This window comes from Rhinichthys klamathensis, unplaced genomic scaffold, assembly GCF_029890125.1.
Source record: "Rhinichthys klamathensis goyatoka isolate OS25496 unplaced genomic scaffold, OSU_Roscu_1.1 h1tg000098l_1, whole genome shotgun sequence".
NCBI classification, from domain to species: Eukaryota; Metazoa; Chordata; class Actinopteri; order Cypriniformes; family Leuciscidae; genus Rhinichthys; species Rhinichthys klamathensis.
The window spans coordinates 4,395,467-4,456,181 of NW_026606637.1; the positions used below are offsets into that span (position 1 = coordinate 4,395,467).

Below are 60,715 nucleotides of genomic sequence, written 5' to 3' on the forward strand. Positions count from 1 at the left end.
CAGACATTTTTATAGACAACTAAACAGTCGGTAATCAAATAAGAACAAATAAACAATCACATAGCACTAATACAATATAGAACAAAGATACAAATTAAATGAACAGCCGTGAATAAGATCAATTTCCACAGTTTCTTAATTCATTTCTTAGTCATTTGATTTGTGCAACTCAACCTTTACACAACCTTTACATTTCTTCTCCTTTTTTTGTACTCAAGTCTTTTACATACTATTTTTGACATCTTGCAGCCCCAGTTTTCATTTACTTTTATTGTATTGAAAAGAGCAAAATTTCTGCCTAACATTTACTTCTACAATTACTAAAGAAAGTCGGGTTTGGAATTACATGAATAAGTAAACAATTTTTTTTGGATGTTATTCTTATGTTGCTTCGGGACCTTTATTTTGAAGGCGAATCACGCACCCGCAGCCTTTTGAAACGCCTTCGCAGTGTTTTGCTTCACGCTTCTAGCTGACGTGCGACTGCGAAATGCCTGGAGGATAAAAACATTGGTTGCTCACAGGTAGGAAGCAAAATTCATAATACTTTTCTTCAGAAAGAGCAGAAACTAAAGCGCGCCCTAGTATGTATAAGGTCACATAGTTGGTTATCAACAAAGACATTTAAATGCAACTTTTCTCCTGATATGTCTGACACAGTAATTATGATATTATTTATACGTGACATTGGCTGTCTTAAAACCTAGGGAGCTGCCTACCTGGGCAGCACCTATGTTGCCCAAAAGTGCGGTCTAGGTAGGCTGCTCACTGGGTACATTGGTACCTGCTCACTGGGTAAACATTGTTTGTTAGGTAAAGTATTGTGAATGCACTTTGCCTGTCCATCACATCCAAACCCCTTTTCGCCCTAGGACCTTATTTCAGCCCTCAGGGGTCTTCAGAGGCCATGGTGGGGAATACACGTGTGTTTGGAGCAGCTGAGTTCATATCAGAGCTCTGTCACACTAATGTAGACAGACCATTTCCTGTGTGGCAGAATGGCACCATCAGTCCCTGTGTTAACCAGCTTTTGTTGGGATCACTAGCACATGCTATTATTGCCATCATCAGTGCCTGTTACATTAGTGTGCCCAGGTGAGTTAAAGCTATTTATAAGGCTTATGCTGAAATACACTACCATTCAAAAAGTTTCCAGTTTCAACATTGAATTAAATGTTTCTTGAGCATCAAATCAGCATATTTCTGAATGGTTGAATGAGAGAATGATTTCTTAAATCATTCTGAATGATGCTGAAAATTTGTTGCCATCACAGAAATAAATTTATTCAAATAGAAAACAGTTATTTTAAATAGTAGTAACTTCACAATATTACTGTTTTCTGTATTTTTGATCAAATAAATGTGGCCTTTGTGGGCCAAGATACTTTTTTCACTTCAAAACATAAAAAAAAACCTTACCAACCCCAAACTTTTGAATGGTAGTGTATATGTAAAAATCTCAAAGTGAAAGTCAACATGTCATGAAATCCGAATGGACCGTTTACTTGCATAAAACAAAATCTTATTCTAAAGGGTCAACCGGTTTCGCTACAGGTTCAAGATGGTCATTCAGAATTGCTGTGCTGACCAACAGAAAAATGATTGTTTTGAAAGTGAGCTGCCTATTGGCAATAGACAATTGGCCTTTTTAGCCTAAAATGTGCCAACAATGTGACCGCGACTTTAGTCATGATCCAATCAATTCTGATTGTTAAAATCAAGTCTCGACCAAATTTTGTTTAATATCCCTCTCAGAAATACATTATGGATTTAAAGTAGGTTGCATTTGATATTGACTTTCATTATGTTAATTATGTTGATGTCAAAATACTTTTTATATATACTTTATATAATTATTGTTTTATTACCTACAGACTTACCGATATTGTATCCTCCCTTCCCATTGGCTGGGGCTTCAGGACCGCATCGACCGTGCTGTTGGCTCTCTTGTTTTTTGGAGACTTGGTCCTGGTTTTTGAACTCCAGGCTCCAGACATTTATCTGGATGTCTTAGCCGATGGATGTGGTATACTGGCCTGGATGGTTCATTTTGGGGCCGTTTTGGCCTTACAAAGGACAATGTACAGAAGGACTCGAGGTCCTGCTGTGCTTCCTTTGCTGCTTATTCTCTCCATCCCTAATCTAGCTTTTATCCTCACTGCCTACATCCAAGAAATCAATCGCCTTGGAGTCTCAGAGCCTCTGCTGGTTGTCCGTCTTGCTCTAACAGGAACCAGGGCTGCTCTGGTGCTGGTCTACCTCTTTGGTTATATCTTTCCCTGTTACAGAAATCAAAGGGACCTTCTGTCTTGTAATGCAGAAGATGAAGCTCCATTGATTGTCTCCTTTGAACCCAATGAAGGGGTGACTGTAGCCGAGGATGGCTGCAATTGGCTGTCCAGGCTGCTGTACCTGTGGCTGAACCCTTTGCTGAAGCGAGGTAAACGTGGAGAGCTGGAGAGGCCATGTGACGTCTTCCAGCTGCCACTTCACCTACGCACCAAAGCAGTCAATCTCCGGTTCTACCAGTGTTGGCAGAAATGTCTCCATCCAAGAGGTCAAGAAAAGCCTGTGACACTGGATAGACTTTCAAGAGGAAACCTGCAGGACAACTCTTGGAGTGAGGCAGAGCCGGAGAGGATATGTGAAGGAACGCAACATGATGTCAAACTTCTGCAAGTGTTGCACAAGGCCTTTGGTCTACGCTACTACCTGCTGGGTGTGTTGAAGTTAGTAGCTAGTATGCTAGCTTTTGCAGGACCCCTGCTTCTCGGTCAGTTGGTGGGTTTCATGGAGACTGAGGGGGCACCACTGAGCAAGGGTGTGTGGTGTACCGTGGGACTGTTTGCTAGTACCTTTCTTGCTGCCCTGCTGAGGAATGTCTTTGTTTATGAAGTATCAAAGATTGCGTTAGAGGCTCGGGCTGCTGTGATTTCCACCATATACAGCAAAGCTCTAAAAGTCAGTGCGCCTGCTCTGGCTCGCTTCAACATGGGCGAGGTTGTCAACTTCATGAGCACAGACACAGACCGTGTGGTGAATTTCTTCAACAGCTTCCATGAAGTTTGGAGTCTTCCCTTCCAGTTTGTCCTTGCACTTTACCTGCTTTACCTACAGGTGGGCGTGGCCTTCTTGGGAGGAGTGGCCGTGGCCGTGCTGCTCGTGCCTTTGAATAAAGTCTTGGCTTCCCGAATTCTGGAAAACAATAAACATATGCTGCTACACAAGGATGGGAGAGTGAAGGTGGGACTGTTTTGTATATGTATATCTAATGATCTGGAATATTTTTTTATTTAATCCCCCGGTTTCACAGACGAGGCTTAAAGGAATAGTTCACCTAAAAATGAAAATTAGCCCATGATTTACTCACCCTCAAGCCATCCTAGGTGTATATGACATTCTTCTTTCAGACGAATACAATCGGAGTTATATTAAAAAAAATGTCCTGGCTCTTCCAAGCTTGAAAATGGCAGTGAATGGCTGTATGTCTTTGGAAGTCCACAAAGTGCATCTATTCATGATTAACGGTGCTCCACACGTCTTCGGGGGTAAAAAAAGGCCTTCTGAAGTGAAGCGATGGGTTTGTGTAAGAAAAATATCCATATTTAAAACTTTATCGACTAAAATAACTAGCTTCTGGCGGACGGCTGTACGCATCGATTTACGCCAAAAGAGTAACACTTGAACTTGACGCACAACGTAATGACGAATGCGGTTGTCAAGCCCTGTTTATTTGAACCGCGAGGCGTCAATTGCCGTCATTACGTTGTGGATATTTTTCTTACACGAACGCATCGCTTCACTTCAGAAGGCCTTTATTAACCCCCGAAGATGCGTGGAGCACTTTTATGATGGATAGATGCGCTTTGATGGACTTCCAAAGACATACAGCCTAGTGATGTATGTCTCGAGACCACTTTTACGTGGTCTCGGTCTTGTCACGGCCTTGACGGTCTTTGGTCTTGGTCTTGTCTTGGTCTCGGACCTCTCGGTCTTGTCTAGGTCTCGTTGTCTCAGACCGACATAGTGGTCAGGGGATTTAGTTATACAATACTACAATATCCGCAACTGATTGAAGCGTGCGTCCGAGGTCTGAGTGAAGACAGTGCGGTGTGTGCGCGAGCCACATGAGAAACACCGTTTCCGCGCCACTGATCGCAGCGGCAACGAGCACTTTGATCACTTGATTTAAAAAACACATCATGTACAGTTTTTGATGTATTAATATTTAGTAAAACACATATCAGTGACATGATGGGTTTTAACTTCATTCAGGAGATTTTGGGTAACTGCACAACTGATAGATGACTTTGAGCGCACCGCCAACGGTGTGTGTGTGTATGTGTGTGTGTGTGTGTAACCAGAGCGACAAAACAACCAACTTTCTGATCCTGCACTTAAGCTAATAATTTCGTTTTTAAAAATATAATTATTTATTTAAAAGTTGCAGAATGGATTCATTTGGAGACTACGAAATCGGCAGAGATAGGCAGGCAATGCAAAACAAAATCTTACAAGTTATTGAATAGCTTCAACAACACTAGTCTGTTTTTTGGTCTTGGTCTTGGTCTTGGTCTTGGTTTTGTCTTGGTCTCGATACCCTCTGGTCTTGGTAGTGTCTTGGTCTCGGTTTAGGCGGTCTTGACTACAAGTCTAATACAGCCATTCACTGCCATTATCTGCCATTATCAAGCTTGGAAGAGCCAGGACATTCGGACAACTCCGATTGTATTCGTCTGAAAGAAGAATGTCATATACACCTGAGATGGCTTCAGGGTGAGTAAATCATGGGCTAATTTTCATTTTTGGGTGAACTATCCCTTTAAGCCTAAACCCAGACTAAAATGCATGTTTGAGCTGTTTTAGCGGAAAGCAACTTGCACTGACATATCTTAAAATATGCCTTTTACATCGTTTCGTCTCAAGATGCACACCGTAATGTTTTACATATGGCACGTTTATAAAAGCCACCTAAATGCCCTAATTGAACTAAGGCCTAATCCTGGCTTAATCTAAGCTCTGTCTGTGAAACCGGGCCAGTATGTCTTTTGAATTTGGCTTTAAAGGGATAGTTCACTTTGAAATAAATTTTTGATATGTTTTAGCTTACCTCAAGGGCATCCAAGATGTAGGTGTCTTTGTTTCCGCAGTAGTTTCAATTTTGATATTTTTAGGTCAAACCGTTCTTGTCTGTCAGTCATATAATGCAGGTCTATGGTCACCACCTCAAAGAGCATGCACAGAGAAGTCCAAATTAAACATGATTTAATGACTCGTAAATGTAAGTACACATTGATGGCCTAAGACACGAAACGAGCGGTTTGTGTGAGAAAACGAACAGTATTTATATCGTTTTTACCTCTTGTAACGCACAGACTGAAGCGCCCACGCCCTCAGATCACTTGGACGTGGCTGTGTTTACAAGAGGTAAAAACGATATAAATACTGTTCGTTTTCTCACACAAACCGCTCGTTTCGTGTCTTAGGCCATCAATGTGTACTTACATTTACGAGTCATTAAATCATGTTTAATTTGGACTTCTCTGTGCATGCTCTTTGAGGTGGTGACCATAGACCTGCATTATATGACTGACAGACAAGAACGGTTTGACCTAAAAATATCAAAATTGAAACTACTGCGGAAACAAAGACACCTACATCTTGGATGCCCTTGAGGTAAGCTAAAACATATCAAAAATTTATTTCAAAGTGAACTATCCCTTTAAGTAAATGCACTACCATTCAAAAGTTTGGGGTCAGTAAGATTTTTTTTTTCTTCTGAGAGAGAGAGATATTAATACTTTTATTCAGCAAGGATGCATTAAATTAATCAAAAGTGACAGTAAAGACTTTTATAATGTTACAAACTATTTCTATTTAAAATAAATGCTGTTCTTTTGAACTTTCTATTCATCACAAAATCCTGGAAAAAAGTATTAGGGTTTACACAATTAAGCAACATTGATGATGATAATAAGAAATGTTTTTTGAGCATGAAATCAGCATATTAGAATGAACTGAAGGATAATGTGACACTAAATACTATTCAGCTTTGCCATCACAGGAATGCAGTAGATTTAAAAATATATGAAAATAGAAAGCAGTTATTTTAAATTGTATTTAAATTGTATTTTTAATTAAATAAGCCTCAGCAGCCTTGGTGAGCATAAGATATTCCAAAAACATTTAAACATCTTTTAACAGGAGTGTAATACAGTGGTTCTCAACCAGGGGGCCTGGGCCCACTAGGGACCCTCAGCAAACTTCCAAGGGGCCTCAATATGACTTGGATGATTTACACAAATGCAAGACAAAAGAAGCATTAAAATTAGCCAAAACGACTAAAAATCAGACCTTCTAGAGCTGTCTAGACCAGGTAAAATGTAAATGAATAAAAAATTAAAATTCCATTGGGCATTTTTATATAATAAAAAAGTAAAGCTTTAAACATTGTATTGGGTAAAAATTAAATATAAATTATTTAAAAAAAAACACATTGTCCTTATTCCGTATCCAGTAAATCATCTGGAGAAGTCATGGGGACTTTAAAATATTGTTGTTGACGACAGGAGCCATGAATTTAAAAAGGTTTTCTATCGCTGGTGTAGTAGCTTCCAGTGGATAATCAAATATCTGATGTCTTTTGTCTAAAGCTAATGACAGAGATACTCTTTGGAATTCGGGTCCTGAAGTACTATAATTGGGAGGAGCACTTCACTCAAAAGATTGCGGAGGCCCGTAAAAAAGAGCTCCATCACCTGAAAGTTCTGAAGTACTTGGATGCTGTATGTGTGTACACCTGGGCTGCTCTGCCCGTGGTCGTCTCGATCCTCACATTCATCACATACGTCCTGCTGGGAAACAATCTCACTGCTGCAAAGGTGTGTAGGTCACACTTTAAAGGATTACGCTGGCTTAAATACAACAGCCGTCGTCTTTTTTAAGTGTAATATACCACAGCTTGGAATGGCTTTTTTTAAAGGGGAACAGAGTCTGCTCTGCGTTTAAATATTTTTGAATGGCTGCATTTTATATTTTGCTTGGCAGGTGTTTAGTACTCTGGCTCTTGTGGGGATGCTCATTCTTCCTCTCAATGCCTTTCCCTGGGTGCTGAATGGAACCCTGGAAGCTAAAGTGTCTTTAGACCGTATTCAGCGCTTCCTCACGCTACAGGATCAGGACCTCACCGCCTATTACACGCAAGGTACCTGACCTGTTTCTTAAAGGTTAAAATAGTCCATAGCACAACCCAAAAGTCTGGTGTTATTTTATGTTTTTCTCATTGATTGTACTGTTATAACATGGCTCTCTGGAATACTTTATTCTGATGCAGGGTTTCTGTTGATAAAAAGCTGATAATTATTTGAAATCATTCATTAAAATTTTAAAGAAATAATTGTAAAAGAAATAATAAAAAAAACACAAAAAATATTTGTCTACTTGTCATGTGAACATTATCTGATGTTGGAGAACCATAAACATGCAAATGTGTTTTTAAATGACTGAAATAAAGAAAAAATAACTGAAATTAAATACCTGAAATTAAATAACCTGAAATGTAAATACTTCAAGTAATTACAAGTAAAGGGTTTCAATGGCAAAAAAGTTTGGGAATCACTACTCTGATTCATCAGTGTTTTTGTTTTGTTTTCTTATTACTTGTCATTTAAACATGGTCACCTAAATTAAACTCTTTATGTAGGCAAATTCATATAATTAATAACAACATTGATGAATAGATTTAATTAGGATATTTCATATCTGTCATTCATTTTTCTGCAGTGTGTCCTGAGGACCCTCTGTCTGCTGTTCAGATGGACCAGGCGAGTTTCTCCTGGAAGCAGCCAGTGGATTCAGATTCTGTCAGTGTGCCTGATGACAAGACAGAGGATGGGTCACCACCACCACACAGCTTTTATCTGGATGCACTCAATCTCAGCGTTAAAAGGGTATGTGCTGAAGGAGGAGTACTGAGTAGCTAGGCATTGTGCTTTAGTTGGACCATTAGTAGCTCAAATGAGGAATCTCCCTTAAAAAAAGTTTTGTTTTGGTTGTTTCTTCAAATATTTTGTTGCAGGTTTGAATAATGCAAAAGTATGTTAGTTTGTAAATGTCTTTGCTCTCTGGCTCCAGGGCTCTCTGGTGGCTGTGGTGGGAAAAGTTGGTTGTGGGAAAAGTTCTTTGTTGGCTGCCATAACAGGAGAGCTTACCAGGTACTAATTCATAAAATCTCTACTGCCCTACAAAGGCAACAGGCAGTGACATCATTTTTGGTCAAAAATGAGTTACCGTATTGATATTTTTGGGACATTCAAGTCCTCCTTTATCACGTGGATAAATATCTTGAGTCAATTCCTTTGTATTTTCAAGAAAATAATGGGTTATCTTAACAGTAACTTCCAAAAGCACAGGAGAAACCAAGGCAGAACACCGTAACTCCAGTTACCTTTCTTTGCCTTTGTTTTGGAACGCTCAAATTGAGTAAGGGGGTACTCTGCTATTGTTTAGCTGTTGTTTAGAAGTTACTGTGCCGGCCTGGAGTTACAGTATTCTCCCTTTGTTTTACTGGCCATTAAAATTGGCAAAATAGGCCTGTTGAGATGGCTTTGAAACGTAGACATCAAGGTCAAGTAACACAACAGATGCATTAGACAAACAAATCAGATAGATCACAATCTACTTTATTTAGCTAGCTAGCAGCCTATAGCAAAAATAGGCTATTCAGCTATCCAATAAATAGGCTACAAACTGCTCCATATAACAAAGCAATTGTAAATCATCCAAAATAAATGCCATGATCACTAGATTTTATACAGGTGTTACTATTATGATTTTGTAAATGGTGATTAGCAACCAAATATTTATAATGTGGAAGTTATTGCCATTTGCCTTGGTGTGACTTCTCGGTTTTTGCAAAGGCAGAGTACAAAGTTTGAGCTAAAGATTTTTTCCATTTCATATTTTCATTACTAAAACATCTAATTGCCAGATTTCCAGCGTCATACCTATCATTAATTTGGCTGGACAACTAAAAATCTTTAAAGGGGTCATATAATGCCATTTTTGTAGAAGCTAATATGATTCTTTAGAGTCTAAATTAAAACTTTGTAATATACTTTAATTAAAAATTCTCATTAGTATTGTAAGAACACTTATTTTACCTGGTCAAAAACAGCTCTGTTTTCAGCACGCCGTTTCAGTGCATATGCCTTTAAATGATAATGAGCTTTGCTCACCCCGCCTCTCTGTTCTGTGTACACCGTTTGTAACACAATAACCATAACACGTTGTTCATTATAGACGTGGGATTATGAATTATATTGAGAACGTCGTACATAGAAAACATGCCGTAATGAACCCTGAGTGTAAACCTTAGACGCATTCATTGTGAAGCGTGCAGCTAGCGATTTGCAAAGATTAATATAAATATTAAAGGTTAATAAAACGTTACACTCACTTCAGTTATTTTGGAGGTTCAGCAGGAACACGAATAGTTGGTACCGGTCCAGCAGCTTCTTAGCAAAACCAGCTTTATACTGACCCTCCTCGTTTATAAAGCAGTCTGGTGTGTGAAATGATTCGCGCAAATATGAAAGCATTGACGTTGCTCGTGGGGAATATTCCCTTTGAAAACAAACTCAGCCACTGCGTCTTCAGCGGTTCGGATTTAGGAACATTAAAATGACTGCTGTGTTCCTTATTGCACCCAAGAACAGAACACCACAATCGCTTAGACACCATTCTGCTCGTAGACAGTGCTCCAGCATATCAACAATGACCGCGCCGGTCCGCGCGCACTATGATTGACAGCTCGCTCACGAGCGAGGGCGGGTCTGTGTTGAAACGCGGCTGTCATTCAACAATCGTGGGAGGGGCGTACGAGCTTGTGACGTCACAGGCTCGAACGGCTCGATTTGAGGCAGGGGAAAACATATAAGGAGATTAAAACAAAAACACTGGATGGATTTTTTATCATTTTATGATGTTTGTGTACAGGCACTGCCAACACACATTTCAGTACAATCAACTTGTAAAAGTGCATGTACCATTATATGACCCCTTTAAGGCATTTTTCTCAGTTCCACACTCTAGCAAGTTAAGGTATTTTGCCTTTGTAGGGCAGTCTAGCAATGTGCAAAATAAAATACCAGAACAATATATTTATGAAGTAACTCTTCAAGGCAATTTAAATGTAAAGTATATTCACTTCCGTTTACAAATTTAGAGTCTGTAATATTTTTGTTAATAATTTATATTAACAAAATAATAATTTTTAGAGTATCTAATGCTCACCAAGGCAGCATTTATTTGATCAAAATTACAGTAAAAACTGTAATATTGTGAAATATGATTACAATTTAAAATAACTGTTTTCTATTTGAATATATTTTAAAATGTTATTTATTCCTGTGATGCAAAGCTGAATTTTCCAAATTTTTACTCCAGTCTTCAGTCACATGATCCTTCAGAAATTATTCTAATATAGCGATTTGTTGCTCAATAAACACTTATTATTATTAACAATGTTGAAAACAGTTGTGCTGCTTATGCTTAATATTTTTGTGGAAATCATGATACTTTTTTCAGGATTAAGTTCAAAAGATTTTTTTTTTAACTTTTGTAATAATGTCTTTACTGTCATTTTTATCACATCCTTGCATTTGTTTCCAATTTTAAAATATTTATAAATCTTGATCTTTAAAGCCCTCATTATTTTTGCATTTACATTTGTTGCTTTAAGTGGTACAGATATTACACACTTAACATTCTTCATTATTTTGTGGTTTTGTCTCCTGTAGGTGTGGAGGCGAAGTATCTGTTCAGGGAAGAGAACAGGGATTTGGATTGGCCGCCCAGGAGTCATGGATCCAGCATGCAACAGTGAAGGACAACATTCTTTTTGGCAGAGACCTTGACAGCATTTTCTACCAAGCTGTGATTGAGGCCTGTGCCCTTGCTGATGACCTAAATGTGGGTGAATATCGTGCTATCTTTATTTTGCATGCAGTTTTTCTCATGAATTGCTTGTTTGACATCTATGGAAAGTTCTAACTGACACTGAGCTGTGCTATTTTGTTCAGATCTTGCCCGGTGGTGATCAGACAGAAGTGGGAGAGAACGGTGTGACTCTGAGCGGAGGACAGAAAAGCCGCCTCGCTTTGGCCCGGGCTGTTTATATGGTGCTTTTTTTTTTTTTACGTCATATAAGATGTTTGATTGATGCTCTAAAAGGCCCAAACAGAAAGTTCTAACAGATGTGGGCAGAAATATGATGTGTGTATTTATAGTGCATTTCATATTTCAGGATAAAGAAATCTATTTGCTGGATGATCCTTTAGCAGCTGTGGATGCTGATGTTGCCCACCATTTAATGGAGAAATGCATCTTGGGAATTCTCAAAAACAAGACCAGAATTCTTTGTACTCATCGGATAGAGTTTGTGGATAAGGCAGACGTGGTGGTGCTGATGGACAATGGGATGATTGTAAAAAAAGGTACCCTCTTTGCTATTTACTGTCAAAAACAGGAATTATTAATGAATTGACTTGAATTTACTAATAAAACTCTCTGCTTTGTCTGTTTTTGTGGTTAAGGGACACCAAATGAAGTCCTTTCTTTGGTAAAACCCCCTAAAGACAGCAAGAACAACAGCAATGCTAAGGAGAAAGGTACTGATGCTTTTCAAATGAGTGAGCGACCCATTTCCATTTTTTTTTCTTGGTGCACTTCAACTGTGATTATGCAAATAAATCTTTCTCAGATGCTATAGTCAGAGAGGAGGTGGAGGCCAATGAGCCGGAGCTAGAATCAGAGCTAAAGATGTTTGGGGAGGAGCAGAAGCAAATGGGAAAGCTGTCCTGGGCTGTGTACTGCTCCTTTTGGAGAGCAGTGGGTGGATGCTTGGCTGTAGCTGTTCTGCTCTCCCTTTTCCTAATGCAAGGTACTAACAACTGTATCAATATGAGCTTTTATGTATTATTAAAGCATCGCCGTAAGATAGTCACTGCACTACTGTACAGTCAATGCTTTGATTTGCTTTATACAGCCACCAAAAATGTGTCCGACTGGTGGCTCTCTCACTGGATTTCACATATGAAGGACAATACGACTGAGCTGGTGTTACTGTCAGCTGATCCCCTCTTGACTCTGACTTTCCTGTCTCCTGAGAGACTTATGTGAGTTACACATTTCGTTAAATATTCTTTGATATTATTTACACTACCATTCAAAAGTTTGGTGTCAGTAATATTGAAAGAAGCCTCTTCTGCTCACCAAGGCTGCATTTATTTAATCGAAAATACAGTAAAACTATTGTGAAATATTATTGATGCAGGCAGACGAGCAATGATTATGTCAGAGATCAAATTTTGAATAAGGAATAAGACATTTTATTAAATATAAAAGGCAACAAATGAATTGAGTAAATATTAAATTTGTAATAGGATAAAAGTTTCAAGATAAGATAGAAAAAAATATCTATTTTAGTCAATAGATTATAATAAAATCCAAAGTAGTGTATCTAATAGATGAATTTTGTGAAGATCAGAGAGTATTGAGGAAGAAAAGCCCAAAAGAAGTGAGATATTTGCAGAATGTAAGGAAAAAGAGAAGAGGGTTACACTTTATTTTAAGGTGACTTAGTTACACGTTACTACACTACTTACTATAGTAATAACAGTAAATTATATTTATATATATATCCCCTTATATATACTGATTGGCTTCATCACTCTGTCTCCTCTCCACCAATAAGCTGGTGTGTGGTGGGCGTTCTGGCGCAATATGGCTGCCGTCGCATCATCCAGGTGGATGCTGCACATTGGTGGTGGTTGAGGAGATCCCCCCCCTTCTATGTAAAGCGCTTTGAGTGCTGAGAAAAGCGCTATATAAATGTGATGAATTATTATTATTATTATTATTAAATTGCATAATTACAAGTAACTAATCCTAAACCAAACCCAAACCGTAACATTATAATAAGTACATGTAATTAATTAATATTACTCGGTACTTATTTGAGTAATTACAATGTAACTACATCACCTTAAAATAAGTTGTCACGAGAAGAAGCTCAGAGTCTTCTGAAACAAAACATTTTATATGCTGTGCTTATGTAATAGAAAGAGACTATGGAAAGTACTTTTAACCCTTTAAACCTGAAGTGTATTAATAACCATGTGAATTTAACCATTTTGAAAAACTCTTATATAAACTCTTAATAATCATATTTTTAAAATCTACTGCCTTGATAAACACAAATAGGTATCATTTGAAAGCTTAGAGTCTGATTAACTGATTAATAAAAAAATCTGTTCATAATTTCTGAAATATTTTTTTTGTAAAAAACATTATACAGCTTAGTTAGTCATGTGTCACATGTCATTTGAAAGGTCTCACGAAGGAGAATACAACAAGCATTATTGTTTTGGCCTTTACCTAAACTTGAGCAATTTTTTGTAGGTGAAGCACCCCCCCCCCCCCCCCCCCAGACCCATATGTAAATAATTTACAGATATTGCATTTATGTCAATTTTGCTTGTAACTTCGTAAAACATGCTCAGATCGTGGCAAAGCATTATTTGCAGCAGATTCTCCTGATTAAAAAAGAGCCCAAACTAGTTTTTGTTGAGGTATTGCATGTCAAATAAGAAAGATTTGAAAAATGTCCCTTGAGCACACTTTTTTTGTCTTTTATCAGCAGTTTCTCAGCATGAGAATGTCCAAATGTATTTTTTTTTTCTCAAAATTTAAAACATTTTCTATCGAACAATACCTGCCTTTGTACTCTCCTTGCCATTGTTTTGGAGTTGTGAGTCTTTACTTTTGTGTATGTCACTCCGAAATAATAACTCAAAATATGCCTTTAGGTCTTAAATGTTTAAAATTCTTTGTTCCTCTCTTGCTACCATTTAAGGCTGCACTAAAGACAAAATGCATCCTATCAGGTCTTATTAGGTCACCATGTCCTTGTACGCAATTGTGGTTTTAACACCTTTAAGTGAATATAGCAGATCTTGCATTATCTCATGTCTGCAGAAATGAAAACAGACGCACATCATGCAGTCAAGTCTGAAGGAAATGAATACACTCAAAGAAATCAATAACATGTACAGGAAAAAATCGTGTAACATAAGGCATAAAAAGGATCTGGAATTCATAAAGAAACGATTAATAAGATTCATAACAAAACATAAAAGAAATGAATATAAGACATCAATAAAAATAGTAAAATTGAAAAAATTCTAATGTGAAAGATTTTACTTAACATATTAATTAATATTATACAACTTTCAGCATCATTTATCATTCTGATATGCTGATTTGGTGCTCAAAAAACATTTCTTATAATTATCAATATTTAAACTGTGGACACTGATATATTCTTTGATGAATAGAAAGTTCAGAAGAACAACATTTATTTAAAATGGAAATAAACTAAGTAAAATAATTACTTCACCTTCATAACGGCATAACATTCTATAATTACATATTTTCCAATGCAATAAGACTTGCATTCTAAAACTAAAATGTCATGTTTTTTGCATCTGAAATGGAAATAACATGTAAAACATTGGAATGTTTACTTGGAGTCTGGATATCTCATTTAAACGAATGTCAAAATCTTATTTTATGTCTTATAATGTTCTGTTTTTGATAATTTAGATAATGTACAGAAGTTTTGTTTCTGTCTTGTGCCACAGTTGGAACTCATTTAACTTGACTTGATTGGTTTATCAGATTTCATGCACCTGACAGAGGTTCAGAGACTTCAGGAAGTATGAGCTCTGAGCTGAAGTTTTACATGACTGTATATGGATCTCTGGCGGCAGCGAACACTGTATTTACAGCTGCCCGTGCGTTTCTCTTCGCGTATGGAGCAATCCGTGCTGCTACTGCCATTCATAAGAGACTTCTGTCTAGTGTACTGAAGGTAATGATTGTTGTCTCATCTCTGATTGGGAGTTATTACTAAGCCCAGTTGAATGAAAGCAATTGCTAAAATGTGTCAAAAAAATGTAATTTTTGTTTGCAGATGTCACTACTTGGTTTAATATTTTGTATCTAAATACAATTTAAATATATAATCTAAATGTAATATTGTTATATCTAAGTCTTCGCAATTATTATAATATATAATAATGTATAATGTTTTTTAAACGTGTGTATTTACATTATACATATGCTTCTCCCATTCTAGGCCACTATGACGTTTTTTGACACTACACCATTGGGTCGTATCCTGAATCGATTTTCCTCAGATATTTACTGTGTGGATGACTCTCTCCCCTTTGTCTTAAACATCCTCCTGGCCAATGTGTTTGGGCTGCTTGGGATGCTTGTCGTCATGACCTACGGGCTGCCTTGGGTGCTACTTCCTTTGGTTCCTCTGGGGGTTCTTTACTATCAAACTCAATGTTTTTATCGTCACTCGTCCCGTGAGCTGAAACGCCTGTGTAGCCTCACTCTCTCTCCAGTTTATTCACACTTCTCTGAAACCCTCAGCGGCCTGTCCACAGTGCGGGCCAGTGGACACACTGCCAGGTATGAAAACTAGCTGTGCTTTTTCACCAGAAAATCATTTAAATTACCTTGAATCAGGGTTTGGTTTTAAAGAAATGTCTGGGTAACTTAATATAAAATGTTATATATATATATATATATATATATATATATATATATATATATATATATATATATATATATATATATATATATATATAATACACTGTCAAGAAAATAGTTAGTTAAAGAAAATAGCTATTTTTTTGGACCATTAATTATTTTATTTTATTTTTTTGCATTGTGACATTAATTGATGCAAGAAATCTCCTTCTCACAATACAATAATGAAGTAATTTATTTTTTCATCAGCATAAATTAAAATCAGTACAGCAAATGCTACAATTTTACATTTAAATAATGTGTAATTTTGTTAATATTTTATGTTGCATAATTCATGCTGATTTTACTTTTAAAAAGTGATTTTCACTCGTGGATTACAGCATTTCTGAATCTGTAATTTTTCTCATTTGGCTTTGAGGTGAAATATGACCTGGACATTTTACTGACAGGGAGATTCACCCCTTACAATGAATACAAATATTTTTCAGTTATTTTTTTTTTTTTTTTTTTTTTTTTTTTTTTTTATACTAATAATGAAATAAACAAACATGGTTATGTGTTCTCTCAATACTAATTACTAACTAATTAAATGATCTACTTGATAATATTACACTGAGATGAATGTTGACAATTGACTAATAATGATTGTAATCCTGAATAAAACTTTATTTGTATGTGTTTGAGAGCAGATTTGAGGAGGAGAATGAGAGGCGTGTAGAACAGAATCAGCGATGTCTCTTCAACAGTAATGCTGCCATGCAGTGGCTGGACATTCGGCTGCAGATGATTGGTGTTACCGTAGTAACCGGCATCAGCGTGATCGCTGTGATCCAGCATCAGCTCAAATCCATCGATCCAGGTTAACCTCTTTATGAGATAAGAGTATAAATTGACATTTTTGGCAGAGTGAATAAAAATGGCTTTAGTTTCATGACAACAGAGCATTCTCTACTGGGAAACAAGTGCTACCTTTACAAACAAACAAAAAAGATTTTTATTTTTCTGTATTTTAATTATTTTTTCAAACATCAAATCTGAAATCAGACACAGTCTGTGTTTTGTGCAGACACAGACAGATTCACATGTACCTCATTGGTCTCTTATGGTACATTTAGGAAACTTCGCTCAACTGCACTATTATCCAATTTCATAAGATCACTGTCCAGTTCAACCATAACGCATTTAAAATTGTTTTAAGATATTGAAATTTGAAGTACTTAAATCTTCTCTTCTCTTTTGCTGTACTCTGTTCTGTCAGGTCTGGTAGGTCTGTCACTGTCCTATGCACTATCCATCACCAACCTGCTGTCAGGGCTGATTTTCAGCTTTGCGCAAACAGAGATGCAGTTGGTGAGCATTGAGCGTACCGAGGAGTATTCCACTAACATTCCTCAGGAGCCTCAACAAGCCAGCATTGAGGTAAGAGGAGTGATCGTTAGCCTAAAAGCTGTAATAGTCTAACCTTTCAATGAATAAATATATTTAATTAAAAAATATATATATATACAGTTGTAATCAAAATTAGGTTTATTGGCTAAATGTAGAGACTTTCAGCTGTTTGCAATGAACAAGTCAAACAAAATTAATTGAAATAGCTCAGCACAACAAATGTGGTTCCCCCAAAGTCAACTAAAAATGCAATTTTTTATGACTTCTGCCATCTCAAAATTATTCAACCCCTTCATGGCAAGCATCTTTAGCTGTTATGACCTGCTGCAAACGAGATGTATAGCCAGACAGCAGCTTCTGGCAGCATTTCTAAGGAATCTTATCCCATTCCTCATGAGCAATGGCCTCCAGTTGAGTAATATTCTTGGGTTTGCGTGCTGCAACTGCCTTTTTCAAATCCCACCAGAGATTTTCTATGGCAGGGGTCGGCAACCTTTTTGTCATGAAGTGCCATTTTTAAGTTTCTGAGTTTATCACTGTGCCATAACCCCACCCTAATCATGTATAAATGCACATACACATATTTTAAATATTTATAATGGCTAACATAGAAATAGTGCAGAACCTTAAATACTGTAGGCCTATTTTTTAAGCATTTTTTCATAAAATGAGTTGTTACTTTTGTCAAAATCCTTCAGCTTGTTTGTTTTTAGTTTTAAATTAGACTTAGAATAACAGATTTCCAATGGGCCTGTTTACACCTGGTCATTCATGCGTTTTTAAATTATCAGATAGCTATCCGTTTTGTTAAAACCGTTCCATTTACAATGGGCAACGTAACCGTCTCCGCAAAACGAATATCTAATCTTCAATTCCTGCGCTTTATGCAAATTTAACGGCGTTCCCGTCAAAGAAAGCAAGATCAAGATCAAAGACCACAATTGGAGAGAGAGAGAGAGAGAGGCAAAATAATTTGTTACTTTTAATGAAGATGACTGTGTGCTTCAGGATGAGACGCCGAACTTTGATCCATATAGGGACGATAAAGTTTCTGGTTTTGTTTCGTCGCTCCACAGAACAGAATCCCAAAACTTCTGGGGCTTATTTATATGATTTTGAGCAAATTGGAGCTGACTTTTCTAGTGCTTTTGGGTCAGTAGTGTGTACGTCTTGGAGTTCTGGCATGCGTTTAGTACGTGCCTTACTGTGCAAACTGAAACCTCAGTGCCTGTGGCCACCAAGTCTTGCTGCAGGTCTTTTGCAGCCACTCAAGGGTTTTTCTGAACCTGCCTTCACAGGAATCTGGTTGCAGCCGTTGATAGCTTCCTTTTCTGCCCCGTCCAGGTAGTGTAACCACTGTTCCTTTAGCTTTGAACTTGTGAACTATGCTTGCAACAGTGTCTCTGGGAACATTTAGTGCCTTCACTATATTTTTGTATCCTGTTCCTTGTTTGTGAAAGTTATCTTCTTTTAACTTTTTTGACCATTCTTTTGACTTTGATTAGTTGTATCAGGTGTGCTTGAGACAACACCTGTTTTGCAGATTTGTGCTGTTTGAAGGGATTCTTTTCAGGGGGTTGAATAATTTTGAGACTACGGAAGTCAATAAAAGTTGCATTTTCAGTTGTATTTGGGGAAACCACTTGAAACTTTTGTTGTGTTGAGCTATTTCAATTACTTTTGTTTGATTTGTTCATTGCAAACAGCTGAAAGTCTGAAATTATTCAAACCCCATTGCAAATCAGGTTTATTGGCAATATTTACAATTACAACTTTGTGTGTATATATATATATATATATATATATAAATATACACATAGTTGTGTATATATATATAAATATAAATATACACATAGTTGTGTGTGTGTATATATAAACTAGCCACTTTGGCGGGTTGAATTTTATATTTAATATATACTAGAGGTCTTCACGGGTCCAATTAGATCCGAAAACCAGTCCGACCCATGATATTGCACGTACTACGCATAATTTTACTCATTCCCATATATTTTATGCTCACACCCAAAGTGCACGCACATAAAGGCACCTCTCAGGACTAAATTGAGTTCTTTTTCGCTGCTTCTTGCGCTTAAACAGTCAAATACACACAAAATAATGAAAATGTCGGTCTTGGCGAGTATTCACGACATAGAAACAGTCAATTATGTTTTAAGTGAATGTAAACAGTTGAGAAAGAAAATGCACGTGTTACAGTATAATAGATCCATATATCAGGTCTTAAAGTGACAGCAGCCTAATATACCTCCTGCCAAATAATGAGATAATATAAAAAAAAAATATATATATATATATATATATATATATATATATATGGCAGTTTTTACCCATGGTATCGATGTCAAAATTGTGGTTGTATTAAGCAAAAAAGTTAATCTCAAGCCTGTAGAGCCTATATAAAACATAAAAAATGTGTTTATTTAAAATTTAAAGTGTATAGCACAAACTTAGCCTAAAACTCTACCATCTGCAGGCTCTAGACTCGTGGCCTGAAAAGGGCAGTGTTGAGTTTGTGGGTGCTGTGTTGGCGTACAGGCCAGGTTTGCCCAATGCTCTTGATGGGGTCAGCTTGGAGGTTTTACCAGGGGAGAGGGTCGGCATAGTGGGGCGCACAGGTTCGGGGAAATCCTCGTTGTTCCTTGCCCTATTCCGTATGGTGGAGCTGAACCAGGGTCAAATACTGCTGGATGGAATTGATATCAGCTCGGTCAGGCTTGGTAACTTGCGGTAAGTAGTCTCTGTTTGTTTGACACATTTTTATTTTGTTAGCCAGCAAAACTTATATTAAAAAATTTGGGGTAAGATTTTTATTTTATTTTTATTCAGCAACGTATTCAATTGATTAAAAGTGACAGTGAAGACATTTATAATGTTACAAAAGATTTTATTTGAAATAATTCTGTTCTTTTGAACTTTCTATTCATCAAAGAACTCAAAAATGGTAATGGCTGCTGAAAATTCAGTTTTGCCACCACAGAAATAAATTGTATTTTAAAGCTGCTTTTAAAATATAAAAATAGTAGCTTTTTTTGGGTTAAAAATTACATAACCAGCCAGTGTTCAAAACTATCTGCTTGCCTTAGCTCGATTCAAAGCGGTAAGCTTGTAATAATGTTTTTAATTCCAGTGGTACTGGTGGATTTCCACGGGAGATTCGAGCATGTCTTTGCGTCATTACGTCACATCTGTACGCATAAAGAAGGAGTCTCGGCTAGTAGGCTATATTGCGTGTGAGGATGTTGGAGGTGGAGATTTATAGCCTTTTCTCACTGCACTTGATATAATTAAACTTATCAATTTGATGGCGGATCCAGAAAGGTTCAACAACTGGAGATTCACCCGTTGTAAAATGCAAAAGACTTCGTTCGGACTTCGGAGTGAAAAAAAGAGACTGCAACCGGACCCATGCGAAAACAAGGATACATATCGGAAGGACATTACACGTAGTCACGCAATGCTGACGTTGTTAACGTTAACAATTTGAGAACAAAGTATCATTTGCACGGTTTTGCGTGATATGATAAGCGATTGTTAGATTTAATCTGTGCGTTTCACTGCAATGTCAGAACCAGAACAAAAGTGGATGTTACTTACTTGTTCACATGACATTTTCCGGTGAAAATTCTTATGTTGGTCATACTTCCAAAAAGAATAATCTATGATTCTGAATGCCAGTATCCACATCGCCGCGGTGACTGACAGCCTCACACTCTCCTCAAAACATTGTGTTCATCCGCGCTGTGCCGTGTCGAAGTACAACTCACGTAAAGTTGATAATTCCGCGAATGACTGCAATTGCAGATTTCGAACAGAGATGGCGACAAAGAGGAAAAACTACGGACTGCAGCTTTAAAGTAAATTAAAATAGAAAACTGTTATTTTAAATTGAAATATTTTTTTAGAATATTATTTATCAAATAAATGCAGCCTTGGTAAGCATATGATACTTCTTTTAAAAAACTCAGACCACAAATATCACCGACCCCAACCCTTTGAAGAAATGTAAAAAATGTGTTTGTGTTTGACAAATGATCTAAGAATGGCCCAGAACTGTAAATATTTCTTATGCATTTTACTTCATAATCTTTGTCATAAGTCTTCCTAAATCCTAAAAAGTTCCAGATTAAAAGTAGATTTAGAACCTCAGATCTTCAGTGTTGTTTCAAGGAGGTCTCAGAATTTAAGTCTGTGTTCAAGTAAGGATTCATTTTGTTTCGCGCTCTATAGATCAAAGCTGGCCATCATCCCTCAAGATCCCTTCCTCTTCTCCAGCTCAGTGCGAGAGAACCTTGATCCCCATGGCCATCATCCAGACTTCCGGTTGCTAGACGCTCTTGAGCAATGCCACCTGGGAGATGTAGTACAGAGGATTGGTGAGAGTTGATCATCTTTGATTGTTGTGTTCAGCTTGTTCAATTCAAATCCATCTTCTCTGAAAGGATTTATCCAGGACGTGAGAAAATGCTTTTTAGTTTTTATATTAATTAATGAATTATTATTTTTTGGCTTTGTCTGTCTATCCCATTACAGGTGGCCTGGATTCGGAGGTTGGAGAGAGGGGAAAGTCTCTGTCTGTGGGCCAAAGGCAGCTGCTGTGTCTTGCTCGTGCTCTGCTTACAGAAGCTAATGTATACAACTAATGTATAAAGAACTTCAAACAAATATCCGTTTTTCCATCTTATATTAATTATGTACTTTATTGTTCATTTATGGTCCAAATAGATTTTATGCATTGATGAGGCCACAGCAAGTGTCGACCAAAAGACTGACATGCTTCTACAAAAAACAATCAGAGAAAAATTCAAGGATAAAACCGTTCTTACCATCGCCCACAGGTCACAAACTGCTTTCATACTTGCATATGATTTATACTTGAGTGTTTAAAAAAAAATTTTTTTATTAAACTTGATACTGTTGTTTTATTTAATAAAAAACAAAGGGATAAGATTCCTTTATCCAACTTTTCTTTAGGAATGAGGAACTGATTTTCAGTTGAAAATGTCTAAACGCAGTCACACCCAAAGCGCACAGTTTTGTGAGCCATTTTATTAAATGAAACTGACAACAAATTTGTCATGTTCACATTGTAAAAGTATATTTGCAACTCTTTTATGATTGTTAATACCCTGAAATTACCAGAATAATCTCTGTTAACCTTTGTACCGAACAGCCACATTTATAACATACTAGCAGGTATTTTTAGGTAATGTTAACATGCTAGTTAGCGCATGATTAAGTTTAAGTGAAGCTACTACAGAAAATGACTAGTTCATCACTGCTTTAAGAAGTTGTTAAAGTCAGATTGAAGTTAATTTAGTTTTTAGGGTGTCTTGTTGTCTGATTGATAGCACTCAAAGAATCAAAACCTTTTTCTTCTACCTTTTCTATCTACTTTATGAATTATCATGTTTATGTAACATTTATGTATTAGATAAAACATCTGTCAAGAACATTTCTCTTGCCATACAACCCAACCTGGTCTTTCTTATCCCACAGACTGAATACAATCATGGACTCCGACAGAGTACTGGTGATGCATGCTGGGAAGGTGGTGGAGTTTGACAGCCCTGCTGCTCTGTGCCAAAGAGAGGACTCTTTTTTCCAGAAACTCTTACGTGGAGGGGAAGAGCAAGTTTAAAATACTGTAGCTATTTCAGAACAGAATGTTGTTGGAGTCCGGTGAATGGACATTGCATATGTGCAAATACCTGCAGTTTATATCATGTTGTGCCATGTAGAACAAGGTAAAACTCGGGTAAAAATGTTTATTTCATAAAAGGTCACATTTTTAAAGATTAAAATGTAAGTCTGTTTTAGAAATAAATGGTTTTTTTTTTTTTAAGTTGTTTGTCTGTTTCAGGTTTGTATTTTTTTATAAGAGGATCTACTCAAAGTAATTTTTCGAACAGATAAAACACGTGTGTATTTATTTGAACGTATTACGGAGACATGACAATGCATAATTGGTTTCATTAGAGGTGTGAACGTTTAACCACATCTCCACCCAGACAACTTGTGTGAAAGTGAGTACACCTTGTAGAGGTGTGTGTTTCCCCAACACATATGAGTCATATGGGAGTACATGTGTACATAGTTTAGTCTTTTTCAACCATTTCTTTTGAGTTCCTCCCAGCAATCTAGAATGAGGGAGAGGTTTGTTATTGTTATGTCACCCTGCCTCCAATGCAGTGATGCTGAAGCTTTATGAGGTATATGTGTTTGGCCAGATCGAGGTTAAACCAGTTTGTCCACTCTTGAAGTGTATTACTTGCTGCAATGAGGATTCCATAAACAGTAGGAAGAGAACAGAGGTAAACACAGTCTCGTCCTGTGGAAACACTTCAGTGTGGCACATTATCACTGCTGATATTGAACAAGGATTTAAAAGCTCATGGGATATAAGGTAAGGCTTTTCTTTGCTGTTAAAGTTTACAACAGTACTTTTGACTTCACTGTTTTTTTTGTAAAACTGTCTGTATAGTACTGAAAATAAAGTTTGAATGTATAGCAAATGCAGCTGTTTCTGTTATGAATGACTATGCAGCGCTTGCACAAGTTATGCTGATTTAATCTTGTTTTTACTGTAATTTACAAATGGGTTGATGTATTTATATTGCAAATTGCTTTTAACTAGCATATTCAAACGAGAAGCATTGCACAGGGATGGTTACAAGACAGTTATATTATGTTGTGACTGAGTGAAAGAGTACATTAACATTTATTTCTTTGGGGACCACTTTATCAACAAATTGCTACTGACTAGTACCTTATATTGAAAATAATGCTTCTGAAGCACATTTTCAGATCCTGTATATTTAATTTGTGATTACTATAAATGTGTATATTAATTAGATCATATACTGTAGATAGTAGTTAGTAATTGGATTGTTTTCGGAGCCGGTTTCATTGAAGTAAGACAATGAAATCTTTATAGTTGAACAGGTTATCAAAATATGTATCCTTACAGATGATCATGGGAGCACCTGCTACCTCTTTGATTACACATGTTTAAAACCAAGGGTGTGGTTAAAAAGTTGAGGTCTGTTCACATTTTTCTTTTATCTGACCTAACCTGTTCTTAACGCCCTCTTGTTACACTATCCCTGAACAATTTGTTGAATACCTCACAGTTTCGTCTATCTGTTTATCTGCCAGTGGGAAAAACGCAGACAATTGTATTAAGCATTAACGTGTTTCAGGATTAATTGTGCACCAAGATAAATGTCCTTGTGCCAATTGGCAAACTCTAATGTAAATTTAAATTAGGTTTGCTCAGACTTGTTTCATTCTGAGAAGGTGCTTCTCTTCATTTACTGATTACCCATATGTTCATAATTCATATGTTCTATTCTGTCATTGCATTATGACCAGCCATTAACAATTACATGTGCCAATAATAATTAGCACTGGAACTTGGTTGTCTTGTTGCTGCTGAATCATTTCTTTTGCATTTACAGGTTTGAGTTTTGGAGGCTTTTCTTCACTAAATGTTTACAAGTGAAATGGTATGTTATCACATTTTTTATCCCATCATCTAAACTATATTTTATGCATTTTGAGAGTGTGATATCAAATATATTTTAAATCCTTATGTAATTTGTTAAAAAGAATGAATGATGAGTGATTTATTAATAAAAATGCTAGTAGAGGTAGGTGTAGATGGCCCGTCCTTTGGATGAGACGTTAAACCGAGGTCCTGACTCTCTGTGGTCACAATAAATCCCAGGATGTCTTTCGAAAGTAGTAGGGGTGTAACCCCAGCATCCTGGCCAAATTTGCCCAGTGGCCTCTGTCCATCATGGCCTCCTAATAATCCCCATATATATATACCAATTGGCTTCATCACTCTGTCTCCTCTCCACCAGTAAGCTGGTGTGTGGTGGGCGTTCTGGCGCAATATGGCTGCCGTCGCATCATCCAGGTGGATGCTGCACATTGGTGGTGGTTGAGGAGATTCCCCCTTCTATGTAAAGCGCTTTGAGTGCCGAGAAACGCGCTATATAAATGTAATGAATTAATTAGGTGCTACATGTTTCTCATAAAAAAAAACTGTTATTCTGTTTTTTATTTTACATGCATTTAATTTCATGAAATTTTGAGGGGGACAATACAACATAATAGTATATTGTAATTTGCAGGCTCTTTATCGAAGAAGCCTTTCGGACAGCCTGCTGTCTGAAGATGATAATGTTTCTGGAGAGAGATTGGAGTACTCAGACCTGAACTTTCTAGAAGGTACAGCACTGTTTGATTATGAATTTTGTACATCAATGCATAATTTTTAAGCATCATTCTTTTACAAAACACTTGTACTGTGAATAAATCTGCTTTTGCCATGAACCTTAATATGGTGAAAATATAAGGATAAAATAGATTACATTTCCATTTCAGATAATGTAATTGTGGGTTCCAGTGGTCAGTTTGATCTAAAGAGGAATAAAGAAAAGAAAAATGAAGTTGTGGACATTTTGAAGTTGATTGATAATGACAAGGAGGTGATGAAGCATGGTTTGAAATCCAGCAAGAGCTTGGAAAGTCTGGATGTCAAAGCTCCAAATGAGGTCTGTGGACATTGCATTCACAATTTTTTGCAACCCTAAATCATAAATCATCATGATTTGTTCTGATTACAATGTTTCAACAGGTGTGGAAAGATTCATATGACAAGCTCTACAATACTAAAGTCAGGAAATTCATGAAAGGAAACAAAGCTGCTAAGGAATACAGACATGGCACACAAAATGGTCCAGTGGCAACCCAAACACTTGACCGCAAAGGCAGGATAAACGTTGCAGCTTTACTTGAGAATGCAGATCGGAAGTGTCTCACTCAATATGAAACAGAACCTGACGAGAAATTGGATCATGAATGGCCTATGATCCATTATGGTACCAATGATTCTACAGGTGAATACAACTCAGACATGTTACTACAAGGATCTGACCTAATGAGAGGTGCAAAAATCAAAGGCAACATTGGAAGTGATGTTTCATCACATCAGTCCAAAATGAACTTACCAGATGTTGGAAGTGAAATCAACCTACGGGGTCGAACATATACAGATTCAAACATAAATGTTGATATTAGTACGCCAGATTCAAATCTTACACTGCCAAATACCCAAGGATCTCCAGTAATGCACCTCACAAAAGGTCATTTCAAAAGCCCAAATGCATTGCTTAATTCTTCTGATATGGATATGGATGTACCATCAATTAATGTCAAGAAGCCAAAATTTAAAATGGCAAAGTTTAGCTTCTCTGGAAACAAGAAAACAGACATCAATTATGATGCAAGTATGAAGGGGCCAAAATTAGCATTATCATCCCCTGAAGTAGCTGCAGGTCTTAATGGTTCTTCTGATATACAAATTGATGGACCAAAGGCTGATTTCAAAGGTCTGAAAACAGACCTTCCAGACATAGACATGCATTCTGGAAAACTGAAAACACCCACTTTCAGCATGCCAGATTTTGATCTGTCAGGACCAAAAATAAAGACACCTGACTATGATCTGAAGACCCCTGAAATGGATCTGTCAGCTCCAAAGTTTAAGGCAGACTTTGATTCACGAGACATCAACATCAGAGGTCAAAAGCCAGATATCACAGCCCCAGAAATGGATTTTGATATTCCGAAAGGCACATTTAAAGGACCAAATTTCAAGAAAACCAATCCTGATCTTAAAATCAAAAGCCCCCAAATTAAGGGAGGAATCAATAGCCCAGACATGGACCTGAATCTGCCTCAATCTGATTTGAAAGGCCCAAACCTAGATATCAAGTCACCCGATATTGATGTTAATGGCCCTTCAGGAAAATTTAATATGCCAAAGTTAAAGATGCCCAGTTTTGGCCTTTCAGGTTTGAAAGGGCCACGTATGAATGTGGATGCCGACATTGATCAGCCTGACCTTGATCTGAGTGCATCAACTCCTACACTAAATGCAGGAATAAATGGTCCTGACAGTGACATTTATGGACCTAATTCTGATTTCAAAGGTCCGAAAACGGACCTTACACTACCTGACATGGACATGCCATCTGGAAAAATGAAAATGCCTACTTTCAAGATGCCTGATTTTGGACTCTCAGGACCCAAAATAAAGACGCCTGACTATGATCTGAAGACCCCTGAAATAGATTTGTCAGCCCCAAAGTTTAAGGCAGACTTTGATTCCCCTGACTTCAACATTAAAGGCTATAAGACAGATATCACAGTACCTGCCACGAATGTTGATTTCCCTAAAGGTAAAATTAAAGGACCTAATTTAAAGACACCCAGTCTTGACATGAATGCACATGACCTTGACATAGATGTCCCTTCAGGTAAACTAAAGCTGCCAAAATTTGGCATCTCTGGAAGCAAGACAGTAGGACCTGATCTTAAAATCAAATCTCCAGACCTGAATCTCAAAAGCCCCCAAATTAAGGGAGGAATCGATACCCCAAACATGGATTTGAATCTGCCTCAATCTGATTTGAAAGGCCCAAACCTAGATATCAAATCACCTGATATTGATGTTAATGGCCCTTCAGGAAAAATGAATATGCCAAAGTTAAAGATGCCCCGTTTTAACATGTCAGGTTTGAAAGGGCCACGTATGAATGTGGATGCTGACATTGATCAGCCTGACCTTAATCTGAATGCATCAACTCCCAAACTAAATGCAGGGATAAATAGTCCTAACATTGACATCCATGGACCTAATGCTGATCTCAAAAGTCCAACAACAGACCTTAAACTTCCTGACATTCCATCTGGAAAAATTAAAGTGCCTACTTTTGAGATGCCTGATTTTGGTCTCTCAGGACCCAATATGAAGATGCCTGACTATGATCTAAATACCCCTGAAATAGATTTGTCAGCTCCAAAGTTTAAAGCAGACTTTGATTCCCCAGACATCAACATTGGTGGTCATAAGTCAGATATCACAGCACCTGATCTGAATGTTGATTTCCCTAAAGGTAAAATTAAAGGACCAAATTTCAAGAAACCCAATCTTGACATGAATGCACCTCGCATTGACAAGCCTTCTGGAAAAATGAAAATGCCCACTTTAAAGATGCCTAAGTTTGGTACCTCAGGACCGAAAATAAAGACACCTAACTATGATTTGAAGACCCCTGAAATGGATTTGTCAACTCCAAAGTTTAAAGCAGACTTTGATTCCCCAGACATCAACATTGGTGGTCATAAGCCAGATATCACAACACCCGATCTAAATGTTGATTTCCCAAAAGGTAAAATTAAAGGACCAAATTTCAAGAAACCCAATCTTGACATGAATGCACCTGATCTCAACATAAATTCCCCTTCAGGTAAACTGAAGTTTCCCAAATTTGGCTTCTCAAGTGGCAAACCAAAAGGCCCAGATCTTAAAATCAAATCTCCAGACCTGAATCTCAAAAGCCCCAAAATTAAGGGAGGAATCGACACACCAGAGATGGATCTGACTCTGCCTCAAACTGATTTTAAAGGCCCAAACTTAGATGTCAAATCACTTGATTTTGATGTTAATGGCCCATCAGGTAAATTTAAAATGCCAAACCTAAATATGCCCAGTTTTGGCCAGTCTGGTTTGAAAGGGCCACACATAAATGTGGATGCTGACATTGATCAGCCTGACCTTAATCTGAGTGCATCAACTCCCAAACTAAAAGCAGGAATAAATGGTCCTGATATTGATGTACATGGACCTAATGTAGATCTCAGAGGTCCAAATACTGATCTTACACTTCCAGACATTGACAAGCCTTCTGGAAAAATGAAAATGCCCACTTTAAAGATGCCAAAATTTGGTGCCTCAGGACCAAAAATAAAGACACCTGACTATGATTTGAAGACCCCTGAAATGGATTTGTCTGCTCCAAAGTTTAAGGCAGACTTTGATTCCCCAGATATCAACATTGGTGGTCATAAGCCAGATATCACAGCACCTGATCTGAATGTTGGTTTCCCTAAAGGTAAAATCAAAGGACCAAATTTCAAGAAACCCAATCTTGACATGAATACACCTGACCTTGACATAAATGCCCCTTCAGGTAAACTGAAGTTTCCCAAATTTGGCTTCCCAAGTGGCAAACCAAAAGGCCCAGATCTTGAAATCAAATCTCCAGACCTGAATCTCAAAAGCCCCAAAATTAAGGGAGGAATCGATACACCAGACATGGATCTGACTCTGCCTCAAACTGATTTTAAAGGCCCAAACTTAGATGTCAAATCACCTGATTTTGATGTTAATGGCCCATCAGGTAAATTTAAAATGCCAAACCTAAATATGCCCAGTTTTGGCCATTCAGGTTTGAAAGGGCCACACATGAATGTGGATGCTGATATTGATCAGCCTGACCTTAATCTGAGTGCATCAACTCCCAAACTAAAAGCAGGAATAAATGGTCCTGATATTGATGTACATGGACCTAATGTAGATCTCAGAGGTCCAAATACAGATCTTAAACTTCCAGACATTGACAAGCCTTCTGGAAAAATGAAAATGCCCACTTTAAAGATGCCAAAGTTTGGTGCCTCAGGACCAAAAATAAAGACACCTGACTATGATTTGAAGACCCCTGAAATGGATTTGTCAGCTCCAAAGTTTAAGGCAGACTTTGATTCTCCAGATATCAACATTGGTGGTCATAAGCCAGATATCACAGCACCTGATCTGAATGTTGATTTTCCAAAAGGTAAAATTAAAGGACCAAATTTCAAGAAACCCAATCTTGACATGAATGCACCTGACCTTGACATAAATGCCCCTTCAGGTAAACTGAAGTTTCCCAAATTTGGCTTCCCAAGTGGCAAACCAAAAGGCCCAGATCTTAAAATCAAATCTCCAGACCTGAATCTCAAAAGCCCCAAAATTAAGGGAGGAATCGATACACCAGACATGGATCTGACTCTGCCTCAAACTGATTTTAAAGGCCCGAACTTAGATGTCAAATCACCTGATTTTGATGTTAATGGCCCATCAGGTAAATTTAAAATGCCAAACTTAAATATGCCCAGTTTTGGTCAGTCAGGTTTGAAAGGGCCACACATGAATGTGGATGCTGACTTTGATCAGCCTGACCTTGATCTGAGTGCATCAACTCCCAAACTAAAAGCAGGAATAAATGGTCCTGATATTGATGTACATGGACCTAATGTAGATCTCAGAGGTCCAAATACAGATCTTACACTTCCAGACATTGACAAGGCCTCTGGAAAAATGAAAATGCCCACTTTAAAGATGCCAAAGTTTGGTGCCTCAGGACCAAAAATAAAGACACCTGACTATGATTTGAAGACCCCTGAAATGGATTTGTCAGCTCCAAAGTTTAAGGCAGACTTTGATTCCCCAGACATCAACATTGGTGGTCATAAGCCAGATATCACAGCACCTGATCTGAATGTTGATTTCCCTAAAGGTAAAATTAAAGGACCAAATTTCAAGAAACCCAATCTTGACATGAATGCACCTGACCTTGACATAAATGCCCCTTCAGGTAAACTGAAGTTTCCCAAATTTGGCTTCCCAAGTGGCAAACCAAAAGGCCCAGATCTTAAAATCAAATCTCCAGACCTGAATCTCAAAAGCCCCAAAATTAAGGGAGGAATCGATACACCAGACATGGATCTGACTCTGCCTCAAACTGATTTTAAAGGCCCGAACTTAGATGTCAAATCACCTGATTTTGATGTTAATGGCCCATCAGGTAAATTTAAAATGCCAAACTTAAATATGCCCAGTTTTGGTCAGTCAGGTTTGAAAGGGCCACACATGAATGTGGATGCTGACTTTGATCAGCCTGACCTTGATCTGAGTGCATCAACTCCCAAACTAAAAGCAGGAATAAATGGTCCTGATATTGATGTACATGGACCTAATGTAGATCTCAGAGGTCCAAATACAGATCTTACACTTCCAGACATTGACAAGGCCTCTGGAAAAATGAAAATGCCCACTTTAAAGATGCCAAAGTTTGGTGCCTCAGGACCAAAAATAAAGACACCTGACTATGATTTGAAGACCCCTGAAATGGATTTGTCAGCTCCAAAGTTTAAGGCAGACTTTGATTCCCCAGACATCAACATTGGTGGTCATAAGCCAGATATCACAGCACCTGATCTGAATGTTGATTTCCCTAAAGGTAAAATTAAAGGACCAAATTTCAAGAAACCCAATCTTGACATGAATGCACCTCGCATTGACAAGCCTTCTGGAAAAATGAAAATGCCCACTTTAAAGATGCCTAAGTTTGGTGCCTCAGGGCCAAAAATAAAGACACCTGACTATGATTTGAAGACCCCTGAAATGGATTTGTCAGCTCCAACGTTTAAGGCAGACTTTGATTCCCCAGACATCAACATTGGTGGTCATAAGCCAGATATCACAGCACCTGATCTGAATGTTGATTTCCCTAAAGGTAAAATTAAAGGACCAAATTTCGAGAAACCCAATCTTGACATGAATGCACCTCGCATTGACAAGCCTTCTGGAAAAATGAAAATGCCCACTTTAAAGATGCCTAAGTTTGGTGCCTCAGGGCCAAAAATAAAGACACCTGACTATGATTTGAAGACCCCTGAAATGGATTTGTCAACTCCAAAGTTTAAGGCAGACTTTGATTCCCCAGACATCAACATTGGTGGTCATAAACCAGATATCACAACACCCGATCTGAATGTTGATTTCCCAAAAGGTAAAATTAAAGGACCAAATTTCAAGAAACCCAATCTTGACATGAGTGCACCTGATCTCAACATAAATTCCCCTTCAGGTAAACTGAAGTTTCCCAAATTTGGCTTCTCAAGTGGCAAACCAAAAGGCCCAGATCTTAAAATCAAATCTCCAGACCTGAATCTCAAAAGCCCCAAAATTAAGGGAGGAATCGATACACCAGACATGGATCTGACTCTGCCTCAAACTGATTTTAAAGGCCCGAACTTAGATGTCAAATCACCTGATTTTGATGTTAATGGCCCATCAGGTAAATTTAAAATGCCAAACCTAAATATGCCCAGTTTTGGCCTGTCAGGGTTGAAAGGGCCACACATGAATGTGGATACTGACATTGATCAGCCTGACCTTGATCTGAGTGCATCAACTCCCAAACTAAAAGCAGGAATAAATGGTCCTGATATTGATGTACATGGACCTAATGTAGATCTCAGAGGTCCAAATACAGATCTTAAACTTCCAGACATTGACAAGCCTTCTGGAAAAATGAAAATGCCCACTTTAAAGATGCCAAAGTTTGGTGTCTCAGGACCAAAAATAAAGACACCTGACTATGATTTGAAGACCCCTGAAATTGATTTGTCAACTCCAAAGTTTAAGGCAGACTTTGATTCCCCAGATATCAACATTGATGGTCATAAGCCAGATATCACAGCACCTGATCTGAATGTTGATTTCCCTAAAGGTAAAATTAAAGGACCAAATTTCAAGAAACCCAATCTTGACATGAGTGCACCTGATCTCAACATAGATTCCCCTTCAGGTAAACTGAAGTTTCCCAAACTTGGCTTCTCAAGTGGCAAACCAAAAGGCCCAGATCTTAAAATCAAATCTCCAGACCTGAATCTCAAAAGCCCCAAAATTAATGGAGGAATCGATTCACCAGACATGGATCTGACTCTGCCTGAAACTGATTTTAAAGGCCCGAACTTAGATGTCAAATCACCTGATATTGATTTTAATGGTCCTTCAGGTAAATTGAACATGCCAAAGTTAAAGATGCCCAGTTTTGGCCTGTCAGGTTCGAAAGGACCACATATGAATGTTGATGCTGACATTGATCAGCCAGACCTTAATCTGAGCACATCAGCTCCCACACTAAAGGGTGCGATTAATCGTCCTGATATTGACATTTATGGACCCAATGCTGATCTTAAAGGTCCAAGAACAGATCTTACACTTCCAAACATGCACATGCCATCTGGTAAAATGAAGATGCCAACTTTAAAGATGCCTGATATTGGTTTCTCAGGACCCAAAATAAAGACACCTGACTATGATCTAAAGACCCCTAAAATGGATCTCTCAGCGCCAAAGATTAAAACTGATTTTGATTCCCCAAACTTCAATATCAGAGGTCATAAGCCAGATATCACAGCTCCAGATATGAGTGTTGATTTCCCTAAAGGTAAAATTAAAGGACCAAATGTCAAGAAACCGGATTTTGATGTGAATGCACCTGACTTTGACATTGACGCTCCTCCTGGGAATCTTCAATTTAGCTCTCCAAAGATGAATCTCAAAACCCCCCGAATTAAAGGAGGAACTGATAGCCCTGACTTTCAAGGCCTGGGGCCTAATGTTGATTTTGGTGCCTATACTCAAGTACACACTTACAATTTTGCCGTCCCAAGAGGTCAAATAGAGTCAGCCAGAACAAACGATCTTGATATCAGAATACCGTCTCATCAGAAATATGGTGCCTCAGAATTGAACATGCAGGACCCCTATTTCGACTTGAACAGAGACATGAAATTTTCAGATAAAGCCCAGTGGCCTGCAATGCAAAAACATCTCTCCGGCTCACCTGATTTTACAATGGCTTTACCCACCTCCAAGACCAGAATCTCTGGTGTACGTCCAACATCATCAGATGTTTACTACAGTGATATGTCTGGGGCACTCAGGTCAAGAGATCATAAAACAAAAGCAAACAACTTTGGTATTGATGACAACTGGAACAATATATCAGTGCCTAGACTTCAAGTTACAAGAAGTAGAGAGAATTTGGCTGTGAGAAATTCAAATATGGGAATGAGTACCATGCAAAGATCACCCCATTTGGGAGGTAATGCAGGTTCTAGGAAAACTCATATGGTTCCTGGACGTAATTACACTACTGATGACATATGCTACACTTATAAAGGGATGCCTAGAAGAGATGGATGGGGAAATGGGCAAACTGAACATAGTCGCAGACAGACAATGAGACGTCTGCAAATGCATGCAATGGATCTGGAGGTTCCAGAAAGCACTTTGAAAGGTTCAAAATTTAGGGCTCTTAAACTAATATAGTAGGAAAATTAAAAGGAAGGTATGTGAGAGTTTGTTTAAAAAACTTCAAGTAGGCTAGATACTGTAAATTGGATTGAGCAAACTTAACACTGATGAAAAAACCTTATAGAGGAGATGTTATATTGGAAAACATAAACTTGCACTTATAGATCATTAGCCTCTTTATAAAAACATTCCAAATACAGTTTCTAAATCTTTTTTTAATTTGTTTTTATAATGACAATATTATGTGAAGCTTGCCTGATTAAATATTGTAAATCATATATTTTGTAAAGTATATAAAATGCTACAGTGATGTATAAATACAATGTTGATGAGTTATACAGTATATGTCAAAAGGTTTTGTCTGGAAAAGTTTGTCTGCCTGGTGAATGTCTTGTTTCTTGCCATCTTTTTTAGATACTCATCTGTTATCTCCCTTTTTAGCATTGTTATGCTCAGTGATACAGTAAGGACTGGGGGAATTTTTTTTGTTGAAGGATGTACATAAATAATTTGTAAAATATTCCTTCTAACATTGTTGCTACCTCTTTTGTTGATATACAAAAGTAACTGTTATTATAGAATACTTAAGATGTTATGTGATTGAAATAAACATTAAATATATACCTTTTGCTGAAGTGGTTATTTTGAAAAAGTTTACTTAAATGTTACATTAAAAATATCAAACCTGGAAAGCTGTTATTAACATTCCTCTAGCCCATTTATTAAAGAACTGACCCAAACAAATCACAAAAGATTCACATTTTAGAGCTAGCTTAATCGTGGACTTATTTACACTAAATTGTGACTGGTCTTCTATCTGTCATTTATTTGCATACTGAATTGTGATTGGAATTTTGTTGAACACATTTTACTGTCAAACTGTTGCTGCAGCTGGCTGTTTTGTCTTAATGACGACTTAAGTCAGAGCTATGGTGTGCTTTTCTCCTGGAATGAGAGGTGCTGTTGCGCTTGTGTGCATACGGGTTCGAATCCAGCCTGGGTCATATACCAGTCCTCTTCTCTCTTTTTTCACTGTACACCTCTGACGAGAGATGGATATTTTTTACCTAGCAACTTCTAGAAAGCGATGTTAAAATATTTGGAAATGAGGAAATTCATTGATTAAAAGGGTGAAAACGATCACATAGCCTAATATTATGCAATGTGTTATTGGTGACCTATAGAGGCAAATAAATACGAAAATCTATCATATAGCCTATATATTATGTATGTTATTGGGTCTAAATGAACGAAATCGAAAGAGAACGAACTTTTTTCGACTTTTTAATTTTTTTTATAATTATGTTTATTGCATTTTCATTATAATACAAATATAACAAGACATCACAAAAAAATACAATAAAATAAAGGAACACCAATAGCTCAGATAAAGGACTACACCATAATAAAACAGATTAGAGAATAAAAACAAAACAATAACATATTTCAAAAAGATGCAAAAGAGGACAAAGGTTCAATGTCCAGAGAGTTAAACAATTACAAAATTCCTTGTAATATTGGCCTAATATGGCGAAGATGAGTTTCCAAATAGTCCAGATATGGGGTCTTTATAAAACTTGCTTTTTTTAAATGTAGTAATACATAGATAAGACGCTCCAAGGGAATCAACTCAAAAATAACCTTATGCCAACCTTTAAGAGATTGAGATTTATCACTGATCCAACTGTCACCTGCCCGTATACGGGCAACCTAAATTTACTTCACTATATTACTATTAAATCCTAATCTAGTCATGACAAACTATATATCGTTGGAAAGGTCTAAGACTCCTTAATAGATATTTTAGTGCTGTTTTTTTCTTACAAATTATGTATGAACAGTAATATATGAATTTATGACAAGACTGCGCCTCAAAAAATCGACGTCATTACAGGAGTTTCTGACCTTTGTCACAAAAAGTTGACGCACACACTTTTAATAATTGAAACTTTGGTTTTTAATGCTAAAAGTTCATAATAAAACACAATCTAGTATTTGTCAATAAAAAAAGATAAAATTATATTTTAAAAAGTAAAGTAAAAAGTCCTCTAAAAAGTATAATATACACTCACCGGCCACTTTATTAGGTACCCCATGCTAGTAACGGGTTGGACCCCCTTTTGCCTTCAGAACTGCCTCAATTCTTCGTGGCATAGATTCAACAAGGTGATGGAAGCATTCCTCAGGGAGTTTGGTCCATATTGACATGATGGCATCACACAGTTGCCGCAGATTTGTCGGCTGCACATCCATGATGCGAATCTCCCGTTCCACCACATCCCAAAGATGCTCTATTGGGTTGAGATCTGGTGACTGTGGAGGCCATTTTAGTACAGTGAACTCATTGTCATGTTCAAGAAACCAATTTGAAATGATTAGAGCTTTGTGACATGGTGGAAGTAGCCATCAGAGGATGGGTACATGGTGGCCATAAAGGGATGGACATGGTCAGAAACAATGCTCAGGTAGGCCGTGGCATTTAAACGATGCCCAATTGGCACTAAGGGGCCTAAAGTGTGCCAGGAAAACATCCCCCACACCATTACACCACCACCACCAGCCTGCACAGTGGTAACAAGGCATGATGGTTCCATGTTCTCATTCTGTTTACGCCAAATTCTGACTCTAACATCTGAATGTCTCAACAGAAATCGAGACTCATCAGACCAGGCAACATTTTTCCAGTCTTCAACTGTTCAATTTTGGTGAGCTCTTGCAAATTGTAGCCTCTTTTTCCTATTTGTAGTGGAGATGAGTGGTACCCGGTGGAGTCTTCTGTTGTTGTAGCCCATCCGCCTCAAGGTTGTGCGTGTTGTGGCTTCACAAATGCTTTGCTGCATACCTCGGTTGTAACGAGTGGTTATTTCAGTCACTGTTGCCCTTCTATCAGCTCGAACCAGTCTGGCCATTCTCCTCTGACCTCTGGCATCAACAAGGCATTTCCGCCCACAGAACTGCCGCTCACTGGATGTTTTTTCTTTTTCGGACCATTCTCTGTAAACCCTAGAGATGGTTGTGAGTGAAAATCCCAGTAGATTAGCAGTTTCTGAAATACTCAGACCAGCCCTTCTGGCACCAACAATCATGCCACGTTCAAAGTCACTCAAATCAACTTTCTTCCCCATACTGATGCTCGGTTTGAACTGCAGGAGATTGTCTTGACCATGTCTACATGCCTAAATGCACTGAGTTGCCGCCATGTGATTGGCTGCTTAGAAATTAAGTGTTAACGAGCAGTTGGACAGGTGTACCTAATAAAGTGGCCGGTAAGTGTATATTATATATATATTTTTTATTATTATTATTATATCACATATTTTAGTAGTTATCATAAATTAGGTATCATTTGAAAGCTTACGAACTCAGAATTCATCCTGTGAAAACCGTTTTGAAATTGGACGTTGTGTTACCATAGAAACGGTTTTTTTTATTAGGCCCCTCCCCTTTTGAGCATCATCTTTCATAATTTATTATCAAAAATGTTCTAATCTTGACAAAACACATATTGCCAGAAAGGTCTGAGTCTCAAGGTTACATATTTAGTGACAGAAGTGATATTTGGATAGAAATTTATTGATTTGCTATGGCAGAATGCATACAATTAAATTCAATGGAATGCAATGGCACCCGGTGGGTATTTTTGGTATTACGCCTAAACAAAATCTCATGGGAACTTCAATGTTTGGGATATCAACTTCAAATTTGGAACACAACTTGGTTAGATATATGGCTTTGACTTTCTGTCATTTGTAGGCGGAAACCTTATTTTATATATATTTTTAATAAAAGAAAAATATATATTTTATTATATTTTCATAACAATAAACTTAAACTTCAATAACTTTTAACTAATTTAATTCTATTAATTTATTCCACTTCAGCAATAATCTGCCAAGAGTCTTCTTTTAAAAGAGACCAACCATAAGTCTTTAGTACAAAGGCTTCATGAATTAGTGCATTTTCACGTCAATGCTCAAAAAGGGGGGTGACAGCTAAAGGGTTAAACCAATTATGTTTTGTTTTTTTCTGCCAGCAAATATAGAATATAGAATATTATATACAATTTCTTATTAGCAGATGAAACAATGCGTCCATTGGGTATGAAAAAGCGACTTTTATAACTTCCAAATTAAAATCTCTAGTCATTTTGACATTAAATTAAAGTTATTAGAAATACCATACAATATCTAGTTCCTATTATTAGTTACCATAAATAAATAAAACAAAATTATTGTGGGTTTAAATCAGTAATAATAAACTACCTTTGCGTTTTGACAGATGCTTGGCATTTCAGGGTTACGCAAGGGAAATAGTTACAGGTCTTGCTTTCCGGATGCAATCGGATTTTTTCGGCCTCTTGCCTCCATTTTGTACCGACTTACTCCGTGATTTCCGGGATTTCGTAGAACTGGGTTCGCTGAAGTCCAGCGGTCCGCCGTTGAACAATAGCTGCTATCGCCCTCGATCATTGGGCAGCAATGTTAATAGCAACAAGCGACCCGGTTTCGTGAATCCTTGACTTTCGGGCTTTCATTTCACACTGTGAACTGTTTGGAATAAGTTTGCAGAGTTGGCATTAACCAGCCTTCAGGATGACAGCGGACCACAGTAAACTCTCTCTCGACTAGTAACTTAGTTAACTGTTATAATTTTATTCGTTGGCCGATCAGACAGCGGATCATCGGCGAAAGAGCACCCAGTTACTGTTAAACATTAATGTTGTTTGGGACAAGATCTCACACCGCAAACGACAGGTAAGCTTTGCCAACGTCTTTATAGCCGGAAGAGCTGTGAACGTAATAAGTTAACCTATTTGTTATTGTTATGACATGTTTTAATAGATGTACACAAGTTATTAAGCGCTATTTTTTGCATACGGTTTTACCGGTGTTGTTTTTATTAATCAACGAGTCGTGCAGACAGGTTTTGTGAACAGGTTCAAATGATTCATTGAAATGATTTGTTTCAAAAGAAACTTTTGTTTACAAATCTCCATCATTTGTGTTGTTCACAACATCGTTAGTCGCTCAAATGTTTTGGTTTTGCCCAATACTATACATATAAGTAGTTAAACCTGTATCACGACTGTGTTAAGGATCCTGTATGGGACGACAGGTATGGTCACTTCGGTCTGTGTGCACACGTACAGTTTAAATATTTGTTGACTCTGATGATCACAACATTATACAACATGTCATTTTCACAATCTGGTTTGACCTCCTCCATTATTCTTTTCCTTCTTTTTGCTCTGAAATTATTTTAAATCTATGAACACATTGGTCTGACATGACAGCAGTTTATGATACTGATCTTAAATAGTAAGCTATGCTTCAAATATGGTGTCTTTATCTGTCTACATGCTTTTAGAGACATCGTCTTTTAGAGTGCCAAACTAAATTAACCATGTAAAGCCTAATATATGAAATATCAGTCTAATAATAGTCTTTTAAACGAACCTTTAGACGAAATCTAAAACAAATTTAAATAAAATAAAATTGAATATGCTTTTTGTTTTGTATCATATTTGATACATCAGGTTTTTATGGCCTATAATGATATGGTGAGAATATAGGCTAGAGCTCATACTCGAGAATGAAAAAAACACCTCAATTTTATTCAGAGGCCCAAACATTTGGTGTTAATTATATGGCCAAAAAGTAATTTGAAATGTTGATAGCTTGTTATATAATTATAACTTGTAATGTAAATCTTTATAACAGTATAACAGACTACTTACATAAAATGCATATAAATATCAGTTGTCACTCTATATCTCCCAATAAATATGGTTAAGATTCTATTTAAATGCTTTGTGATCAAAGCTCTGTAGTTTTTAATTATTGGGGGGCAAAACATAGGCTATAATGCAATGCAATACAATAACGATTGAGAAAGTAAACCTAAGTTGCTTCAGTCCAGTAAATGTTCATTTTGAAATATGTTCTTACGTTTACATTATAAAAATCATTGAAAGATTTCACAAGAAAAAGACATCCACGATCTGAAGGAGAAGGCCTTTTACTTGCTAAGAAAGTATCGATCAGAGGACAGAAGGTGTAGATTAGCCTATGTTTTTCATCAATTTTGACCATGTTGATAATTTAGAGGCCTTAGAAATTCATTTAGCAAAAGTGATACTGTAGGTTTTATAAGGTTAAACACCTCGGGACTCGGGTCATGAGATTATTTCCAGCTGCCAAGTAAAAATGTACCATTGGAATCAAGTCTGCACTTTTTTATGAGTCTAGTAAAAATAGTTGTGGATGTATTTTACACGGTTGTCAGAGACAAAAGTGATTTTTCTCACAAAATGTTAGGCTACTGGTGGGAATAAACGACAGCCTTATTTGACACCAGGCATTGTTTTTGTGGTATTGATGTTGATCCTGATCAAATTTAGTCAGCTGTCAGTTTGAGCGCAGAAACTTTAAAGATTAAACTCCTACCTCCTTACACGTTTCACGTCTACTTTTATGCGTATCATTAATCACAAACATTTTCTTGCAACAGCTTGGTGTAATAAACAAGGCCTCTGACAGATTTGGAATGGCTAATTAGAGAGAGAAACTCGCCTGCCTGTTTTGGCCTGTTATGTGAAGAATGCTAAGCTTATTTTTCTAGATTGACTATGTTTTGTGGTGTATTTAATGCTTTTAAAAGTTTAATAGGTTGTTTCTTTTAAGACGAAACTCTCAGGTTGTATTTACCCCATTTTGGGCAGTTTGCCGCCTTCTCTTTGTAGAAACTGTGTATTTGTTTTGCCTCTACAGGTCACCAGGTTTGCTTAGTAGAGGCTGGTTTATTTCTTTATTGTAGTATCCATGTGTTGTCGATCACATGTAGATTTCAGGAATCAACCCATATGCAATATTTGTTTTTTAGTTTATAGGTTTGTGTGCTACCTTTGTAGTTTTATTCATTCATGTTTATAGACAAGGCCATGATGAAAATAGAGCAGTGACTATTACAGTGTGTAATAGTTTGAATGTAAATAAGATGAGCCATGCAGGTCATAAGACTACAGGTTTTATTCAGTGTTTGCCACAGTCAGTCCCAATGCTTCACCCATTTTCACACTCTCTCACTTCCATTAGTCGTTGTGTGACCGCAGATCCTGCTTAGCGACATTCCGGTTAGTCCTGCTGCAGTTTTGTATCACTCCACTTCATCTGTGGACGTGTGCTAGCACTTCTGTCTGAACTGGGAAAGTTTCTGGAGTCCCATACTGGAAGGGAGATTAGTAGTTGTTTGGGGGTTGATGACGTTGATGACGTTAACCACCAATGAATGTCACTGTGATGAGTCATGCTCATGTTTTTAACTTTTAAAGGATTATTTTAGCAAAAACCATTTTTTTTATTCATCTTTTCTATTTATATCTGAAGTCTGATGGCTGTCATTCTTTCACCTTGCAGAGTTTTTGTGAGGATACCGAGTGCAGAAGATTGAGGCGACTTGACGTCTCCCAAAATTCACCAGGATGCCGATTCCTCCTCCTCCCCCTCCGCCTGGACCTCCACCACCCCCCTCCTTTAACCAGGTCAGTGTAAAGCAAAGAGCGGCTAGCACATGTGTCAGTTCTCGCTGAGACGAATCCAGTAGTTTTTTATTTTTATTTTTTTCTGCAGATTTTAAAGTGATGGGTTAGGTTTAGGTAAGTCGATGTCAAAATTGTGGCCAGTAACTTTGGAAAACCACTAGCCACAGTGGCTGGCGAGCAAAAAAGTTAATGTCAAGCCCTACCTGTGAGAGTAAAAATGTACATTATTAATTCATAAATATCATTAGGTTTAATTCAGAAATGTCATTATGTTTTATATATTTATATATTTTTCAAGGCCATTATTTTACAAAAATAAAATAAAAATTATTATCATTATGTGTTTGGAGAGTGATATTTGTCATATTTTTACTTTGATTCACGGTCATTTGGGTCTGCAGAGGTCCTCTCTATTATATTATTTCCAGGTTTATGATTTTTTATGATTTGTATGTATGTAACTTTCTGCATGTTGGTCAACCACATGACTTTCATTTGGTGGACAAAGGTTTTTTTTCTATTAATAAGCAGTGAAGAATTGTTTTGTTACTTTAAAACAAAAAATAAATGTAATAAAAAATAATGTATTTTTTCATTATAACCCTTAAATTGTTTTATTTTATGCCCCACAAAAAATATTGTAAATGAATGAATTTTAATTCAGAAATGACCAACAAATTTCAGCATAGAGCATCGTCTCTAAGTCAATGAATTCAAGTCAATTTTAATATATAACATTTAATAAATTAATAATCTATTTTGCAACATACAAATGTGTTTACGTTCAGGCGAACACCGCAACTCCGAAACTCAATCAAAATGAAGGGAAAGGAAGAGGAGCTCTTCTGTCAGACATCTGCAAAGGCGCCAAACTGAAGAAGACCGGTCCGGTCAATGACAGAAGTGCACCGGTCATTGAAAGTAAATCAGCTTTGTGAATTTATGCTGAAAATACAGTTAATGTTTGACATGACCTGACTAACAATTTTCTTTTTTTTGGCAGAGCCTGGAGGTCGAGGTGGCGGTGGTGGAGGAGGTGGAGGTGGAGGTAGTGGAGGATTTGGAGGTGGTTCTGGGCCAAAGGCTATGGGAGGGTTATTCAGTGGAGGAGTGCCTAAATTACGACCAGTCGGAGGTAAGTTCCCCTTTTACACCAAGTACTTCAATTATAGGTTATTATTATTATCTCCAACTATTTTTTAATGTGTCTGCACAGACAGCTCTGTAGGACGGTCAGCGTTGCGGCCGCCTGGCTCTCGCCCGGCAGTACCTCGTGTTCAGAGTCATTCTGAAGCGGACGGCTCCAGTCGTGGTGATGGAGGTCGCTCCTCACCTCCTGAACAACCACGAAACCAACGTCCCACCCTGCCAGAAGTCTCCAAACAATCTGCTGCCAGCAGCTCCGCAAAACCCGCCAGCTCAGCTCCACCTCCACCCCCGCCATTCAATCGCGGTGGCAACCGCGGACCCTCAGCCCAACAGAGTTCTGGGGCACATAGTCGTGAGAAACCCCTTCCTCCACCACCACTTGCAAGCAAGGGGCCTCCACCACCTCCATCTTCTGCTCGCGATGGGCCCCCTAAACAGCACCCCGTTTCATCTCGCACCTCTTCATCCTCCTCCTCTTCTTCAAATGCACCCCCACCCCCTCCTCCTTATCGTCAGCCGCCGTCTGCAAATGGAGACCCCGCCCCGGAGTTGCCTCAGAGGCGAAACTCGCTGAACAAGAGAGGCCATGCCAATGCTAACGTCCGTAGCCAGGCTCCTCCACCGCCTGCCCAGCAGAACAGACGACCCCCACCACCAGTGCGCAGCACAGGTAAAAAAAAACTTTGAAGCGGTTTAGGTCACCTCAACATATAGTCTAACTATTGAGTGCCTTCCCAGTCGGTTCCTGAAGGATTTTTCCCATTTATCTTATTTCTTCCTAGGGATTTAAAAAACAAAACAAATCGCTAAACGGTTGTAAGACATGAACCAAACCAACTTGCTACGAGATGAATCACAACAAAACCAACTTAGATTTGAAGCAACAAAGTATTTGAAAATCTGACAAAAAGATAAGACTATCATGTGCCCTAACAACTTTAATGAGGAAAAGAACTACAATCCTATGAAGCATTTTCAACGACACAATTGAAAAAAAAACTAGATAAATATAAAACTATTGATTTAAAGATGTTGATTATGTAAACAATACATTTTAAAGTTTAAAGAGCGAAGGGAGATTAACTCGATAAAGGTCAGTTTATAAGGTTTATAAGTTACTGTTAAAAACCTATTCCTCTATGGAGAAAATAAATAGGATTTTTACTTCCAGAATCTATATAGTTCCATAATCATATAAACACAAATGTGGAATTTGGGTGCAATGTTCACAATGCTTTTTGGACGGACGGACATTGTCACACTCCAAAAAAATTATTTTTAAAAAATGCACCTTTAAAGCACCACACATGTTTTACATTGGTCTTGTACGCTGTAGTCTTCTGAAGCTGTACATTATCTTTGTGAAATTTCACACATGCAGGGCCGGCTCTAGCCCTTTGGTTGCCCTAGGCGAGATTGAGTTTTGCGACTTTGAAACTTTCATAGCCTAATAAGTTTTGTACACATTTCTATACTTGAAAGCAAGTTATAACCCGGCGCCACCAATTAAACAAAACAAAACGAATGGGCCACCAATGTACGAGTTTTATGGGCCGTTCAGACAAAAAATAAATAAATATATAAAAGTATTCGAGATGTATCGGCCCAAAAAGCACGTCGGCCTACCGGGAATCTCCCGGTAGTCCCGATGGCCAGTACATGCCTTTGCACAATACTAAGTAAATTTATTTCGTTTGACACCTTAATGGCTGAGATGAGAAGACTTACCTCTATACTGGGCTTTCTTTTTATTTTGTTCCTTTCTCCTTTTCTTCCCTGTGCACCAGAGGGTTTTAGACCGCTTCATTTACGATCAACGCGCCAGCACTTGCCTTGCCTAACCTAACGTAACGCAACACAACTAGGTGCAAAAGAAGTAATATTTCAAATTTGTTCTGCTGAAATATCGATAGGTGGCTTGTTGCCTCTTGAACTTTACTACAACTGGTTTAATTCATAACCTGAGAAAACGACACACTGACCAGTGTATTGAGTTCAGTTACCCAAATGTAATCACTGAAACTGAAAACTTCGGTTTTGGTAAAAGATCTATTTCGGTGCATCACTACCGTCTGTTTTCATCCCATTTTACTTTTATTGTGTGGTAAAGAGCAGTGTAAATATTCTGGCAAATATCTCCTTTTGTGTTTCACCAAAAATCATACAAAGGTAATGATTACAAATGACACAACGTATACCTTTAAATCAAGGATTTACTACATTAAAGTCCTGTGAAATGTGGACATCGTTTAAAATGACTTGTTCATGCAGCTCCTCAGGTTCCTCCTCCTGCATCTCGTAATGGGGCTCGGGAAACGCCACCCCCTCCACCCCCTTACCGTGGCGGGCCACAAACGTCTTCTGAACCCCCTAGTAGAGGAAAGCCCCCTCCCCTCACCTCTACAGGACGTCAGTCTTCAGGACACACATCTTTTCCTCCTCCTCCTCCACCTGTCCGGAATGGACACACGTCATCTGCCCCCAAGCCCTTTTTTGGTGAGTTCCATCAAACAGATGATGTAATCTTTTTTTGGAACATCAGTTCATATCATTGTCTAGTTGCTAATTTGTTTATTTGTAAGGAAGTATCTGTAGATCAGAACTTGGATTTCCAGCTAGTCTGCCGTACTGTATCTGAAGTCTACTGTGCATCAGCACATGGGAAAAAAAACTGCAGTCAAATGTCCTCTCAGTAATTCAAATGCAGCCCTCTTATTTCCTCATTACACCCATCCGCAAAGCCTTCTCAGAACACAGAGATGTAATGTCAGATAAGTCGTCCTGAAAAATAAGGTCGTCGTTTTACCTTACAGTCTCATCAGTAATTTACAAAAAAAACACACGCTTTTAATGTTTTTCATACAGGCTTCCAGTAGAGAGCTACAGTGCAAACGGGGGTTTTCAAATTGCTGGGGATTCGTGAATTGAAATCACTATATGGCTTAGTATGATTATCATTCTTGTGGTTGTAATAAAAATGGTAATTAAACCTTTCCTCACGGGTTAATTTGGCCCCCATAAGGAATGAATGGGGGACAAGGGATTTTTTTTTTTGGTAAAAAAACAAACAAACAAAATCTGGCACAATCCCCAACACACATATCAGGGTGTCCGCGGATCCTTAAAAAGTCTTAAATTCGATTTTTAAAATTTAAAGCCATAAAAAGTCTTAAGTCTTATTTTTACTTATGAAAGGTCTTAAATTTTAATTTGACTTAGAAATATCTAAATGTTTTCCAAATTAAAACGATAATTAGCGTACTTTTTTATTTATTATTCTTTCTTTGTGGATTTGCTTGTTCACGTGACATTTCGCATCACATTCGCGGCAACTCTGCACGCGAAACAGGAGAGAAGGAGAAGCAAGTTGGTAAATGTCCGTTTAATTTTAATTGTAAATGCAGTGTAAATATATTAATGCCAGTTCTAATGCCGCTTCTGTGTCTCCTCTGCACCGCAAAGATGAATTTTGATTTAATTTAACTGGTAACAGTGGTATTGTGTTATTATTCTAATATTATTTAATTTGAATGTTAGAATTTGACATAAAAGGTGATGCATACCTCCTAAGTAAAAAAAAAAAAAAAGTCCATATATAGGTGAACATGCCTCTGGAAATTTATTTAAGGTTGCAAATATTCCCCGTTAATAACAAAATGTTAATTTCTGTCACTGCTGTGAACTGACCACTGCATAGAATATGAAAAATATGAATATCTTCGTGAGTCAGCTGTGACAGGCCTAACAGTACACAAACACAATCAGTAAAATATCATCTAATTATTATCAACAAAACTTTGAAAATATCGAGACATATTTTTGTCAATATTGTGCACCCCTAATGTAAGTTATTAATTTTGATTTCTTAAATTTGACTTTAAAAAGTGTGCAGAAACCCTGCATATGCACAAATGAAGGGATGAGACTATAAAATATCCCCAATGCAGAACCCATTCACTACATAGACACACGCACACATAATAAAAACATATAACAAAATCAATTTAATTTGTACATTTTCTTTTACAAAAGATATATTTTCTTTTATGTCTAAATATATATCTGAATGCATAAAAAGCTAATTTAGATTTCAAATTGGAGTTTTGTTCCCATATTCCAGTTTATTTGCACTATGTAGAATTACCATAGACTCTAGAGAAACTATAGGCCCTTCTAGTGGCAAAAATCATAAAATGCAGATTTGCTTATTGACTGAATGCTATGAATTATTATTGACGTGTTCACTAGAATTGGACTGGTCTTTTTTTTTTTTCTCCTTTCTTTTTTTGTGGAATAATGTGCACAAATATATGGAAGCTTGTTTCCGCCACAGAATAAAACATTTCAAAAGATAAATGCGCCTTTTTCTTGCGCAATTGCGTGTTCTCAAGTCGCAATAGCGTGTTCTAAAGTCAGAATTGTGAGGTATAAAGTCAGAATTGTGAGATATAAAGTTGCAATTGTCAAGTCACCTTTATTTATATAGCGCTTTTTACAATACAGATTGTATCAAAGCAGCTTCACAGTGATAACATGAAAATAATACAAGAAGTTTGTTTCTAGAAGAAAATTGCACCATCGTCCACCTTAAGTAAGGCAGATCAATAATATTGTTGAATATTAAATGTCCCCAACTAAGCAAGCCAAAACAGTGGCAAGGAACCAAACCTCCATCAGATGACAGAATGGAGAAAAAAACCTTGGGAGAACCCAGACTCAGTCGGGGACCAGTTCTCCTCTGGCCAACGAACGAACAGTGTGTGATTATGATTCAGGCAACATTACTGGTCAGTAGTCAGATTGGATCAGAACATTCACAATATTATCCAGTTCCATCTGGTTGGAGGTCGGAGTCATCACGCCGCTATGGAGACGAGTTTGTTGAGGTGTCCGTGAGGCCTTCACAGGGCTGATGAGGCTGGCACTTCAGGGATGCGTTGTGGTCGTGTCCAGGCGCAGGTTCACCATCTGATCTGGATACGGCTCGGATCCGGTTGACTTCAGTAAACCTCGGAATAAATGGAAAGACTAACATTAGCGTAGATGCCATTCTTCTTATGATGTAACGAGTACATCGGGTGTTTTAGGAAGTGTCCCCGGTTCCGGTTGACCTAATCTATTCAGCCTAATAATCATTTAACTGATTTGAATAATAGAAATGTATAATGTTCTATGTGAATGCCAGGTAAAAGAGATGTGTTTTTAGTCTAGATTGTGTGTGTCTGCTTCCCGGACAATGTTAGGGAGACTGTTCCAAAGTTTAGGTGCTAAATAGGAAAAGGAATAAAGGATCTACCGCCAGCAGTTGATTTTGATTTTCTAGGTATTATCAACTGGCCAGAATTTTGAGATCGCAATAGACGTGAAGGACTATAATGTGTTAAGAGCTCGCACAAGTACTGGGGAGCTAAACCATTTAGTGCTTTGTAGGTAGACAGCAATATTTTAAAATGTATACGCTGTTTAATAGGGAGCCAATGCAGTGTTGACAGAACCGGGCTAACATGGTCATACTTCCTGGTTCTGATAAGAACTCGAGCTGCTGCGTTTTGGACCAGCTGTAGTTTATTTATTAAGCGTGCAGGGCAACCACCCAGTAGAGCATCACAATAATCTAGCCTTGATGTCATGAATGCATGAACTAACTGTTCCTCATTTTTCATTGAAAGCATATGTCGTAATTTAGATATATTTTAAGATGGAAGAATGCGGTTTTACAGATGCTAGAAAAGTAACTTTCAAATGAAAGATTGGTATCAGAGAGCACACCAAGGTTCCTAACTGACGTCGAAGACTTGACAGAGCAGCCATCAAGTGTTAGACAGTATTCTTGGTTATTAAGTGAGGAAGTTGTTTGGCCAATAATTAGAATCTGTTTTTTCAGAGTTACGTAGTAGGAAATTACTAGTCATCCAAATTTTTATATCAGCTATGCATTCCGTTAATTTTGTGAATTGGTGCGTTTCGTCGGGGCACGAAGAAATATAGAGCTGAGTACCATCAGCATAACAGTGAAAGCTAATGCCATGTTTCCTAATGATATCTTCCAAGGGTAGCATGTACAGAGTGACCAGCAACAGTCCTAGTACTGAGCCTTGTGGTACGCCATACTAAACTTTTGATCGATAAGACATCTCTTCGTTTACTGCAACAAACTGATAACGGTCAGATAAGTATGATTTGAACCATGCTAGTGCAATTCCACTAATGCCAACATAATTTTCAAGTCTATGTAAAAGAATATTGTGGTCAATGGTATCAAATGCAGCACTAAGATCGAGTAACACTAATAGAGAGATACAGCCACGATCGGATGATAAGAGCAAATCATTTGTGACTAATGAGAGCAGTCTCAGTACGGTATGGTCTAAATCCTGACTGGAAATCCTCGCAGATATCATTTCTTTCTAAAAAGGAACATAGTTGTGAGGATGCTGCCTTTTCAAATATCTTTGACAGAAAAGGCAGATTCGAGGATCTAGGATCAAGTTAAGTTTTTTTAATAAGAGGTTTAATAACAGCCAGCTTAAAAGTTTTCGGTACATATCCTAGTGACAAAGGTGAATTAATGATATTAAGAAGAGGATCTATGACCTCTGGAAGCATCTCTTTCAATAGCGTAGTCTGTATGGGGTCTAACATGCATGTTGTCGATTTAGATCATTTAACGAGTTTAGACAATTCTTCCTCTTATCGCAACGAATGAATGGAATTTTTCCTCAGGGAGACTACAACGCACTGTCTGATGCGATACTGTAGTAGGCGGTTGCATAGTTATAATTTTCTCTCTAATATTATCAATCTTTTAAGTAAAGAAGTTCATAAAGTCATTACTGCTGTGCTGTTTGAAAACGTCCGGTGTTGAAGTTTTATTTTTTGTTAATTTAGCTACTGTTTCGAATAAATACCTAGGGTTGTGTTTGTTTTGGTAAATGGTAAATGGACTGCATTTATATAGCGCTTTCACAGACCCAATGGCCACCAAAGCGCTTTACAATTTGCCTCACATTCACCCATTCACTCACTCATTTATACACCGACGGGCGACGGCAGCCATGCAAGGCGCCATCCAGCTCGTCGGGAGCAGCTGGGGTTAGGTGTCTTGCTCATGGACACCTCAGCACTTGGTCAGGTGGAACCGAGGATTGAACCACCAACCTTCCGGTTTGTAGACAACCCACATGAACCACTGCCGCCGTTTTCTTCTAAGAGTGTTGAAAAATAAGCAGATCTAGCGGTTTTTTTAAGGCCTCTCTGTATGCAATCGTGCTCTCTCTCCACGAAATGCGAAAAACTTCTAATTTTGTTTTCTTCCAGCTACGCTCCATTTTTCTGGCTGCTCTCTTAAGGGCCCGAGTGTGCTCGTTGTACCATGGCGTTGGACTATTTTCTTTAATCTTCTTTAAGCGCAAAGGAGCAATTGTGTCTAAATATATCATTAGCAATATCATTAGCAAAAAGTGCTTTTGAAGAAAGGGATCGAATATTCAGCAACCCGAGCTTTATCATTTGTTCATCTGCATTATATTTGTTTTTTATTTGTTGAACATCAATCAAATTTTTACCCTTAAATGGGTTTAGGAGTTTTTTGTATTTCCTAATTCGGGGAACAGACACAGTCTCTATATGATGATATCTAGGTGAAAGAGTCTCTATGTGATGAGATTTATCTGACCTCAGTGACGTGAGACAGCTGGCAGACGGTCGGTTTAGCCAGTCTGTCTGCTTCCTGACCTGAGCCCCAGATTGTCATGTTTGAGCTCTAAGACTATGTGCCATATTACTAGACAGAAGAGCAGCACCATCCCAGGAGGGATGAATACTATCTCTTTTTAACAGGTCAGGTCTGCCCCAAAAACTTTTCCAATTGTCTATGAATTCTATATTATTTTGTTGTGAGATATAAAGTCAGAATTGCGAGATTTAATCGCAATTACCTTTTTTATTCTGTGGTGGAAACAAGCTTCCATAAAAATATGCTTATTTTCAATTAAAATAATACCATTTAAGAATTTAGAGGTAAAAAAAGAAACAGCATAAATTTGAAGATAATATTTGATCATAAAATACCAATATAAGATTTCTAGACCCAAAAAAAAAGTAGTGTAATTTTTAGGCTTCAGGTCATTTTGACCCCCTGGGTAGGGGAGGAGTAGGGTTAAACGATCCCCAGGTGGAGCACAAAATAGCTTCATTGATCGCTAACGGTTTTATATGTTTAAAATGTTTGATGTCTCTTCTCAGATGATTTTGAGTCTAAGTACGACTTCCACCCTATAGAGGACCTGCCTCCACCTGAAGAATATAGACACTTCCAGAAGACCTATCCTAGCAAAAACAACCAGGGTAAAGACCTGATGATGCTGTCTTTGACCCACAGTTTTTCCATAAAGACAAACTTTTACAGATTTTGTTCTACACATTTCCTCATGTCCTCTTTATCTTTCTCCCGCTTTAGGGAGAGGTGCTCCTCCACTGCCTCCTGTTGGAGGAAGATGAACGCCATTCAGGGAAGAGAAGGACCTAAAAAGATGACACAAACACACAAACGTACATGCTGTATACAGTATATATTTAAGTGTGTTTGTCACGTTAATTACACATAAAAATACACTAATAATGTGACATCTTTCTAAGGGAAACACTATTAATAGCTACATGATCTCTGATCCAAACCACTCCAGAATGCTGTACCTCTAGACCTGAGAACTGTGCAATATTCCTGTGCTGCCTAGACAATGCACCTTCTGTTATTGTGTCTGATGACAGCGACACAGCAAAGCAAACCAAGGCAGAGTAGACAACTCCAGTTACCGTGAAGCTAGATGTGTACTTTCCGCTTGTTTCTTACAGCAACCAAAGTTTTTTTATTCAATGAGAAAATGTGTAGCACTTGTAGATTATCGATGTCTATGCATATCAGACGCAAAGTCTGTATTTCTCTGGACAATCATTTTATTTTTCACTTTTTATCCTTACTTTAATTATATTTTTTTGCTTTCCAAATCTATCAGGAATGAGGTAGTTTAAATTGTAAACGTGTTTGCTTACACTACAAAGGCTATGAAACAACCTCGTTTATTGTTCGGTCTGCAGTTGTGTTTTCCTGGTCACGCTACAGAATCAGAGCCAATTCTGTCATATAAGTTTTAAGAGATTTTAAAAAATATATATATATTTTTTTTATTGGCTCTATGTTGAATCTAAACTACTTTATACTGACCAAATACACACTAAGTGCCAGCGGATCTGCAGAAGACTGTGTTTTTGAAACAGTGCCATCTTCTGGATCACCTGCACCCTTTTCCTGGCTTGGTACCAATGTTTCTGGGTCATTTATAGATTGCCTTTTTGTTTGAAACCTAAAATAAATTTCAGTAGATTTTGTATAAAACACTACAGGTTTTTCAAATTGGCATATTTTAATTGTGTTGCATTGTATAATATGTTATAAACTGACCAAGTGTGTTAATAATGTTCAGGCACTTCTGGCCGTTAAGTAGAAGCTACTATTGGGATTTGGTGACCAATCAATCTGACTTGTAAATGCCATTTTATCTGTTTCTGAATGTGTTAAAATTCATGTCAACATAATTGTGAAATAAAAGCTGGGAAAGGGAATTATAATTTGATTGTACTTCTTTACATAAAATAAATATCTATCTTAAAATGATCAGTTTAATACGCTGCTTTATAAATAATTGGTCTTTTGCATATGTTCACAGTATTTCATTGTTCAGTATTTTTCATCCAATCGGGCTCTCTCTCCGCCATAGGACCTGGAAAGTTTTTTCTCTGGTGTGTGTGTGTGTGTGTTTATGAGGCGCTGGACTGGACAAAAGCGAAGCGAACGCCGCCAGTGTGCTCGACAGTGCGACTGTGTCCGAGAACGCGCTCGACAGTGCGCGACCAAGTCAGAGAGAGACCGAGTGTGTCCGAGCAAAATATAGTTTGTAGTAATATCTCTGTAGCCTATTGGTAGGCTATCATCTGCAACGTTTTAATTAGTTTACATGGTTATAAAATAAAACTAACCTGTTATAACCAAAATAACCTGCAGGGAACGTTCCCAGAAAACATATTTGTTTGACCAGTTATGAACATGTGCGGCAAACACGACTAGAATTTGGCTTAAATAACCTCTGATGATGACGTCCTTTGTAGGTTATAAAAATAAAAACCCAAAATATTATATTTTATTATTATTGTATGTTGTTACATTGTTCAGTATTATATTGAGAGCACTTTTTGTTAAACTGTGTACTTTTGTGAGGAAGAAAATACTTCAAGTAGGCTATACAGTATGTCTACCAGTTGTACAGGTGTGTGAGTTTTATAATTTTAATTTGGACTACAAAGAGTGTATGTGTATGTATATTTTTTTAATAATTTTTTTATTTTTGTTACATTTCTTAAGAAGCATAATTTATTTTTAGACTTATTTGTTAGCCAGTTGTGTAAATATTAAAAGTTCTAAACCATATTGTGTTTAGTTGTTCCACTATAGTAATGATAATATTTTAATATTTCAGTTAAGGTGTCTCTCACATTGTCCCACAGCAACATTAAAATAGTGTAGATTAGTCTACAATGTTTTATAATAATGTGTTCTATTTAGTGTCCATTTCATTCATTTAACATATTTAATATTTAACATATATCCAAGTTATTTAACATATTTAAAAAATGTTTTTTAAAAGTAACACAATAGTTACTTTCCCCGGTAATTAGTTACTTTTGTAATGATGTAACTCAGTTACTTTTTGTGAGAAGTAACTAGTAACTATAACTAATTACTTTTTTAAAGTAACTGTGGTGGTAAATAGAGCAAATAAAATGTCCATTACATTTGCACTAACTACATTTTTCCTGATTCTTATAGGGTGACCTGAAACAAAATACAGAAATGAGGGTTATTGTCTACATACATTACACTTATACGAGATTAGACTTCAGAATTGTGTCAAAATAAATAAACAACAAATACTGAATATTTCTTCAACGCCATTGGTAGCTGATCTAATGGCGCTTTTCCACTGCATGGTATGGTCGACTCGCTTCGCTTTTCCACTGCGTAGTACGACTCGGCATGGCACAGCACAGCACGGCTCGGTTCGCTTTAGCTCGGTTTGCTTTTCCACTGCAGTTAGTACCGCTTCAAAGTGGGTGGAATTACAGTCTGATCGTTATAGTTTATCCCAGAGCCATAGAGAGAGAGAGTTGCGACACTCCCATAGACCGCCATAGGAACTTTGGAATGCGGAAGTAACGCGTATCGTGGAGCGGCCAATAGTTCCAAACACTGATAGTTTCTCCATTGAACCTCATTCATTTTCAGTGCTTCTGAAGTACGCTCGCTGGTAAATTAATGAAATTACTGTATTTTATTTTACTTTTGCACACATTAGCCGACCTCTCGTGAATCTAGTCTGTAGTTATATTTTATGTAGCCAGTTTTAGTAAATGTTTATTGGAAGATAATAGGTTAATTGCAGCTATAGCTTACGTGACCAACACTTCACTAACGTTAGCTAACTTACGGTAACTGATGTATATAATATATAATATTTTTAATAACATTTTATATGTATCTATATATATATAGCCTATATATAACATTATATATACATACACACACACAATTCATTTATTTAAATGGGTTAGGGTTATGCATATATGTGCTTACATGTATTTAGGAACATAGTTAATTCACTCATTAACTATCTCTCCGGTTTAATTTTATGAAGAATATTTTTTGGTTGAATATTTACCGAACATTGCTGTATATAGTCGTTGCTTTCTACGTTATGGGAGCAGTCTATTTCCCTCCTAAATCATTAATTTGTACATGCACAGCGTAATTATTTATATTTTATGTTGGTTGGAATTCTGAACGGACCGCAGACCTCTTTGCGTGATCACGAAGTGGAATTTATAAGCAAGATCACGGGAATCAATAGCCTAATACAGCCCAGTTGTGCTAAAATAAATATCATGAGACGTCCATCATCAGATGAATGACATGGAAAAAGTTAAGTTAGACCCGCTAAAGCCAGTGGTACTACCTATGCGAACATGAACACTAGCGTTTCTCTCCAAAAAATATAGCCTATAAACTTATCTAAGTTGTCACCCTGCCTCTCCAAATGCAAAACTGACATTAACAAAATGCAATAACAGCTGAAAAAGTACTTGGGTGTGTGTTTTATTTTATATTTACCATTTAATAATGCAATCGCTGCTGTCTGTCCATAGAAGAACATGACAGCCCGCGTATGTTTTGGAACTATTAGGGCTTACATGAACCACGTGACAGCCGTTGCGGCGACATCAAAGCGTGTCGCAACTCTTTCTCTCTATGGCTCTGGTTTATCCGCTCCACGGCAGCCAACGAGCGTCTGCACTTCGTTCACTGACCACGATTCATTCAGCATTCACGATTCTTTTTTTCTTCTAGCAAGTCAAGCAAGTAGTTTTAAAACAGGTGCAACAGGCTGTTACTGGCTATTTAAATCTAGCGGGTTTGATGTCTCGCAAATACAATGACGCTGGTAGTGACGATTCTGTCTGACCAATCAGTGATCTGCAGTGTTTTCACGTCACACTTTAGTATCGGTACGGTACGCTTGGAACCTCTACAGAGGTAGTACCATTTAAAGCGAGCCGAAGCGAGCCATACCGTACCGTACCATGCAGTGGAAAAGCGCCACAAGTGAGCCGTACCGTACCATGCAGTGGAAAAGAAACCTGAACCTGAAACCATGAATGTGGCAGGATTTCCTCCAAACCAATCCGCCAGCTTGGGTCCTGCTGCAGGAGACACTGAATCAGATGGCAGCGTTCTGTGCAGAACAATGAGAGAGAAAGAGATTACGATTTAAAATTGTAAACATGTTTTCACTGTATCCATTAGCATGCGAAAGAAATATTTGGTTTTATTTGATTCAAAATAGTGGGATAGTTCTCCAAGTGTTCTCCCAGTAAGAAGAAACAAATTCTTAATTTAGCTACTCAGCGACTCATTGGTGTGAAGTGTGCGTGTGGTGCACTGTACCTCTATTGGACTGCTTAAGCTTCATCCTCATCATCTTCATGGTTGTTGTCTACCTGCAATTTACTTACCTTGCCATCTACCTGAATGAATAAACCTTTGTTATTGTTTCTCACTACTTCTGTGAGTCTGTTTTCTGACAGTTATAATACATACCTAGGCAGATTCCATTTGGACATCCCAGCATCCGAAGTCAATCAGTTAGTTTGATCCCTTTTTTCTTACAGGATGGCCTGAAACAAAATACAGAAAGTTATTGTCTACATACGTTACATTTAGAAGAGATTTGACTTCAGAATTGTGTCACAAACAATAAAGATACGACATATAAAAACAAATGCATAATAATAGGGAGTCAAAATGTGAATACTTCTTCTAAACCATTAGTAGCTGATCTTAGGCTCAGTACCTGAAACCATGAATGGGGCAGGATTTCCTCCAAACCAATCCGCCGGCTTGGGTCCTGCTGCAGGAGACACTGAATCAGATGGCAGCATTCTGTGCAGAACAATGAGAGAAAAAGAGAGACAGGAGAGTCAGATTACAATCTTGAACATTACATCTGCTATCTTTGTAATAAGCTGTAATATTTAAGATTCTAAACTGTACGTTCAGAACTTCCAGAATTCCTGGCACAGGTTTTCTCTTTTTGTGATGAATGCCATCTTACCGTGTGACAAGCCAGACTGATTCCAAATGCCCGTATAAATCGCCAGCAGTTCTATGGGTTCTGGAAAGTGTCCACACACCATTCTGAATAAGAGGACTCCCAGTGACCACACAGTTGCAGGATTCCCATGGTACCTGCCCTCTGTTCTGAACTCAGGGGGGCAATAATCTTCTGTGCCTGAAGGAAAGACATTGTGTCTGATGAGTAAGCTTGAAATATATTTATAGGATATGCTACAGTTTAAGTCCTAAAGTCTTAATACATACCACAGAATTGATTATATGCAGATTCCTTCAGGAGATCCCCACATCCGAAGTCAATCAGTTTAATCTCTAATGTTTCTGGATTGATCAGCAGATTCTCCATCTTAATGTCACGGTGGAGAACACCACGGGCACTGCACACGTTAGCGGCGTGCGTTACCTGCCACATGACAAGTCGCGCTACAAATTCATGGAGAGTTCCTCTAAAGAGGCTAATGTAGTTAGACAGATCTGTGCAGGGTGAGGGGCGCTCCAAAACCATGATGTAGTAGTCAGGCTGGTCCTGCCAGTCCAGCAGCTGAACGATCTGTGGAACTTTAGGGTCCCAATTAACCAGGATTAACAGGCCGACCTCTAATGGAAGGAGTGCGGGATGACCAGGCTAGAAGAAAGATCATTTTTATGATTGTTAGATGGGGGTGCTTTCCCAAATAAAGATTTAGCCCAGTCTTGAACAAATTGTTTACATGTTTTAAATTAAAAAATGTGAAAGAACATGGAAAGAGTAGTCTACTTACAATGACAATGTACGGCATATTCCACGGCTTTCTGGCAATTTTTACTGCCACCTGATCAACAAAAGAAAACATTTGTCAAAACAAGTGCACTAAAAGTGAACATAATATACACTAATATTGTATGTAAAATAATGATACCTCAAGGCCATCCTCCAGGCGTCTCCCTTCATAGACAGTGCCGAATCCTCCCTGACCAAGTATTCTGCCAAACTGATACCGGCTCAAAATGTTTTGCGGATTTGCAGGCGGCTGGACTTCAAGGCCACTGAAATGAGGCTCCTGAAAACTACCTTCCACTACATTTTGATATAATGCTGGAAATATTAACCAAAAACATGATTCAATTAAATAATAAAGAAATCCTTCATACATTATGATGATTCTTCAGTTAGGGGCATTTATGATTATGCTTAAGGTTAATTAAGCTTCCATTAATGGATACTCATATCTAGCTGAAAGATTATGTCAAGTTTTTGATGTACAGAGCAAAAAAACAGTTACAGATTCTAATGGCGAGGTTATCTGATTTACCTTCAGCATGTCTCTCGTATATAGGCACAGTAGCCTCATCCTCCATATGCTGAGCCTGACCCTGATCTGAGCTGCCTTTCAGGTCACAGAAAGAGAGCGCGGACACCATCTCAACACTATTCGTCCTATTTATCTTTCTCTCAGGCCCCTCGTCCGTTGGTGGTGTACTTTGATGGCAGTCGTACATTTGAGAGCTGTGAGAACTCCGTTTTCTCTTCTTGCTGGTGGTAACAGTTGTCCATGTGTATTCATCTGTGTTTAAAGATTGAACAGAAGTCATGGAATACAAATCTGATCCTGTCCTTAATTAAACTTCAATCAATTGCGTTTTGAAATAACGTGTGAAGGTGTGGATTTTTTTCTTATGATAATTAATGACACGTGATTCTAGGAATAGAAAATCCCCCTATTCTTCAATAATGGATGGCCATATTTAAGTTAAAGTGTTTTAGAAGCACAGAGCTGGTCCTGCACTTGCTGAAGCTGACCTGGGCTGGCTAATGTGTCAGAGGAATGAAAAGATGGCAGCTTCTCAAAACTACTCTTTCTCTCCTGACTGTCATTTCCCTCACTAACACTGTCATACTGAGGGTACAAAAAAAGAAGAACGAAATACAGGGTTATTGTCAACATAAACAAACTTAAGAGATTTGACTTCAGATATTTTCTTATGCCACAACAGATAAACATATGAAAACAAATGCAAAAAAAAAAGAAAGAAAAAAAGACTCAACATTCAAAGTCATTTGTAGCTGATATTAGGCTCAGTACCTTAAACCATCTGTGGAAAATAATTTTCCCCAAACTAATCCGCCGGCTTAGGTCCTGCTGAAGGAGGGATCGAATCAGATGGCAGCATTCTGTTAAGAACAATGGGAGGGAGAGAGAGAGAGAGAGAGAGAGTCAGATTATAACCTTAAACTTTACACCTGCTGTCTTTGTAATAATAAGCTATAAGATTTGACTGTGCTAATCTGTAAGGTCAGAAAATCCGGAAAAATTCCTGCATTATCAACAAGCCCATCTTTATAGCCATTTGGCTCAGGTGTTACTTTTGGCGCCTTTTTTCTTTGTTCTGTTTAGTATGATTCAGAATAACAATTTGTCTTCTTGATACCATCTCACCTTCTGAAACGCCAAGCTCAAGCAAGATGTTGTCATCAATCATCTCCAGATCATTACTTTCTGGGAATCGTCTACACATCAATGTGAATAGAAAAATTCCCAGTGACCATACAGTGGCAGGTTTCCCATGGTCCCTGCCCTCAGTTTTGAACTCAGACGGGGAATAATCATCTGTGCCGGAAGGAAAGACATTTTGTCTGATGAGTAAGCTTGAAATACTACTGCATGTTTTCAATGTACCCATTAGCATACAAAAATAGGTTTTATTCGATTCAAAAACATTGGTGCATCAATTTAGGAATCAATGTGGACATTTCCAAACCAGGTGCGATGCGTGAAGTTTCCACTGACAAACGGGATATTTCACCCAAAAATGGAAATTCTGTCATCATTTACTCACCCTTTTGTTGTTCCAAACCTGTACAAAAGACACAAAAGAAGATATTTTGAAGAATGTTGGTAACCAGACAGTTGACGTTAGCCATTGACTTCCATAGTAGGGAAAAAAATACCCCGGAAGTCAATGGGGTACATCAACTGGTTACCAACATTCTTCCAAATATCTTCTTTTGTGTCTTTTGTAAAGGTTTGGAACAACATAAGGGTGAGTAAATGATGACAGAATTTTCATTTTTGGGTGAACAATCTCTTTAAAGGGAAAACTACAAGTCCCTTTAGCGTGTCTTGTCTGGTTAGGATATACTTTAGCTTGTCACTAGAATTGTAGTCCTAAACTACAGGTTTGAGTCATAATACATACCACAGAATCGATCATAAACAGATTCCTTCAGGAGATCCCTGCATCCAATGTCAATCAGTTTGACCAGGAATGTTTCTGGATTGATCAGCAGGTTCTCCATCTTAATGTCGCAGTGAAGCACTCCACAGCATGTGTAAGCGGCGCACAGTGCCTGCAGCATTTTAAACTTTGCAATGTCCTCACTAAAGGTGTCTTCATGACAATCCAAAAAATTTATCAGATCTTCACATGGTAAGGGGCGTTCAAAGACCATGATGTAGCGGTCAAGCTGGTCCTGCCAGTCCAGCAGCTGAACGATCTCTTGAGTGTTGGGGCCCTTATTAACAAGAATTAATAGACCTACCTCTATTGGAATGGGTGCGGGATGACCAGGCTAGAAGAAAGATCATTTTTATGATTGTTAGATGAAGGTGCTTTTAGTCCATATCCATATTGTTTACATGTTTTAAGTTTAACAATGTGAAAAAAACATAGCAAGTGTAGTCTACTTACAATGGTGATGTATTCCATGTTCCTCGGCTTTCTGGAAATTTTCACCGCCACCTCAAGGCCGTCCTCCAAGCGCCTCCCTTCGTAGACAGTGGCCAATCTTCCCTGGCCAAGCATTCTGCTGATTTCATATTGGCTCAAAATGTCCTCTATTAAAAGATACATAATTAATAGTTTGAAAAATATTTATAGGGTGCCATGAGGACTTTTGAGCGGTGGCAACACCAAAGCAAGCATCCATGCATAATTCTTATGGATTCATGGGCTGACTGTCATACACATTTGGATAAATGAATGTGCAAAACAGCAGCATTAACACAAAAATCATCTATACTGTTTAAAAAATAATAAAAAATTAAATGTCAATATCCAGGGCACCAAATCATTACACTGGCCATTAAACACATCAAAAGGTTAAAAAAATGTCTCTGAGCTAGTAAAAGTATGTCTATCTATCTTTACTACAAACAAAGAGAAGACAAGTTGTTTTATTATTTTACCTAGGCCAAATAAATCACAAGTTTAAATGACATTTTTTCACATTGAAGTGCCACTGCTTAAAAACAGCACAAGAAACACTGCT

The 60,715-nt window shown here is 37.7% G+C and overlaps 4 protein-coding genes across 5 annotated transcripts; 3 read left to right on the forward strand and 1 right to left on the reverse strand.

The window, feature by feature from the left end:
• The first annotated feature begins 440 nt into the window (after positions 1 to 440).
• abcc10 (ATP-binding cassette, sub-family C (CFTR/MRP), member 10) lies at positions 441 to 22,828 on the forward strand. 2 transcript variants are annotated; one of them, XM_056252727.1, is made up of 22 exons: positions 441 to 524; positions 873 to 1,095; positions 1,875 to 3,243; positions 6,654 to 6,881; positions 7,048 to 7,204; positions 7,783 to 7,949; positions 8,134 to 8,213; positions 10,800 to 10,971; positions 11,082 to 11,180; positions 11,306 to 11,495; positions 11,595 to 11,669; positions 11,762 to 11,941; positions 12,047 to 12,176; positions 14,740 to 14,932; positions 15,200 to 15,543; positions 16,314 to 16,483; positions 16,883 to 17,043; positions 19,505 to 19,758; positions 21,259 to 21,404; positions 21,562 to 21,659; positions 21,754 to 21,866; positions 22,528 to 22,828. In XM_056252727.1, the coding sequence occupies exons 2-22, from the start codon at positions 908 to 910 to the stop codon at positions 22,667 to 22,669; spliced, it is 4,656 nt and encodes a 1,551-aa protein (XP_056108702.1). In that variant the 5' UTR covers positions 441 to 524; positions 873 to 907; the 3' UTR covers positions 22,670 to 22,828. The 2 variants fall into 2 exon arrangements, with proteins under 2 accessions (XP_056108702.1, XP_056108704.1); XM_056252729.1 differs by having other exon boundaries at positions 14,758 to 14,932.
• Positions 22,829 to 22,977: 149 nt separating this feature from the next.
• Positions 22,978 to 34,098, forward strand: si:ch211-69b7.6 (neuroblast differentiation-associated protein AHNAK). Its single transcript, XM_056252725.1, has 5 exons — positions 22,978 to 23,434; positions 24,489 to 24,536; positions 25,170 to 25,266; positions 25,423 to 25,592; positions 25,676 to 34,098. Exons 2-5 carry the CDS (start codon positions 24,519 to 24,521, stop codon positions 34,049 to 34,051), a joined length of 8,661 nt encoding a protein of 2,886 aa, XP_056108700.1. The 5' UTR covers positions 22,978 to 23,434; positions 24,489 to 24,518; the 3' UTR covers positions 34,052 to 34,098.
• Positions 34,099 to 38,685: 4,587 nt separating this feature from the next.
• On the forward strand, positions 38,686 to 52,102 carry wipf2a (WAS/WASL interacting protein family, member 2a). The gene is made up of 8 exons (XM_056252746.1): positions 38,686 to 38,790; positions 41,452 to 41,576; positions 42,365 to 42,497; positions 42,580 to 42,711; positions 42,793 to 43,395; positions 44,997 to 45,221; positions 50,970 to 51,071; positions 51,184 to 52,102. The coding sequence occupies exons 2-8, from the start codon at positions 41,517 to 41,519 to the stop codon at positions 51,222 to 51,224; spliced, it is 1,296 nt and encodes a 431-aa protein (XP_056108721.1). The 5' UTR covers positions 38,686 to 38,790; positions 41,452 to 41,516; the 3' UTR covers positions 51,225 to 52,102.
• Positions 52,103 to 55,959: 3,857 nt separating this feature from the next.
• Positions 55,960 to 57,908, reverse strand: pimr93 (Pim proto-oncogene, serine/threonine kinase, related 93). The gene is made up of 6 exons (XM_056252741.1): positions 57,759 to 57,908; positions 57,366 to 57,541; positions 57,228 to 57,278; positions 56,713 to 57,091; positions 56,447 to 56,623; positions 55,960 to 56,274 (listed from the first exon to the last, which is right to left on the reverse strand). Exons 1-6 carry the CDS (start codon positions 57,865 to 57,867, stop codon positions 56,132 to 56,134), a joined length of 1,035 nt encoding a protein of 344 aa, XP_056108716.1. The 5' UTR covers positions 57,868 to 57,908; the 3' UTR covers positions 55,960 to 56,131.
• Positions 57,909 to 60,715: the final 2,807 nt, after the last annotated feature.

Bases quoted from the DNA above. Each gene is read 5' to 3' on its own strand.
- abcc10 (XM_056252727.1), top strand. From the start codon at position 908: ATGGTGGGGAATACACGTGTGTTTGGAGCAGCTGAGTTCATATCAGAG. The intron at 3,244-6,653 runs GTGGGACTGTTT...TTTTGTCTAAAG, and splicing joins ACAAGGATGGGAGAGTGAAG to CTAATGACAGAGATACTCTT. The intron at 17,044-19,504 runs GTAAGAGGAGTG...TACCATCTGCAG, and splicing joins CTCAACAAGCCAGCATTGAG to GCTCTAGACTCGTGGCCTGA.
- si:ch211-69b7.6 (XM_056252725.1), top strand. The intron at 25,267-25,422 runs GTACAGCACTGT...TTTCCATTTCAG, and splicing joins AGACCTGAACTTTCTAGAAG to ATAATGTAATTGTGGGTTCC. The intron at 25,593-25,675 runs GTCTGTGGACAT...ATGTTTCAACAG, and splicing joins ATGTCAAAGCTCCAAATGAG to GTGTGGAAAGATTCATATGA.
- wipf2a (XM_056252746.1), top strand. From the start codon at position 41,517: ATGCCGATTCCTCCTCCTCCCCCTCCGCCTGGACCTCCACCACCCCCC. The intron at 41,577-42,364 runs GTCAGTGTAAAG...GTTTACGTTCAG, and splicing joins CACCCCCCTCCTTTAACCAG to GCGAACACCGCAACTCCGAA. The intron at 45,222-50,969 runs GTGAGTTCCATC...GTCTCTTCTCAG, and splicing joins TGCCCCCAAGCCCTTTTTTG to ATGATTTTGAGTCTAAGTAC.
- pimr93 (XM_056252741.1), bottom strand. From the start codon at position 57,867: ATGGTGTCCGCGCTCTCTTTCTGTGACCTGAAAGGCAGCTCAGATCAG. The intron at 57,092-57,227 runs GTAAGTAGACTA...TCTTTCTTCTAG, and splicing joins ATATGCCGTACATTGTCATT to CCTGGTCATCCCGCACTCCT. The intron at 56,624-56,712 runs GTATGTATTAAG...TCTTTCCTTCAG, and splicing joins TGCATATAATCAATTCTGTG to GCACAGAAGATTATTGCCCC.